General features: G+C 40.0%; 2 protein-coding genes across 2 annotated transcripts; both read right to left on the reverse strand.

Annotated features, from left to right (window-relative positions):
- Positions 1–1,279: 1,279 nt before the first annotated feature.
- Dynapl1 (dynactin associated protein-like 1) lies at positions 1,280–5,316 on the reverse strand. Its single transcript, XM_087593732.1, has 3 exons — positions 5,008–5,316; positions 2,865–2,945; positions 1,280–2,196 (listed from the first exon to the last, which is right to left on the reverse strand). Exons 1-3 carry the CDS (start codon positions 5,062–5,064, stop codon positions 1,864–1,866), a joined length of 471 nt encoding a protein of 156 aa, XP_087449858.1. The 5' UTR covers positions 5,065–5,316; the 3' UTR covers positions 1,280–1,863.
- Positions 5,317–21,914: 16,598 nt separating this feature from the next.
- On the reverse strand, positions 21,915–53,983 carry Dynap (dynactin associated protein). The gene is given in 4 exon segments (NM_001400775.1): positions 21,915–23,925; positions 28,294–28,458; positions 33,069–33,190; positions 52,860–53,983. Coding segments are annotated over 3 exon segments (822 nt in total). The 5' UTR covers positions 33,126–33,190; positions 52,860–53,983; the 3' UTR covers positions 21,915–23,325.
- Positions 53,984–72,089: the final 18,106 nt, after the last annotated feature.

The raw sequence follows: 72,089 nt of genomic DNA on the forward strand, positions 1-72,089 counted from the left end.
AAGTGATTTAGGAAGCCATCTAACTGGCTATGTGGTAGAGAGTGGCTAAAGAATTAACAAGCAGAAACCTACATTGTGCCAGGTCCACACAGTATCCCTCTTTCCTGTGGGAATGTTCATTGCAGTATACCCCTACTCGCTAGTGTTCATGGTGCTGTGCATGCTGTTGGAGAAGAAAAATAATATGCCTCAATCTCACTTAGAAACCCCGCAAACAAGAACAACTGGCCTGCCAACATCTACCCACCCTTGAAAGAATAGCACAAATGTTGTGGGTGGGACCAACTATTTTCTGATTAGATCTAAACCGTGCTCCATAAGATAAAAATCATGCCTGGTACTATTAACTGGACCCAAACCCATGACCTCCTAGAACATGAGCTTTGGTGAGGGCTAAATAATAGTAATAAACTGCCTCTAAATTCTTATTTTTATATGCATATGTATATCTCTTAACATTCATCAGAAAAGCTTCTCCTTGACATACATGTCAATTAACACAGAGATAGCCTGCAACTGGTCAAAGACTGTGGGGTGCTCTCAGTGCTAAACGGGACAATCATATCACACCCCTCTGTCCATGGCTTGGGAATCTTTGTAGACACGCCGTTCCAACAGGCAAAAGTGGTTGATAACTGCAAAGAATGTTTCCAACACTCAATAGAGGAGCTGCACAGAAGACTTTACAAGTAGTTGTAGTGAGAGCATGCATAAGACCTGCATAAAGTCCAGCCAAACCAAAAAATAGAAATAAAAATTCCAGCATAGGCAAGGAGAAGGTGGATAGGCAATGCCATCACACATTGTGGAGCTAATGGCATTTGATAGATTCTGGAAGATGGAGAGTCAACTTTACTTAATGAAGTGACCCTCATAGACTACTATATTCCAGGGCAAGCTCCATTCCCAAGACTTAAAGATGCAAACTGGTAGAGTACAGTATTCTAGGGCAAATCCCACACACAAGCCAGACTCAAAGAGCAAAAAGGAAAAACAAGTAAAAGAGAAATAACCCTCCATATTGCTTGGGAAGGATGGGAGCATGGAAAAAGTAGTTCTCAGAGGAGTAGGGGAAATGTGGACATCTTCCAAACACATTATGTAAAACTCTCAAAAAATAATAGAAGTAATTCCCAGAAGGTTGATATTACAAAATAGGTAACAAACCACTCTTTAAATTATTCTACACGAATCATTCAGATTCTATTGGAATTTTGCTTCTCTAATCATTTAACAGAGTGGGCCATGTTGCTGAGAAATCAAATATAAGAACTGGAGGTAGTATGCAAGATTAAGTTTATTGAAACTTGCAAATAGAAAAACTAGAACAACAAAAATGCAGGCAGAAGACACCTCAGCAAATTAAGACTCAGTGTCACAGGCTAGACAAATAGTGCCTCTGTCCTTCACAGTGCTCAACAATACATGTACTCTACACCACGCTACCCTCCCTGAATATCTAGTGGCCACCAGATAGACCTACACCTCTTGTCCCCTCTGTGATGTTCCTTTACCACACCTAACTCTCTTAAGGAGAGAAGTTGGAGAGCTAGAATTCATAAGCAGTAACATGATTAACCTAGCTGGCTTTGTCCTAGCCTTAGTCCTTTTTCACTGTCCCCTGACATGGAGAATGTCTGCAAATGAGAGCATTTCCAGAAGGTGGCAGTAACTGCTGTAGCCCTATCTTTCTCAGGTATTCAATAATGGGTGCAAGACTAGCACCATATGGAAATCAGCATAGATTAGTAGAGAACTAGATCAAATGAAGCCATGTGATATGGGATGCTATAGCGGTGTCTTGGATATGTCCTTTTCCCATGAGAATATTGATCTGGCTTGAGGACTGAGAGTTCACATTTGCTAGTCATAGTCAATTTCAACGACATGTTCTGGGGTGGTAATAGGCATCACTGTAGTAGATGTGGGTGGGGTGGAAGACAAGCTCGGGGTGGTTGTGTCAGGAGATGGAGAGGTCCCAGGTCCAGGTGAAGGGGTTGTGGTTGGAGATGGTGTAGAGGGAGAGACGCAGGGATCTTGGCAGGACCTTCCGTCTGTGTGAACGACGATGGTGGTATTGGTGGAGTTGCCAAAGTGGCCGAAGTAAAAGGCCAGAGCTGTAATGGCTGTGGCAACTAGACAAGCCAACAGGCATATTAGAAATATTTTCCAGAGGGAGCATGAGTTTTTCGTAACCTGAAAAGCATTACAATAAAGATTAGTTCTGCAAGCACAAAATGGTAACAGTAGCAGATTTCAATTAGGAGATGAATGTATTTTATTATTCTTAAAGACTCTTAGGGATATACAAATGTCTCCCCTTACACAGACACAACATAACATATAATTCTGTAAGGACAACAAAAATCCCTCAGTGATCCCTTCCATTTTAAAGCAATGTTTTCATATTAAATAGATTGCCTAAGAAATCATCATAATATTATCAAGCAAAAATGTCTCAAAGTAGATCTTTTTTTTTCTAATTAGTAGTGGCAAGTATAAAAGTGAAGGTGCATTTAGATCGTTGTCATTGGAAGGTGGAACATTACACGATCCTTTTGTTTATTTTTGCTCATTAACTCTTTCTAAACTCTCACATTAAATACTAACATTTGTAATTAAAATTATTAAGTATATTTTGCATGCCAAGCACAAGTACAAGGATCTCACCGAACTATACAGAGAGAGTAAATCAGCTTCAATCTATGGGATCTTAAAGAAACACGATCTAGTGCTATCACTTTGTGGGAGACTTTACGATGTCCCAGAAACCTCGTAGAAGTGCCAGAGAGGGACTTGACTGAATTATTTCAGGTCATTCTAAGAAACAGTAGCTGCGTCTAACCGACTCCCATCGACCTTACCTGATGCAGTTCACATGTCACGTGGTGTGACCTACAGCCGCACTGTGTCCCTTCGGTGGAACAGTATGGATTCCTTAATACCTGTACAGAAAGAAACAGAAAGTCAATAAAAAAAAAAAGCAAATAGCAAGCCCTAAACTTTAAGCATGAGGAAAGTTTACGTGATCTGGGAACATAGTATGTAAAACAAACACAAAATAATTCGAATGTAACACGGTGTAAAGGAAGCCTTAGATAAATTCTGTGAGCACAATGGCTTAGTGATGACGGATATGTTTATGGTTCACATCAAATGATCGAAGAAGGAAAATCAGTTGATCATATCGATAACTGCCTCAGCTCCATTGAACAAGCGTAAGGAGCCCGTCCTGACAAAAAGGGGTCAAGCGAAATGAGTTGGCAGGAGCTGAAATCGATGGGATAATTCCAAATGTAAAGGGGACGGTTTACCTCAAAATGATGTTTTAACAGGGAGGCATGAGGGCTGTCCCATGAAAGGAAGGAGATGTAGAGAAGGTTTTCCTGAAAGTTCTCCTCAGTACATATAGATAGTGAAAAGAGTAAAGACAAAATTGCCAGCATTTACAGGATAGTCTAATAGCAGAATCTTGAATAATCGACCATATGATCTATCAAAATAACAATACAGTTTATTAGTTGGAAATATATAAATGTGCATAAACATAAGGAAATGTATAAATGTATAAGGAACTATACATGAGAAAGCCATTGCTCTTGCGTGATGGGCTTGTGTGTCACCGTTCACACAATGAAGTGCACAAGTTGTCTAAATACAGTAGAATTTACATATAGAAGACGATAAACTTTGTTGGGGAACAAGAGGCAACTTCAGTCAGCATCCTCTACAAAATGGTTCAGTAATAGTATAACCTTAGTTCCCTGAATTATAAGTAATATGAGATGTGACTTAATTGGTATAAAATTAATATAATTATATATTGATAAATATCACGTAACTGTTCAAAATAAGGTTCCCCTGTCTCAGGTTTAAGCATCACAAGAGGGTTCAAATCACCTCTCACAGTGGTGAAAGAACGGTACCTGGTGGATTTGAACCCTTCCTTTGTTTGTTTTTTTTTCTTTTTCGTATTCTTTTCCTGTGTCTTTTCTTTTTCTACTTCTTTTCTTTGTTTCTTTCTTTTTATTGTCATTATGGAATTTTGTCTCATTGCTTTCTTGGCATAATTAAACATATTACATGAAGGACTGAATTGACTCAATACCTTCATTACTGTGAGTAAGCATCATAATTCACATTCATATGGGGTCCTAACTCAACTTCTGAATGTTTAAGGTTAGAGCAATGATGTGCGGCATTCTTGAAACCCCAGGGAAAATATCAACTACATATACAATAGTCTAGTCTTAGAAAACTAAACTGCTCTCATGTTCCACTTAAACTAACAAGGCAATATTCTACAAAGTTCTAACTTTCCCGTTGGTTTGTATGCAAATTCTAGTTGAAATAAATCATTTATTTTTGTGATATTGACAGAGATGTTGAACTGAAAAGTAGTTTTTTTTTATAAAAGAGTATATTAGAGAAAAATTCAGTTTCCGACTCTGAATAGCTTCACACATTCATAAACATTTCAGTTTCCTCCTTTGTGAAATCAAGGCATTAGTTTGAGTATGACATGAGATCATACTGGTTTTCGTGGATCTAATGTATTATCATCAAAGTTCTTCACTCCATGAGACACTTTCTATAATTGTTATCATGGTTATAAGTAGACACAGTTCTATGTAAAGAGTAAATAATAAGTGCTTCCAATGGATTAATCTATGTAAAAATAAAAGTAATATCACAATATTTGCTATTAATGATGACTCTTTACACCATCTATCCAAGTTAGTTTGGTTTTGGTTTTGGTTTCCTTGCAGGTATCTTCCTTATCATATATTTTGAAATAAACATATGATACATACAAGCATCAAAGCTAATTCCCGATATTCAAGAATATAAAAACATAGTTTGGCATACTATCCAGCTAATACATTTGTGATAATAACAACCAAATTCCCTCCACAATAGAAAGTTAAAAAGTCCCTGCAAGGTTACATGTTGAAATCAAGAGTATTAGACATGAGAGCTATTAAAAAAAAAGTGTGTAGTACTCACCTGCTGTGGCACATTTTGCTCAACATTCATGTTATACTGCTGCTGCTTTCTACCCATCCTTGGAGAGATGATCTCAGCTGCAATTCCAAGAAGCTATGTGCCAACTCTGTGAATTAGAATGAAGAAATGCTAACCCTCTGTTAGCTTAATAATTGTGCCTTTCATCGATGTGAATTCTATAAACTTATAGCTGTTTATCTTCTTGGAAAAGGTCTAAAGGACACTACACAATTAAAGAAAAGTAGAGGCACTGGCTGCCTTTTAAAGCTCCAAGGAGGAAAGACTTTACGATGCTGGGAATAGAGAAACACTTGCACCGCTGTTGATTTCACGCAGTTTCTCACAGTTAAGGAATCCTGTGAGGTTTCTGAACAAGCTACAAAGCCACTCCCCGATTATTCATATGGAGGAATCCTATACCTAAGCAAACACAAGGATTATGGCGTTGACTAAATGAAAAGGATTCAGTGATAAGACATGCTCAGAGTAGGGGATTAAGAGAAATTGAAGCTTCGCAGTAAATACAACTGTCTATTTTAAACGTAGGAGCAATCTTACATTAGTAACATGGGTGCCGTCCTTGTCATAAAACAGTTTGGCCACAGTGGTCAAACACTTGAAATGAACCAAGTTCCCTCTAGGTTCAAGATTGTGGCCCCACAAAATTGGATAGAACTAAATACTTTCAAAATCTTGTAATAGCTAAAGAAAACATAAGTGAATTACTAATGTTAGGCACACTTGCAAAGTTTTGAGCAAACGTAACTAGAAAACCTTTTGTTAATGAATAATAAACATATTTTGTCCTTAAAAAAGATAAATTTAGATGGTAGAGGACATCAGTTGTATTACTCTCATCAGTGACTATGTTCAATTGGTCAAAGAAAATAACATGGGAATGATTTTAGCTAACGGTATATATTAGGGATAATGTATTTAAGAAGCAGCTTTCAATATAGGATGATGTGAAGCTAAGGCCACCTGCTTTTTGGGATACGGTGTCTTGCTCTAGGTTATACAGGGGTTTTCCAGGTTTTTCTGTCATTGTTTCGGGAACAGAAAAGACTCAGAGAAAGAAGTTGTGCCCTGGGTCATTGGGGGGAGGGGCAGTGGACACGAAGCAGTAAGCAAAACCAAGAGGATGTTTGGAATGAACTTCAGAGTTCATGTTCTGTGTCCCTCTGGCAGATCCAAATTGTATCAGAGAACAAAAATACTGACATAAAAGACTCCGTGAGCCCCAAGTTTCTGAAGGATTATGCCCAGGAGGAGCTAGGGAAGGGAGTGAATACCACCCCAATAATAATATTTTGGGGGATACAGATTATATTCATCATGTTTATTGAGCTCCTGTGACATGATCTGGAAGTGAAATATCTTGATTAAATGGAATTGCTATTTTAGATCCTCAAGGATCCTTGGTACCATTCCCCCAAAGTGACTACGTTAATTCACATTCCCACACTGCCTGGTTCTCACTTCTCTCTACTCTCGCCAACCTTTGTCGACTCTTCCCTTTTAGAGAAAAGTTAGTTTAAAGGTGATGTCTCACCACTGTTTCCATCTGAGCTCCAGATGACGGTGACGTCGACCATCGAACTCTTCATTTACCTGCTAATCGTTTGGGTTTGTGTTGAGACACGCCTACTTACAGCGTTTGCCCATTCTTATCTCTTTTCTTATTATGAATTATTATTTCTCATATATTTGGGCTATTAGTTTGTCAAGTGCATATGCTACAAACGCTCTCCCTGGGTGGGTTATCACTGTTGATTGTTGTCTCTGCTGTATAGAAGGATGAAGCCTCCACATTCATCTGATTTGGTTTTGGACAACCCAATGCCATGTAACTCTCCCCCGTTCCTTACAATACGTTTTGCAGTTTCAGATGCTACATTTTTATGACTTTGATCTGATGATTTTAGGTGGATCATGTATACCTGCTATGAGAAGGATATCCTTTAGCGACTCTGCTTGGAGTAGCAGTTTTCTTAATGCCATGAACTGAAAGGACTCTCTTTTCCTCATTGTGTGCTCTTGCCCATGGTCAAAATCAATTGACAAAAAAATGTATATCTCATTACAACTTTTTATATTTATGTGAGCATGCTCCATTCGTCGGTGTATTTTTTTTAGTTTTGACCCTATTAACCACATGTAGGATGAGAATGCGTTCATTAATACTCCATGAAGATGCAAAGTTTTGTACTTTGAGCTTTAGGAAATTCTGGAACTCACACACTTATTAGGTAATTAGAGAGTTGATTAATACGTGTATAAATCCTGATATTTATTCTTCACAGTAATGACCCATATCGCTGTCAAATGGTATGGGCCCTCGGCTTTTGACAGATGTCGGTCCTTCTGCATTGCCTTTTCTGCAACCGTTCCCTCATTTTAATTACCATCTGCATTTCTACATTTTTATCCATTGACTCAGTTTTCTCCCTACAGATACTTTATTACTAGTTTAGGCACACTGTAGGACCAAGCATAAGCAACTATAATTTAAAACATTAATTCTTTAAGGGTGGGGACTAGGTTGATAATATAAAATGAATTTCCTGAGCAGTTCATATATAACCTTATAGTTTATTAGAACCTGCTTACTATGCGATTGCTAACTGATAAGTTACTGGATCAGGCTTAGCAAGTTCCATAAATATTTAGTTTATGATAATTACAGAGAGCGTTTCACTCACTTGAGACTTTGCAGTAGCTCAGACAGAGTCAATGAGAGAATCACTGCACATAAATACTAGGAGTCATTTTTATGTCTGAGAAATCTACCCATTCTACAGAAAATTTCACTAACAGTGAAGGCTTCAAATTTCTCATTTCTGTTATCTTAATGGTTTTTAATCCTTCACTCCGTCTGTAGCAGTGGCTACAGTGGACTAGTTACAGCACCCAGAGACTAAAGCCCCTAGGCTTCTGGAGCTGTTGCTTCCAGAGTGTGGCTCCGCTTTAACCACCCTACCCAGAGTAACACAAACAGCCACTCTCTACCCAGGAATATGAGGTAAAGAAGCAAAAAGGATAATTTCATTCTTAAGACGTATTCTAGGAATTCCTAAAGATTAGCAACAAAAATGTAAAGAATGACAAAACACATTTATGTCTAGCCCTTATAATGAATAGAAACCACTAGTATTAAACTCCAATACATATACTAGATATTGTCTTCTGATCATCTAATCCCTCTTTTATCATTCTGTAGACTCTTCATAGACTCTGTATCATCGTGGCTTTGCAAACAATAATAAAGGTCTCACAAGTATGCATATGGGCTTGCTTTTGCTTTGTCAATGTTATTGTTATGATAGTGGTTTTAAAATTCAGACCTATGCATGTTCTATGCTTGCCAGTACAGTCTCTGTGAGCTCATGTGAGCCCTGCTTAGTTCATTCAGTGAGACACGTTCTCCTGCTGTCCTCCATCCTCTCTGACTCCTACAGTCTTTCCTGCCTCACTCCAGTGGGATCCCTCATCTCTGAAGGGAGGGACATCTGTACCTGGTTCTCTGTGTGCATTTTATGGCTATGAGCTGGGTGGTTTTGTGGGCCCCTAAGAGTGAGAGCAAATGGTATCTCTGACTTTTCTCCTCCTATTGGGTTGCCTTGTCCAGCATCAATAGGAAAGCATTCACTTTGTTTTGTGTCTTGTTTTGCTCTATCTTATTATCTCTTAGAGGCCTGTTCTTTCCTGCAGAGGAAACAGAAGGAAAGTGGATCTGCATGAGAGGGCAGGTTGGTTGGGGAGGAATGGAGAGAGATGTATTGTGCTTTAGATGTATTGTATGAGAGAAGAATTTGTTTTCTATTTAAACAAACAAACATGTATGAATATCTGAAACTTCCTGATGCTTGTAACTGGCATATTCCATGGGATTAAGTTTATTTTACATGGTAAGAACATTGCAATACTATTGTAAAATCTCAAATAGTTTCCTATCTGCACTATTCTTCGTGCATAAGAATACCCACCACTCTAGATCACTACACATATTTCGTACTTTCAGAGTTAAAAATACTTTCCCATCTAGAAGGTATAAAAAATTTCTACACGGTGAATAAGTTCTATTTCCTTCATAATAAATAAAGCTACTGTGTTAGAATGAGATGTTCAAAGGCTATCTATGTTTTCTCAAGACATATACAGAAGTTCCCAGCAATGAAGAATCTCAGGAAATGCCCCCATGAAGATAGTACCAATTCTGAGAAATGAAACTGTACATGTCATTCAATGACTTATCTCGTTCTGGAAAAATTGGGGATTTAATTGTTTGTAGCCATTTCCCAAACTCTAGCAAAATTTTCCTAGTTTGAGAGTCCTGTGTCTGTTTCATGGTGCTGTGCCAGAAACCCTCTGACAGAGTAACCAATAGAGCAGAAGCTAAAAGAAATTGTGTGCAGACTTGGTTACGTGGTCATGAAGAAAGAGCACAAGAAGAGATAGGAGCATGGAAAACTTCTGTGACGGAAGTTACAACCCCAAAAAGAGAAAATAAATTAACCACACAAGAGTGAAATTTCCATGCCTTCGGTATAAACATGAAAGTTTATGATATTTGGAAATACCAGTGAGGATAAGGTCCCAGGTGAAAGTCACGGTGTAAGATCATTAGCCCAGCAATATGTCAGTCATAGAAACATCATGGATTAAGGAAGGAGTAAAGGGAGTTAGGTCTACTCCAATCATCCTGACATTCATCATTGCTTTTCCAGTACTTGTTCTACAGGTATAACCTTTAGCGTGCCTCAGTGTAGCATCCTTCTTCCTTTATCACCTTCTAACTAGATTGTGAAACATTTGGGGGATATTTAAATTTCCTTTTGCTATAACTCTTTATCTCTTGATTACAGACATGGTTCTTTGCCCTTTTATAATGTTCATTTTATGTACCAGTCCCTTCATGCACAGTTGTGAAACTCAACCAGCATCGAGCAAAGGATGCAGCATTTCTCTCAAGGGTGTTTCCCAGGATCCTTCCCTTCACTCAGAATCTGGGTCTTCTCTCTGCCATTTTTAACACTCCCAAATCCATGAATGGCTCTTTCTGATTATCTTCTCTCCCTCCCCCACCCCAATATAGATCCTACATTGCCTCTAGAATAATGACTTTAAGTTACGTTTTTCAAGACCTTGCACGACATGGAAGATAATGTACAAAAAAAGATGGCTGGATACATTTTCATCTTAAGAACAACAGCAGGCGAGAGTCTCTGTGGCTTGTAGAAGTATCAAGAGTCCTTTTGCTAAAGGTTTCTAAAACAAGGATGTTCCCATTAATATAGTTGCCTTTTTCCTACTTGGATGATTCCCTTAAGAGCAGGAAAACTTTACTTCCTGCCCCTTGTCCTGCTTTCACCAGTGTCAGCTACCGCGAAAAGTGCCCAGTCTCCACTGCTATAAGTGGATTCCATTTTGCTTTGCTGCCCACTGTAAAATATGACAACAAACTTAGTGGTTTAAAACTAATGGATTTGCCTGAGGATATAGAACAACTGTGAAGGGCTTGTCTAGCATGTGTGAGGTCCTTAGATTCAATATCTAGTACCATTAAAATTCTTTGGTATCATTAAAAAAATATGCCAGCAAGAAGGCCCAGTGGAAAAAAAGGCTCTTTTTGTGCAAATCAGGATACCTACATTTGATCCCTGGAACCTATATGGGGGAAAGGAGAGACTGGTCTCCAGAAAGTTGCTATCCTATGACCTTCTCACATACTCCTGGCCATATTGGTGTGTTTACACACACACACACACACACACACACACACACACACACACACAAATAAATAAATGAGTAAATGTTAAAAATATAGCACTGTCTTTCATTACTGGAAATCAGACATCTAAAAGCACTCTCACTGAGCTAGTCAGCGTGTTGACATGTGTGCTCCTGTTGGCGGTTTTGCTGAATAATCCTTTTGTCTTCTTTAGCTTCTAGAGATTATCTGCATTCTGTGGCTTGTGACTCTTTCTCACATTTCTCTAACCTTACTTCTACCATTGCATAGGCCATTTCTTCCTCTACCTGCCTTTCATGATAACATTCAGCCAATGGAATCATTTAAACTACTTTCCACATCCTAAATGGGAATATATCAATTGCATAAAATGAGGGATTCCACTGTCACAGCCCATACATGCACACATACTCTGGTCATGCTCACATTCTATGACTTGTGCTACCTTCCTCTGTCCACATTGCTGCCTTGATGTTCGAGTCATGTCTTTTGTCCCACAACGTCCCACATAGGAAGGGGAACAGGTGATCCTGTGTGAGACTTAGCAGAATCATCTCAATTCCCATCCATTTTCCTGTGAGTGACATATCTCATTCTTTTGGATAGCTAAATACCACTGCCCCTTGCACATAAACAAGTATCTTAATCTATTCTCTCCTTTCACAATTTTTATAACTCAGTTTTGAAATAGTCGTCTCATCCTACCACATTACATTATCCTGTGCATTCATGGTACAGAGCTGGGCTTATAGCAATTATCCAAACCACATCATTAGAATAAAAGAAATGATAGAAACAATTCACTTTAAAAGACAATACTAAGTGCACTATTCTGGCAATGTTAGTATCCCATTAGTATTTGGTGACTAATCTTATTCATCAGAAGGATTGAGACTCTTTTTTAGGATGGAAAGTTCTTTGTATATAATACCTGGACAATCATTAAATAGATAGCTCTTTGCTTTCTTGTCTCTAATACTTAGAACATGTTATCTAATTGTTGCATTCATTATGCAGTGATTTGTCATCCACCAAATAAGATGTCCATTGTCTTCTGCAAAATATAGTTAGAAGACTTAGAAAATGTTTTTCAAGAGCAAGAAAATGTTTATGGGGAATTAGTAACCCGCCATAATTAAAGAGGCACACCGGTGAAAATTATACTACGTAAGCGTTCTTCCAAAGTGTCCACCTTTACCCCATTAGCTACATACAATGAAAGCAAACCAAACAAGCTACTGTGGGATGGAAAGAGACGTTGAGGGTGTGACCCCCTATCAATTAATCTGCCTTAAATTATCACATGACTCACCCTGAGCCTGCCTTAGTAGTGGTTGGAGACAGTGCCAATGGTTTAAGTGCAAACAGACTCTTCCTATCCTTCTACCATTTTCCATTTCTCTGAACATGAAGTCTGCATGGACCCAACACAGTGGGGTTGCTGCTTTGCTCCATCTCTTTTCATCTGGCAGCTCTGTCTGGCCACAGAAGCTTCGCAAGAGAGAGCAATTCCATCAACCGTTCTCCTGCGTGCTTTCTATCTGTAAAACACTTAAGGCTCTAATGTTTGAATGCATATTTGCTCAACTGAGATGCAAGGATCATCACCGTTTCACTCCGAGGTTCTAAAGCTAGTAATTTCAGGACTCAGATTTGCATACCCAGGAAATTGATTCCAACCCCTGTTCCCTCCCCACAAGCAACAGATACCTTCCAACAGAACTGTCACATTTGTGTTCCTGACTTTTGACCATGACAGGCTAGCCATGTGTTGATGACTTTGCCTTTTCTGGTGACTGCTGTCATCACTTTACGTTTCTCTTGCCAGGTACTGTGTTTGTAAAAGGAGCTCTTCTTTGGGAACTTTGCTGAGTAGAAGAAAGGAATATGGAGGGATGCCAAGAGGAAGACTCTCCCACAGTCTCTTTCCCATTCTGCACTCTACCCTGGAGCTTTGGCCTCTGCCTTGCAGGATGACATCATAGAGGCCTCACTCACCTAAGCCTACCTTCCAGCAGGAAGATGTGAAACTGCTGGAACTGCAGGAGACTGTAACCATAAGAGGGGTCTTGCATTCCAGAACCTAGAAAAACTGAGCATGGGGTTGACTTTTTAGTCCTGGAAATTAAACCCAGATATCATACCACAAATTAGTCTGGGCTGGGTTTCTGAGGTCTCTTGGCTGCCAGCAGAGTCATGGAGATAAGCTTGCAACAGCCCCATGGTTGAAGCAAAATGACCCTCATCTTCCACCAACACCACACTTAGAGAAACCACAGTCACAGATGTGCCTTCAAATCCTGTCCTGCAGGACAGTTCTGGAGCCTGAATCTAGGAAATAACTGGATGATCAGTACAGCATGTTCACAGCCAATGAGAAGATACTTGTAGCAGAGGATGAGTAGCCATGCTGGTGATGCTGACAGAATCCTGTAGTTTAGAAAACAAAGCCTAGTTATTTAGAGCCAGGCCACATAGGGGAAAATAAATAAATGGGTGTCGTTAGAGAAAAGTTAGAGAAAGGCATTAAATCATACTTGCAAAACATGTGGCTGGATGTTCTAAATTCATTTACTGTCAGGGTGTTTTCCCTTTTCTTCTTGCTCAAAGTCTTTATTTCATTATTCCATAAATCTGAACAGAGGACACACTGTCCTGGCACAATCTTCATGGACTGATTCTCCAAGTAGCCTTTCCTACATCACATACGTGTTTTCTCATGCAACTCCTTCATTGGGTTATGTAGACCATTATTTTTCTTGGTCCTCCTAAGTTACAAGAAAACTAGCTTTTCTAGTTCATCTCTCACCCTTTAATGACTATGGTGCCAGTTAGCCTGCCCTGCCCCTGGCTGAATCTCTGCCTTCGTAAGCTCATCCATCCTGTGGAGACCCACACTATAAGTAGGCTAATGACCCTTGAATTTCTCTCTGAAGCAATCATTGTATTCCAAACTTCAGACACTTGTGTTGGTGGACTCATAGATGCCACTCAGATATCCACAATGCATCTCAAACCTCTATCAGTCAGCAGATAAATTCCTGATTTTGTTTGTCAAACTCTTCCAAATTCCACAACATTGATTCATTTCTGCTGTGGACGACTGGCACCCAAAATCCAACACGGATGCTGTGCGTGACTAACAATGCCACACTGACACCATAAGGCTACAACAGGATGATGACTCAATTAATCAGACTTTTGACAGAGAGTAGAGAAGTGTAGAAGGAAGCTCTTAAGACAGAGCAGGGTAAGAGGTGCTGCCTTTATGGTGATTAGAGAATAAGTTGAGAGGCATAGTTCCAGTGAGCAGGCTGTTATTTCCATTAGTTAATGACCCTGTTGTGATGAAGGGGAAGCAGTTGAGAGTACTTATTAGGTAGGCAGATGTCAGCCATAAGAGAGAAGCTGTCTCCAGTCCAGTGCCCTCAAAGGAGTTAGTTTCTTGGGTGTGGCCCTAACATCATTATCTATTTCCATAAATGGCAACACTCCTTCCAACAGAATAAAACCAAACATATGAGATGATCTTATTAGTCACATCCCTCACTATCCATCCAAGTGAGTTCCTATGACCCCAAAAACAAATTAGCCAACCCTACCTAGCATTTTTCCTAAAATCTACTGCTTGCATCCTAGTCTAAGCCCCACCCACCCTTTATTGCACTATCTCAGTTCTCTCCTACCTAGAGTGTTTCCAGCTGTCCTTGGCCTTTTAAATCTATTCTCCATAGAAGAGAATAATTATGCTTGTAATTCTTCCCAAACTCGCCCATGGATTCCCACTTCACTAGGAACCTCCTATTCTTTATGATGTGAAAGGCCCAGTACACACTTCCCCATCACCGCCCTCTCCTTTGATTTCTATCGACTGACTTTTCGTTACTTTTCTGAATCTCTATGGTCCCTTCTTGAGAGGAGGAGAAGGAAGAGATAAAAGGTGTGAGAGAGGAAGGAGGAGGAAAGAAAGTGAGGAATGTTTGGGATGGAGAAGATCAGAGATATTCAAGTACAAGCAGGAACCCAGGGATGATTGAGCCAACCACGTGAGTAGCAAAGGTGCTAAGACCTAGTTATCACTCTGCTTTCACAGACCTGCACAAGGACCAGGATGGCCAGATCCATGGGAAACAGTGATTGCTGTAGAGATATTTATGAAACAGTAAGATGAGCTTCAGTGTCTAAAATCCCAGCACTCCTGCGAGAATTTATTGGGGAAATGGCAGTCAAGACTGGGTTTATCTCTGTAACCCTAGCTTTTCTGGAACTCACTCTGCAGACCAGGCTGGTCTAGAATTCAGAATTCTGCCTGCCTCTGCCTCCTGAGTGCTGGGATTTAAGGTATACACATACCGCCACTGTCTGGCTCCTACAAGAATTTCACAGGATACCTTGTCTGGTTAAGAAGCTGAAAAACAATAGAGACCCTGTCTCAAAAAAGGAGGTGAGCTCCACTTATGAACCACAACACATGTATGTGCCAAAATCACACACACACACACACACACACACACACACACACACACACACACACATACAACTCACCATGCACACATCATACATACACATACATACACTCCTCATGCACACTTATATACAAACACACATCATACACATACTCATCATGCACACGCATGCACATTACTTCTCTAGAATTAGTCACAGATGGGCATGGTCTTATTTCTACCCTTTTCTGGTAAATATTGGCTACTGATACATTCTGGTGTGGGGGTGCAGTCTTTGGTTATATATCCCCTAGTGAGCTCGCCGGGCTGTAATAAACAATTCCACACCTGTGGTCATGCTGAGGGCCCCGGTTAAACTCAGTGGGCCTCAAAAAGGACATGAATGCAGATGTAAGAAGGGACTTGTAGGAAGGAGAGGAGGTTGGTACGGGTGGAGAAGGTAAAAAGAGAGAGAGAACAGTAAAAGTATCATGCACAAAATTAACAGAGAACAATCTTAATCAAAAGTAGAAAAATTAAAATAACCTTCCGAAGAGGCACACAAGAAAGAAACAGGGAAGGTAAGAGATGTCCCCCATACTCTGTTGAGTTTTGTTATTGTCGTTGTTCATTTTACCGTGATAATAAAAGCCACATCTTTAAATGAAATTCCAACCTACCAGGGACGACCAGGATTTTCTTTTCTGTAAACACAGTTGATTCAGAATTTCCCTCTCTCTGAGCAGAGGAGTGACAGGAGAGCAGGCCATGTGCTGTAGCAACAGTAGAGGGGGCTCATGGTTGTGGCTCCGCCAGGGCTAACGTGGACGTAAGCAGAATTTCATCATATATACATTGTGCATGATGTGTGCACATGACACGCAGATGCGAATGATGAGGTAGGTTGGTTGCTATGGGCACATCCATGATGGTGCTTATTGGGAGTAGGTTTGGGGAACTATGGAGAACTGGTATCGTTACAAAGAGTACACATGGAGGGACCCATGGCTTCAGCTGCTGATGTAGCTGAGGATGGCCTTACCTGCCATCAGCGTGAGGGGAGGCCTTTGATCCTGTGGAGACTTGATGCCCCAATGCAGGGGAATGCTAGAGTAGTGAAGTTGGAATGGGTGGGTGGCAGGTGGGGGAGCCCCTTCATAAAAGCAGAAGGGAGGAGGAATGGGATAGGGTCTTTGCAGAGGGGAAACCACCAGGAAGGGGGGTAACATTTGAAATATAAATAAACAAAATAGTGAGTTTTTAAAAATTGAAACAGTTCCTCACAAGGACACCAGAGGTCAGACTTATGCTATTGGACCAGATATCAGTGCCACAAGACCTCTGGTGTGAATCCCCCCTGGACATGAAATTGTTTCATAGTCAGGTTATTCCAAAACAATTCATAGATGTTTATTTCTCACTGTTCTGGACATTGACAGTCCGGGATCCAAGCAGATTTGGTAAGTGGAGAAGGTCTGCGTTCAGGTTCATGGACAGCTGTGTAGCATGGATGATGGAAAGTGAGTGCTTGTTGTTTCTATTTTCATTTAACAAGCTCAACTAATCTCACTGAAGGGCTCTCTGCCTTCCTAACTGCTCACTGCCCTAACCACCCGAAAGTGTGTATTACCACTTTTCTATCAGTTTGCCAATCTGATAACCAATAACCACTACTGGACGTTACATTCCAGAAGTTCAGATCTGAACTCTGGCACTGCTGGTTATTACTCTATATTATGTGTGATGGTAAATCTGAGAGAAAAAAATGAGAGCAGTTTTTAATGATAATCAGACTATAACCAGCATATTAGCTCAGACGAGCAAGCCAGAAGACCATGCCAAGGTATGTACGAAAAAGAGACAGGCATTGCCATCCAGGAAAACAGGAGCTAAATATAAGGAGCAAAGCCTAGGTGTGGCCCCACAGCAGAGCCTAGTTGAGAGGACTTGGCAACTGTTCTTGGCCTTTGATGTCTCTGTGTCCCATTTATCTGGGAAGCTCTGTACTTTGTGTTAAAGCCGACATGCTGAGAAGTGCTGGCTGACAACCAGCAAAAGACAAACTGAGTTCTCTTCTATGGTGCTTCCGCAAACAAGTTCTATTCTGTAATATGACCAAGAGGGGAACATATCATTGCGGGTGATGTACCTACAGTTTCAAAGATATATAGGCCAAACTCTGAAGGAAACTGTCAAGCCACCAAGAGCTGTAAAGAGTCATCAAGGTGTGTAAAATATAGGACTCAGAAAGTATGAGAGAAGAATGTTCCAGAAGAGTGAGTACCAGAAGAGACTCACGATCTTAGCAGCATTACCAGGGAACAGAAAAAATAGACTCAAGCAGATTCTTCCTCTGCAGTTTCAAAAGATTATGATTGGAAAAAATATTATTAAGCCTGAGATAAACTATGGAGAAGAGTGAGCCTGGCCGATCCTAAGTTTGTAAATGTATGTTTGTTTCTTTCATTCCAAATGGACTCTTCCTCACAGCTTCGGACCTGAGTTTTGTGTTGATTCATGACCCTTCCCTGAGTTAATTATTTCAGTCGGATTGAGAGAAATATTTTCTAGTTTTCTTCCACATTCATTCTGCAAATACTTTCCAAAAAAAAAAAATCTCTGTCAAACGGATGTGAACTTCTGGTTCTACTGGAAAGGCAGGTTAAATCCATAATTACAAAATTTTTGAGTTAAGAATTCCTTTAGTGGAATACACCACTAAAATGGCTTCTAATGGCATCCTGCTGACACTTAGATTAGCACCTCGCTCAGCCATTATCAGAGGAGCTTCTTCATGTAGAAGATAAGAACTAATACAGAGACTCACAACTGGACAACAAGGCAGAGGTTGAGAAACTTCGAAACAATCAGTAGTAATTCCAATGTCTTCTCCATCTATCTCCTCCCCTCAGGGCTCAGGGAACTATGTGAAAGTGGAGAAGGATTGTAAGACCCAGAGAGGATGGATGACCCCAAAAACCATTGTATCCCAGACACAGGAGGACTTATGCACAAAGACTAAGGCAGTATGCCAGCACAAGTTCAAGCTATAAGAGGTCCAGTGCTGAGAAGGGGAAGAGGACACTTGTTCCCATCCTTAATCAAGAAGCCATTTTCTAACTGACAAGCACTTACAACGGAAAAGTCAGTTCTCTTCAGTGGTGCCTCACTGGGTCCATGAACAGTGCTTAAGTGTAGGTCTCCTGCCTGGCAGTCCACGTCCAACACAAATCAAACCCAACGTTGTTTTGCTAGAGTTATTCATCTCATACTGCTTTGTTTGGGCATGGCTTATTTTCCTGGTCTTTTGCTGCTTTTGTGTGTTATGTTTTCTGATTTTGTGTTTTCATAATTTCATTGTCTATAAGAATGTGTGTATGTGTGTGTGAGTGTGTGTGTGAGAGTGTGTGTGTGTGTTTCTTGTGCTTTTTCTGCTGTGTTTTCTCATTTTATAATTCTGATTTGTTTGCTTTTTTACTTGCCTGTTTATTTTCTACAAAGGTAGAGAAAAAGACGTGAAGTTGCATGGTGGGGGAAGTGCGGAGGATTTGGGAGGAGATATGGAAAGGGAAACTGCCATCACGATGTATTGTCTGAATTTCCAATAAAAAGAATTCCTTTAGATTAACAGAATTGTTTTGTTCCTCCCCATAGAAGGAAAAATAATATCTCATTTAAATTATTGTCAAAATTTAGGATGCCATTTAATGTGCTTACCAAACTATTTAATCTGGCTGGCAGCATCGCCATATTTGGAGAGGTTTCCACCATCATAACAGGGACTAGTCACTGCTGATGCCTAATGAGAAGAGGGCGAAGATGCTACTAAATTGGATGACTATAAAACCGAGCTGTCCTCAATGACTGGATTCCAAGTGATACAGGAAAGAGAAAACCATGAGCACTTTACCATTTGGAATCTGGCAAATATGACCTTAACCAAATGATTGAGTGAGTCACCAGTGACTTTGGGTAGAGCTGAATGTACGCTCCAGTGTGACGTAGTAAGATGACTCTTTGTCCTTCTGGCTCTCTTCTGGAAGCTCATAATAACCCAATTTAGGAAAAGAAAATAAGAGAAAATGAGGGCCATTTCACTCAGTAACTGGCCAATACTCTCCCAATTTGTCAATGTCCTGACCACTAAAGACAGAAAGTGAGAGTAACGATGAGGTGGTCAACCACGCACAACTCATTTTGTGAAGTCAGCGTGTACTTCATGTCAAAAGTGATGAGAACATCGTCCTCAGCAGTGACGTCACCAAGTTCCATGCACCTAGCACAACCATGCTGGTAGTCCTGTCCTAAAGAGAGCCTGTAGCACTAGTGTTAGCTTATGTCACACTTCACCCAGTTTGGTGGGTCCCTAAAGTGAGGCTCCAAGATGCTTCAGAGCTCATCCCCTCCAATCCCTTCATTTTTTAGTGAAGCTAAGGTCCTAAGGTTTCGAAGAACACAGTGCTTTGAATGGTGGGAAGGAAACTCATTCTTATAATAATCTATTAATAAGAGTCAATGGAAAGCCATTTTTTTTCTTAAAGAAAAAGAAGCAAACCCAGTACACAGAGTATTGGAACAGACCTCGCTGACCCCAACCAGGTCAGTTTGTTCAATTCAGAACCCTGTGAATTCTTCTGTTTTTGGGTCTGCAAGATGGCTCAGTGGGTAGGCTATGCTTACTGCACAAGCTTGAAAACCCAAGATTGATTCCTTGAATCCATTCAAACATGGTCTAGAGGCCACTCCACAAAGCTGTTCTCTGCCCTCCATATGTGTGCTCTACCCCCCCACACACACACACAAACACATCACACATGCATAACACATACACACACGAACACATCACACACAAACACATCACACACAAACATATCACACATCACATACAAACACATCACACATGCATATCTCAGAGAGAGAGAGAGAGAGAGAGAGAGAGAGAGAGAGAGAGAGAGAGAGAATAGTTTCTTTTTTTTTATTTTATTAACTTGAGTATTTCTTATATACATTTCGAGTGTTATTCCCTTTCCCGGTTTCCGGGCAAACATCCCCCTAATCCCTCCCCCTCCCCTTCTTTATGGGTGTTCCCCTCCCCATCCTCCCCCCATTGCCGCCCTCCCCCCAACAATCACGTTCACTGGGGGTTCAGTTTTAGCAGGACCCAGGGCTTCCCCTTCCACTGGTGCTCTTACTAGGATATTCATTGCTACCTATGAGGTTGGAGCCCAGGGTCAGCCCATGTATAGTCTTTGGGTAGTGGCTTAATCCCTGGAAACTCTGGTTGGTTGGCATTGTTGTACATACGGGGTCTCGAGCCCCTTCAAGCTGAGAGAATAGTTTCTAATATTCTGTTTAGATCCACAAAGGCAGATGAACCAGATGTCTGTGTTTTATTTTGCTTCCACTTTGGTTGGCGACTGTCGTTATTATTAAAACTCGTATTACATGTTTAGGGAAAGGTTTGTATCTCTGTAGCACCAACCACCTTAATCCAGCTAGGAACATTCTGGCCATGATATAAAGTATTTGGGACCATCATAGCAAGAGGCAGGTGCTGCCAATTCCTACGGAGTAGGAGGCCCAAAAGCCACTGGACGTGCCGCACTGCCTCTGGCAGCTGCCCACAGGACTTATTCAGCAAGGAAAGGCAACCCATAGGATTACCGTAGAGAGAGTGTGAGGGATGGCACTCCTGTTCACATCCTCCACGTGCTCACTTTCAACTCTCTGACATGCCCTCCGTCCCCCAATATAATGCAAATCTCAAATGCTGGAAATGTATTCCTGCACCACAATGATGTAGATACAATAGAGTATCTACTATTAAAATTATATGCATGCATATATATATATATATATATTATAGAGAAAATGAAGAAAAGGGGACATTTTCACATGAAATTATTGGGAATGCAAATTAATATAGACATTGTAGGAAATTGTATACTTTAAAAACTAGGATGACAAAGTGATCCAACAGTCCCATCACTGAGCACTTACCAAACAGAAATAACGCTGATTGAGGAGTCATCTGCATGTCCTTGATGCACTGCACCATTCACAATAGACAGGAAATGAAAACAAAGTGCCGGTGCATGGGTGGATGCCTGGATGGGTGTGTGGGTGAATGCATGGATGAGTGGGTAGGTGGGTGCATGGATGGGTGGGTGGGTGGATGGATGAATATGATGTGAAATTTGTACTTAGTGAATATGCTTAACCATATATATATATATACATATACATATACATATATATATCTTGAAATTCTGTCGTATGAGCACCATTTTTGGAACTGGAAACTGTTAAATTAAGTAAAATGAATCAAGCATAGAGAAAAATCATACGTTCTCACATTTGATTCTAAATATTGGTTTCCTAAGTGTAGAGAGTAAAGTGGTTTTTTCCAGTGGCTGGGAGGTAAGAGAGAATGGATAAATGACATCGATGTAGACTGCACAATGAATAATATTGAATTAATCAAAATAAATAATTATGTATTTCAAAATAGCAAATAGAGATTTGAATATTTCTGAACACAAGGAACAGTTGAATGTTTGGGATGCCAGTTATGCATACTTTAATTATTACTCATATATATAATATATACGTATTTATATATATCTTGAAGGGTCACTCTACCAAAGTGTACAGAAGAGCTCAGTAATGAATTTCTTGAACAAATGTAAAAATACATACTTTCGATCAACAGTTACTTTGAAGATAAAAATTATCAAATGTTATTAATTAAATATATTAAATCTGAGGAACTCCTATCTAGTTCAGCTGCTACTGAAGCAGGAAGGGTAATAGAGAAAATGTTGAGTCACAGATCTACCCTATGGTTAAAGAACAATGTGAAAGCTAGAAATTGAGCCAAATACCTGAGAAACTTTTATGATAGTGCCTGGTATACTATAGTTGTTTAATGATTACTTTTGTCTTCTCTAATTGAAATTTTTTTCAAAGATCAACAGCCTATGGTGTGAGTCTTTAGGCTATACAATGAGAGATTATGATGTCCAAATTTATGAAAAAATTATTATAAGATATTTATAATATAGAGGAGGCTAGAGAAACAATAAATTTCAACATAGAGGAAACAATTATTTAAATTTAGCATTTTTATAAATAAATGTGTGCAAATTTTCTGTGCATAAAATTTCTATTTTAATGTATGAATTTATGCACAGAGAAGTGCAGTGTTGTGAAACTTAGGAAAAATCTACTGGGCTGGGGATTTAGCTCAGTGGTAGAGCGCTTACCTAGGAAGCGCAAGACCCTGGGTTCGGTCCCCAGCTCCAAAAAAAAAAAAAAAAGGAAAAATCTACTAAAATCTAAATGCCTAATTTTGCTATATTTCAGATGAAACTTTTTAGTGACTTCCTACCTATGAACCAGCTGGCTCGCTTGCCTGTACAGAATTACGCTATTGGAGCTGTAGAACCAAGTTAAGGGTCTTATAACTTAAAAGCTCAGTCATATTAAAAATTTTAATACATTTAGTAAGTATGGGTTGGTTTTTGTGAAAATTGGGATAACTATTGTACTAATAATGATCCGGATTACTATTCTCCAATTTGCATTCTTCTTGTGGGCATGCCTGAGACATGTCAGTGATATATGTTCAACTCAGCTAGTAAGGAAGAGGTAGTTTGGAGAAAAGTCAGTGTGGAAGTAAGGACAAGGTGATTGACAGGAACGATAACTAAAAGTGTACTTGACATACACTAAATTACTTTTATGATTGACAGTGATTCTGTCAAAAGTGGCATTTATGCCTGGTTCCCATGGCCAAATGGAGATTATAACTTACATAAGGAGGATAAAGAGCACTTTTATTGTAGGCAGAAATTACAGTTGTAGGTTAAATGCAAGTGGCATTAGTTGTCAATTTAAGTGAACCAAGGTCCCATTAAAACAATAAGGAAAGTCATGACTGTTTTGTCTCCCAACTAATTTTCAGTTGTTGTAGCATCTGGTGCTATTGAGGCTTCCACAGTTAGAGGGTTTATTATTAACGTGGTGGCATCTTGATTCGAGCAGCTGTTGCAATAGTGACTTACGAGATCCAGATGGAGACCCAATGGCAGCCATGGTCATAACCACTTCCTTGATGGGTTATGCAGGAGTTGAAGTTTCCGTAGCACTGGCGGTGGTTGTGCTACTGGCAGTGGTTGTGGTACTGGCAGTGGTTGTGGTACTGGCGGTGGTTGTGGTTTCACTTGCCGCGGAAGTTGCCGTAGTTTCAGGTTGAGTCGAGTCGGCGTTTGTGGCTGGTGTTTCAGTGGACGCAGCAGAGGTTGTAGCTGTGCTTGTGGATACAGATGGGGTGGTGGTGGTGGTGGCTGTTGTGGTCACAGGTTGAGTTGAAGTCACAGCCATGGATGTTGTGGTACTAGCTTCAGTGGGCGCTGCAGTGGATGTCCCTGAAGATTCAGTAGAAGTCGTGGTGGCTGTGGTGGCTGTAGTTTCAGGGGATGTTGTGGTGGTCGTCAACCCTGTGGAAGTGATGGCTGTTGTTTGAGAAGGACTAGAGGTTGTTTGAGGTGTAACTGTAGAGGCTTCAGTGTTTGGGGATACCTGGATAACAATGGGGTTTGTGCTTCTATTCACCAAGCTTAGTATGAGTACTCCGATCGCTGTTGTTAGCACAGAGGCTAAAAGGGAAGCCAGGAAGACTTTCCACAAACCCCAGTCACCACGGCCATTTCCAGTCACCTATGTAAAGTATAATTAGAATATTAGTAATAAAGGAAACCGCTTATAATTTACCATCTCGTTTCTATTTCTTATAACTTATACCATTATTTGAATCACTAGGTTTCTGAACTTTCGTCATAAAAGTCCTGGTTATATCAAGGTGGGAAGTAATTCATCCTTTCTCAAATGTTAGAAAAGTCAAACCTCTTAAGACCTCTTTTCTAATTATATTTTCTTTTGATTTTTAAGAAACAGACTTTGTATTTTATGGCAGCTTTAGATTAACACAGAAGTGATGAGAAGATACATTGAAACTCTAAACACATTTTGCACCCAAATGAGTCCAGATTCTCCAATTATCAACACCCCCTAACCTGTTCTTTGTAAGCCTTGATCTCTAGCCTTCCCACCAACTTTCCGGTTTAAGTCCCCTCTCTTCCTCGCAGACTGAATACTGCTTTCCTCACTTCCAATCTGTCCCCTTTTACACACCCACAAACGAAGGCCCTCTTACGTATTTTCCTTTTCTGTGAAAAACAACATCTCCTTGTAGTTGTCTACACTCAGTGTCTGCATTTGCACATTCTTCCACACAGTGCAATGTGGTATCGGGTCTCATCGTGCCACTGAAAATGTCACCCATTGTGCTCACACACTGAGATCTTAGTGACATGGACAAGCACTCTTCTGACTTAAACCTTTGGCAACAACTGCCGCTGGGGACCATTCCTTCCCTTTTGGAACTGTCTATTTCTTTTGCTTCTGTGGTATTTCAGTCTCTTTGATTTCTTCCCAATTCCCCAGAATCTTCACCGTTTCTTTTGAAGGCTCAACACTCGTGCTCGACCTTTATTGCTAATGGTCCCATGATTCATCTCTTCCGGTCTTGCTTTGGAGTTAGCAACTTTCTCTTTTTTTCCCATAGTTGCTCTCAGTTTCTATCACAATTATTACAATCAGCCACTGTGTGAAAGTCGTCGCTGTGTGGATGAAGGAGGCAATATTTCACAAAAATTTTATTCCCAAGTCAAATCACGGAAAATAAGATCTACATTTGCGTCTTCCAATTGGTTTCAATATTTTCATAAACTGAGTGTCTTTCAAGGTTATCTATGGTCCAGGCCTATCCTCCAGTCTTCAAGTGAACACAGATATCACTCCTTTGATGTCTCATAGATGCCTCCAATTCATATATAATAACATACTTCCAGTGAATCCTGATTAGCTTCGCTGTTCTCATCAAATTGACCTAGATCATCTATTCAGTTCCACTAGCTAGAGTGAGGGGGTCATTCCTGAAGCATACCAACATATTGCTAAGCCCTATTACTTCATTCTGCTCTATTCCAATACTGTCCGCTTTCTCTCTATCTCTGCTGATACCCCTTAGTCCTAGTCTCCTTCCCTTCTGCTTGAGCTTGAGCGATGACCTTGGGTTACTTGGGCCTCTGCTCTGTTTCTTCAATGAACTTGTACCATGCTTACCTGTAAGTTAGAACGCTGGCATAGGCCAGTTTATCAGATGGAAATGTCATGTTTGCCCTTCACCTATCATTGAGAATACTTTTTCTGTCCCCTGCACTCTATACATAATGCCAGATAGTAACTCTTCTACACCATGTAGTGTCTGCTGGAACTTACTTTTCCATTTAATACCTACATAGTGGTCAATGCCTATTTCATTAGCAAAGGAATGATACTGTATATGGGCTTAAAATTGTTTTTAGGAATCCAGGTTCTTTAAGGAATGCTGATTGTCAGGTGATGTATTAACTTAGAATAGCAATCTTTTTAATACACTTTACAACTTTGTGTTCCTCGATATACAGATGAATAGCTAGGTCCTAGTAAGACCAGAAGGCTATGGTCATTATTTTCTCCCCAGGTTTAACATCTAGAGATACACAGTGAAAAAGAACTTCCTTAAAGAGTTGGTAGTATGTTCTCTTCCATGAAATATATATATATATATATGCATATATATATTAGAGAGTAATATAAGATATATATTAGAGAGTAATATAAGATATATATTAGAGAGTAATATAGAAATAGAGATATAATGAAGATAAAGATAGATTATAGAGATAGTTTATTTATTGATACATATATATGTATGAGAGATATGTATATAAATATATATCTATATATATGAGAGGGAGTGATGTGTGTGTATGTGTGTGCACATGCATGTGAGGAGTTGGAGTGGAAGAAAGGGATATGGAAATGATACGAATTCAGTATTCACATATGAAATTCTCAAAAAATATTAGAAAGAGCTTTGTGTAGCGATGGGCATTATAATAAGATAAGCCAGACATCTGCTCATTTATTCTCTGTCTTTGTCATAAACTGAATAATAGGCCTACATTGTTAATCATATTAAACGTGATCTATGAAGTTTGAAGTCCTATTCTGGAATCTGCATTGGATTAGCCAAATGGCTGGACCTGTTCTTTCACCTGTGAACTAGTGGTATAAATAACTTGTAGCTGATAGGCTTAACAAAAGCAAGCTATGTTATTGATTCTAAGGTGAGTTAGCAAATATTTGTTATTACTACTTTTTATAAGCCATATTACATAGTGTAATCTATTTCATTCTACTTATTTACATTTCAGAGTTATGAAATCTTTAAACTCTTCCAGCTTTCTTTGATCTTCAAGTGTCCTTGTCTTGAAATATCAGACTGAAAATATCTTGTTATGGATATTAGAAATAACACGTATAGAAATCACTAATTCTTAAGACAGTATAATTTGGAATTAGGAACATGAGTCTGGTTCTCAAAAGTTATTTCTTATCACCTGGATGAGAACAAGCCCCTTAAGGAGTAGAATCCAAAGCTTAGAGTTAGCATAGAGACAGGAGAGATCCAAGATGTAAACTATGATGTTTTAATAGAAATGGGAGTGGCACCAAAGCAGCTGAGTGAGAGGAGAGCTAGAGATGGGCAACCCAAACCAAGGGAAGCCTGACCAAAGCAGTGTGAGCAAAGGTTTAAAGTCTTGGGAACAGCAAATGATCTTGAAGCTGTGCGGCTCACACAGCTCTGTAGCACTGCCTTGGGGAAATTTAAGAAGGTTCCTTACTGAAATATGCTACAAGTAACAAACAATGAAAAAGTTCCTGTGTTTTGGCTACTCTAGCAAAAATGATGAGTTCCTTAAAATCTCATTTTCCTTGGCCTTAGATGCCCCTGATCTCTTAGGTCAATGGTTGTCATTACTCCCTGAACATCACATCTACATTTTTTGCATGAGCTCCAATGTAGAGTTTTGATTTCATTGATGTAAGTTTAACATCATCTATTCAAATGTCTTATGTAGACCTCAGGAGATTGTACTGTGAAGTCAGGATTAAAATCCAGATTAGAGCTCTTCTGATTCTATAATTGGTGTGGAGTGCTAAACTGGTACACAGAAAATATATCTATTGAATTGTATTCATTATTTCATATTGCTGCTGACATAATACAAATGGTTGACATTTTATCCACAACCAAGAAATTCAGCTCAAAGTAATATTCTGGTCCAAATAACAAGATTATGTAGAGGACAGGAGAGATTTCAGGAGCTGAGGAACCAGTCCAACTGTTACATAATGTCAGCCAATTCTAGACCTTTTTCTCAGGGCTGAATACTTAGAGACAGGATGATGAAGTAAAAACAATTCAATCAATTGAACATGGACTCAGGTATCAAAGCTGAGTCTGGGGTTGGGGATTTAGCTCAGCGGTAGAGCGCTTGCCTAGCAAGCACAAGGCCTCGGGTTCGGTCCCCAGCTCCGGACAAAAGAAAAAAGCTGAGTCTGACTTCCAAAGGTAGTGGAGATGCTCCAAAGTACAGTTCAGATTTTAGGTAAAACTCACATGGTCCAGTGTCAGAATTTGGAGATCTATATAGAGTACCACACACAGCCTTAGGAGCTGTATATGAATACAGTGTAAGAAAGTCAAGTAGCCGTCATCCATTAAGTAGGACCCATGAAGGTTAACACAGCACAACTTTCCTATCAAAGTCGAAACAGCCAGTGAAACACTATTCCAACATGTTTGCTTCTTTGTTCGCTCAACTGTCTATTGGAAGCAGATATTCATATTTCATATTTTTCTTTGATTAATGCAGTTTTCTTTGATTTTCATTTAGTTTATTTTCCTTTAGTGACCACTTGAGTTCAGGACTCGAAATTAGTTCTATAAAAACTGATTATCAAATAATACTCTTTCAAAGAATCGCTTCATGGTGACTTGTAACAGTACTGAGTACACATAGAATGTGAATGCAGACAGTTTCCTAACTACATGGCCCGGAAAAGAGTAGACTCAGTGCATGTCATGGTAAAACACAACGTAAGCCAGCAGAAAGGGACCACAGCAGATATTACCTGTGGGCTGCAGGGCTCTGGGTGTTGGCATTCTGAATGTGCAAGGATTCCTGGGCTCACCCAGACCCCAGGCAAGTTGGAGGAGACATTTCCAGTTACTTCATTTGAAGGTGGACACCAGCATGTGGGATGCTGAACTTCTTGGCCATGGGGACACACGCTTGGCTACAGAGATGAAACACAAGTAAGCAAAATCCCAGTGACCGCAATTCTAAAAGTAAACATTCCTGTCAAAAGCTAATGAAGTGTGACCTTCGAAAGGAATAAATGTTTTCTTACTTTCTGAGAATGAAAATCCCGGAGAGAAGATTTCTTGCTATATTTAAACTGGTTTTGAGGAATGTGTGTCATCTGCCTTCTGCATTATATCAAACAAGTGTTAAAGATGCTCATGTTGCAAACCACTGAGGCACGTAGGACATTTATGCTTTTTCATAGCTGACCAGGTATCAGCCTTCTCAAGTCCTTTTGGAATAAGAATGCTGAAGCAAAGGAATTGCGTGGTTTGTCCTGACTACACAACAGCCACCACTTAAACCTAGACCATGTAGTGTTAAGGGCACTGTTTTTCCCATTGTACCAGACTGTGAGTAGTATATCGTTATCATATACGAATACACTAGATATTGTGTGTATCATTCATCACTCATGAACAAATTTCTGAATGACTCCTTCCCACAATTGATACCAAACCGTATCTACTGGAATAGTTTACTTAGTTTATGATATGGATATGAGAAGAAAAATCTTTACAAGAACAAAATGACATTCTCAAAATTGTATTTGTTAACAGGGAGACTAAGATGATTCGAAGATAATTTATTTCCATCTTTACTACATTGGGTATTTCTTATTTACATTTCAAATATTATTCCCTTTCCTGGTTTCCAGGCCAACATACCCCTAACCGCTCCCCCTCCCATTCTATATGGGCTTCCTCTCCCCATCTTCCCCCCATTACCACCCTCCCCGCAACAATCACGTTCACTGGGGGGTCCAGTCTTGGCAGGACCAAGGGCTTCCCCTTCCACTGGTGCTCTTACTAGGCTATTCATTGCTACATATGCAGTTGGAGCCCAGGGACAGTCCATGTATATTCTTTGGGTAGTGGCTTAGTCCCTGGAAGCTCTGGTTGCTTGGCATTGTTGCTCATATGGGGTCTCAAGCCCCTTCAGCTCTTTCAGTTCTTTCTCTGATTCCTTCAACGGGGGTCCTGTTCTCAGTTCAGTGGTTTGCTGCTGGCATTCACCTATGTATTTGCCATATTCCGGCTGTGTCTCTCAGGAGAGATCTATATCCGGTTCCAATTCAAAGATAATTAATAGTTACTCTAATTGTAAATGTTGAAAAGGAGGGATAGATGAGAATTAAAAAATGAATGAATTTATGGGGAAAGCCTTGGGGTAGTGTATTTTCTTAAAATGTGGAGTGGAGAGATGAGAAGAAGGCAGGGAACCTGAGACCCCAGTAGGTCCATGATACTGATCAAAAGTTTTTGTTACGTTTCAAAAACACTGCAGTGCTATACTTTGGAGTAGCATTTGGAATGCTGAGGCAAGAGAATTAGAATGACTCTGAAAGCAGGCTGAGCTAAAGAATGAGACTCTGTCCATTTGTCCATCTGTCTGTCTATCTGTCTGTTTTTTTAAAAATGTTACATGTGCCTGGGAAAGGGAATTAATGTGTAAGTGCACTTTCCCTGGAATCAAGAGGACACATGTCTAAATCCCACGAACCCACAGAAGAATTGGGTGTGGTCATTTGTCAGTAGCCCTAGCATTAAGACACTGAGACAGATTGATCCAAAAGGCACCTCTGGCTAACCAGTCTAGCCAAACTAGTAAGCTTCCCATTCAGTGAAGAACCTGTCTCAGGATAAAATAGAAAGGAATAGAGGAAGATGCCTCGTGTCCTGCTCTGGTCTCTACATGCACACATATGGACATGTGGACCTGTATACTCTTGTAGGCACACACACGCATGCGCGCGCACACACACACACACACACACACACACATACACCACACACATCACATACACACACACATCACACAAACACACACACACGCACACATGCACACACCACACAAACACACACATCACACATCACACACATCACACATCACACACGCACACACAGACATCACACTGACACACACACACATCACACACATGACACATCACATATCACACAAACACAAATATAGAAATTCACGTATGTGAATCACATGAGACTCTTCATCTCATAGGATATGATATTTTCTTGTCTCACCCGGACTCAACAGCATTGTTGCCCGAATTCACTCTACTTTGAGTCACCTGCCATAGATTTACTGAGGTGACTGAATAAAAAGATGTAAAGTAATGAAAGAAATGAATATCTAGCACAGCTGTGTTCATTCGCCAGCAGGTGCCACCATTACTGTGGCATTAATGATTTTATTACTATGGATACTACTAGGAATTGTTTAATATCACATTCATTTTATTACCCACCATTAAGTAGATAAGAATTAATGCTCAACCAACTTGAACACTCCATTAGAACTTTTAAACTACAAATAACAAATATTAAATATGTTCAAATTAGACTTTTATGGAGCAGTTGACCCGTTATAAAAACTATTATTAAAAGAATGATAAGTACAAGTTTTACTAAATATTGATAAATCAAAAATTGTTTATATGAAAACAAATCAGTTAAGTATTTCTGTAAATATAAAAATCAAATAATTGAAGACAACTGCTCTGTGTTTAATGAGAAAAATTAAATGTGCTGTTCTCTAAGCACATGTGAGGGGGTGTGGACTTGGTCATGCTGAGCTCATCCTACTGTGTTGGTTTCATTCAGTCTGGCCATGGCTGACAAACTTGAATAATTTAGGAGAAGTAAAATCAATTCACCAGGCCATTTTCTTTCTCTGAGTTGTCTGGCCCTTTTTGAATGCTAGCCCTTTGCAAGCAGCTGATGAGTGAATTCACATCACAGCAATATGACTCCACAGGTCTCAGATTTGAAGAGACATTGCAGCCTGGCTAACCATTTTACTGAGTTAAGTTACTATGGTTCTTAATATAGGTGGTATCTATGAAGTTGGAATAGCTTGAGAATATGGCGATTGTAGAATCATGTAATTGGCATGAACTAATAATAACCAGAAGCATCCGGCATGTGCATGCCTGTAACTGGCAGACAAAATTCTGTAGGCAACTCCTAACTCACTAAGGACTGACCTATATTCCTAACTGAAAATTACCCAGCAAGGTTCGCCTCCTTTATTGTTTATTATCTGAAGCAACTTTTCAGTAATAGCATTTGAGGTTAGTCTCAAAAGTAAAGTTTTTGAAGGAATTACATCAATATGTATAGTAAGCTGAAATAGCTATTGTCAAGAAACATACTATAAGAAGAATATGAAGGGATATTTATAAACATGTGAAAATGCGTTCTCAACTAAAAGCATCAAGATGACAGATAAACAGTTAGGAGACACTGTTTTCAACACAGAACACTGGGATATCTTGAAAAAGAGGAAAGCCTTTCTAGTGTGTGCATGAATGAAAAGTCTCCCAGCATGCTTCTTGTTGATGCCGTGTACTTGTTTGTGTATTCCTTTGTTAACACTATCACTAATCAAAAATATCACTAGTCAAAGAGCACGCATTCTCTCTCTGATAGATCTCATAAATGTTTCATGCAGAGTGATTGCCACAGTGCCTGTGGCCATGGCAATATTTCTCTCAAGCTCCTTTCAGTTAGTCTTTACATGGAGAATTTTAGCTTGTCATTTTAATTTTCAAAATATACCCTTCTTTGTCCCCATACCAAATATTGTTTAGTCAGATACAAACATACATACAAGCATTTGTGGAAACCATACCCAAGTAGTTCTTGGTATAAAAAGATTTAAAGAGATTAATGTTATCTTGCATGAAACACTGATATTAGATTTCTTTCCCAATAGTATGTATTATTAATTTCCAATTCTCCAGCATTCAGGAAGAAAAGCATCTGTTAGTAAGTTAAAACTTTCTTAAACATGCCTAGTGATTTACCTTTCATTTTCTTCATTAAACATTGAGTTGTTATCTTTTTAAAAAATTTCACACTTATGAAATGCCTAACTGAAGTTATCATGGAGGTCTTGCCAAGTTTTTTTTTTCTGTTTTATCAATATTGAATGAAAAGTATACATTTTTTTTTACACTTTTAGTAATAAACCCTTATGGACCAATGGCTACATACAATTTCGGTCTGATAGGTTTGTCTGCTTGATTGTTTGCAGTTTGAGAGACAAACTTATCAAACATAAAACCCAAAGCATCACATTGCAAAAATATAATTACAATGCTGTCATGGAGGATTTATGTTCAGATGATCCTTAATTTCAGATGATTTATTAATTTATGATATAAATTAATTTATATCATAATATGGTACTGTATATTATATATATGTATATATATACTGTATATTATAACAGTTTATAAACAATGATTTATTATTTACACGTCATATAGTCACTTGTTATTATTTATGTATCATATAGTCATCAAGACATTCTTACTACTTTATAATTATAATTATTTAAAATAATGTCTAATGTGACATTTTTTTTAAAATACATCACTAAAGAAGGAATGGGGCAGAATCTTCCTTTGGAGAAAGCTACAGAGATAAGATCTTGACTACGTAAGAGCAAAGAGATGTCATTGACACTAAACGTGAGATTTTTAATGATGGCGAAATATAAAAATGGAGAGACAGTACTCACCTGCTGTTTTGCAGAGTGCTCCACATTCACTACGTATTTTCCGTGCTTTCTATCCATTCTTGTGCTGGAAATACCTCAAGCTTACTCCAGGAATATTTTTCACAACCCACTGTCCTTTATACCTGCAGTCACCAGAAACAATTAAAGCACGCTGTGGAAATCACTGTGATGCATCCGTGCAGGTGTGATTAAAGCAAATAATACATAATTATTCTTTAGAATGCGATCCACCTCGGAGGAGGAAGTGAAGTGTTAATTACAGACAGAGAAAAGGTCCATACTGCCTCAGTGCTGTTGTGACTGTGCTTACAACACTCAAGGACACAAAATCTTTGACCATTTTCTGTAATGGTTCTCGTTGACCTTCCCTTTTAAGCACTTGCCTCCTATTTTGGGACAAATGCCAGCCCTAAACAGATTTCTGATGTAGAAGCTACCAACATTTTGTATATTCTGAGGCACTGATGGCCTCAGATCTTATTAGCGTTGTCTCCTTTGTACATGGGGGTTAAGTAGCTTTGCAGTTCTTCCATTTATGTCTGGACACCAACCGATGAGTTCATTACTTACACATTAAGTTGGTATCGTTTTCCTGAACTGTAACGACAAGTAAATGTTAAAATGCTTCTGAGAGATTTGCTGCTATTTTTGTTTAAAAAAATTCTATCTTGGGACACACAAGACAGTTCAATAGATAAACCTACTTGCTACAAAAGCCTGAGGACCTGAGATCAGTCCTGGAAATAAAGGCAAGGAGGAAGGAAAGAACCAAGTCTGCAATTGGAGACTAGACCCCATACATGCATCTCCCTTCCCTCACACCCCTACACCACACACACACACACACACACACACACACACACACACACACACACACACACACACAAGTCTAGTTTGTCTTTAATTTGAAGAATCATCAAACCTCTTCTTGTTTATCCTCTCAACAAGTCAGAATAGTGTCTGGAAGGCATAGTAGGTGTTTCTCCTGTGCAAACGTGTCAGTAGCAAACAACACAGACGTCATTCTGCTGTTTCTGCCCAACGTTTACCTTCTGGTATGTTTCCAAATCACTTGATTCACTGAAGGTTTCTTGTAAGAATATTCGACAACTTCAGGAGTGTTAGTGAGGCACCTAAAGCAACATAACCTTGAATCTCAGAACAGAAAGGACCTGTGAAACCTTAGAGAAGGGGAAAGGGCTAGTTCTGAGAGAGAACAGCACCAGTGACTTGCTACAATGCAGATGAACAGCATGGACATCATACAAGTAAAATGGTTCACTATCTGAAAGAAAAGCTATCGGATTCTAAAGTCATATGAGGACATAGATCATCAGAGACATAACTTGAGGTGGGGTTTCAATGGGGCAAGATGAAAGAAGGATGATTACTTCATGGTTATAAAGGATCAAAAGGTACTGGCAGTGGTGATGGCTACACATTGGCAATGTGTTGAATACTATGAAAGCATTCACTGAGAAATGGCCGCGATAGTGAATTTTATGTGTATGTTCTAATACAGCAAAAGTCGAAAAGCCAAATCAACTACTTAACTAATTCTTGAAGGTTTATTTTTTTATTATTGTTATTATGACTCTATGGTTGACTCTGTGGGCATGGGTGCATGCCCACAGAGGCCGGAAGAAGGCATCAGACTCCCTGGAGTTGGAGTTATGAGCTGCCTGATGTGAGCCATCTCTCCAGCCCAACTTATTCATCCTGAAGCATTGCAAATGGATGAAGATTCTGTAATCTGAAATACAATGTTTAGACAATAAAAAATTCCTCAGTATTAAAAATTGCACACAATTAACATATTTTTCGATTATGGTATAATAATTTTATTCTGCACAGACATTCATTATTGAACTGGAAGGCATGGGGAAAGGGACTCCAGCCCTTTTCATATAACCTTCAAATTAAATCGCAGCATAAAGAATAAAATTTTCACAATCTCTAATTGACCAAGATTTTAAGACTCAGTTACGACATTTAGGAGATGTAAACAGTGTGTGTGTGTGTGAGTGTGTGTGTGTGTGTGTGTGTGTATGCACATGCACGCACACATGTATGTACTCATATGTATGTATGTATAGATGTGTGTATCCATGCACACATGTAGATATGGAAGCCAGAGGTTGACATCAGGTGTCATGTTTAATCCTTACTAACTTTAATTTTTCTTTCTTTAAAAATGAGATTTCTTGCCGAACTTGGGGCCCAACAATTAGCGAAAGCAGGTAGCTGGCTAGTAAGCCCTAAAAATCCTCCTGGCTTCTCCTTGCCAGCAGTTGTGGCCACAGGCAAATGCCAATCTGCCAGCTCTTTTACATGAGTGCTGTGCATCTAAACTCAGGTCTCATACCTGCAGTGTAAGCGTTTTACTTTCTGAGCCACCTTTCCAGCCCCTAAACAATTTTGTAGTTTTGTTATTGTTGCTGTTTTGTATGTTTGTTTCTTTGTTTTTAAGAGTAGTTGAAACATAAAACAACAGATTATAGTTAAATTTTCTGGGTAAAAAAAATGGCTTTTTTTATACCACAAAGGCTACTTGTTTAGTAGGAATGTTGGTAATTCCTTACTTCCCCTGAAAGGTCAACAGCGAACAGTACACTTGGGCTGCCGTGTGAGCAGAGAGCCCGGACGCCTCTCGTTGCCTTGTCAGAAGTTTCTTAGAAAGATCATTTTTCCAAGAAGAATTTCCTTCCCAAAGGAAATTGGAATGTCCTGCCATTATGATAAGGTAAATCTTTGCTAGTAGGCCATTCTTTGCTGTTGGGATGAAAATGCCGGGGGCCTACTTCTCAGTCATTAGCCGAAGGATGAAGTATACTGTTGTCTCAAGGGAAAAGCTAAAACCTTGATTCTAATTATGTTACTCAGAAATTTTCTAAGTGCTCTGATTATTTCTTTGGTTTATGACAGCTTCGACTTCCCAGCTCAAGTAACATCGTAAAGAAAGGGATGCTGGTCCTTCGTCTTCAGTAGCTTTGATAACAAGACAACCAAGTTTTCAGACACAGGATTTCAAAGTATGAAAACAATATTGGTAGCTGTTAGAAATTAAAGTAAGCACTAAAAACCGAAATGTTCTGCAGATATATGTGATATTATAATACCATGGTCTTACTATAGTTTGTAGCAAATCTATGCTGTATATACAGGAAAGATTGAATAATTCAAGAGTAATCAGAAGAAACTCAAAAATATGATGACAGTGTAATAATAATCAGCCACACTCAAAACAGAAACTTGGGGCAAAACCACACTTTTCTGCATATAGCTGGTTTTCCTAATCCAGAAGGTAAAACATCTTACAGAATGTAAAGAGGATTACATTAGCAGACTGTCCCTTCTTCTTCAGTTAGTCCCTATTCCCTGAAGCACTCAGCACAGCCTATAACTAACTGGATCCAGGAGAGCAAGGAATGACTGACTGAAGAAGATGGTCCTGAGGACACTCTAGTCTTTGCTGGCTTTTTGGCTTTTGAGTTAATTATCAAGATGGTTAAACGGAAGATTTTTTTTTTTTTGGTTCTTTTTTTCGGAGCTGGGGACCGAACCCAGGGCCTTCTTGCGCTTCCTAGGCAAGTGCTCTACCACTGAGCTAAATCCCCAACCCTGGAAGATTTTTTTTAATCAAAGAAAATGTCTTTTCTGCTTGTTTAAAGGGAAGGTTTGAGAGAGGGAAGGACCTGGGGGGAGAAGTGGGGAGGGGAACAAGAGTATGATCGAGTATGGAGGTGATAGAGGGAGGAAGAACTCGGATGGATTTGTTGGAGGGGGGGAGCATCTCTGGGACAAACTAGAAACCTAAGACAAAGGAAACTCCCAGGAACCCACGAAGATGAACCCAGAGGAGACTCCTAGCAGCTGTGGGAATGTAGACTGAAGCGGTCACCTCCTGTAACTAGGCAAGGATTGCAAGGAAGGGATGAGGACACCAAACCACCCACAAAACCTTTGACCCACAGTTTGTCCTGCCTACAACGTGTGCAGGGGGAAAGAAGGGACGGAAATTGAGGGGAGGACCAAACAATGGCTAGCCTAACTTGAGACCCATGCCATGAGAGAGAACTTAGCCCTGTCACTATTAATGATATTCCTCTAGGATTGCAGACAGGAACCTAGTAGAACTGTCCTCTGAGAGGTTTCACCCAGCAGCTAGGAAAACTGATACAAAAGACCCACAGCCAAACATTGGGCAGAGTTTGGGTAATCTGGTGGAAAGGGGACAGGAAGGATTGAAGCAGCCAGAGGAGTCAGGACACTCCCCCGTCCGGTTCAAACCCTACAAAATCAACTAACCTGGGCCCCTAGGGGCTCACAGAGCCTGAATCACCAACCAGAGAGCATGCTTGGGACAGACCTAAACCACCTACACATATGTAACAGATCTGTATTTTGGCCTTCATTCGAGACCCCTAACAACTAGAACAAGGGTTTTCTCTGACCATGTTGCCTGTCTTTGGACTTCTTTCCTCTAACTGGGGCTCCCTTATCTGGGTTTAACAGGAGGAGATACACCTGGCCCTGCTGCAACTTGATATCTATGGGAAGCCTCTGAGTAGAAAGACAGGTGGGTATGGGGAGGGTGGGGAGAGGGAGGGATTGGGAGGAGGGGGGGAGCTGCAATCAGGATATAAATTAAATTACTAAATTAATAAGAAAGGGGGGAGAGATGTGTATATGTGCCTGGTGAATTTCAGAAAAAAATCCTAATGGCACATATGTGTCACAATAAAACAAAAAACAAGGGGTATTTGTGTAATTTATCTGTGTTTTAGCCATAGTGACCAAGTCAGCAAGTCTGTGACTTTTCTCAGGGCTGATACTAAGCCTTAAGGTAGTCTACTGTGTAAGGAAGTTCTTTCCTTATAAATCCAAAATGTTCCTATCCCTCCTGCTTCCAAAACTAAAACTATTATATTCTATAATATCATAATGTGACTTAAGGACCCTGGTTAGAAGCTGAAAATTATTTTGATGCAAAATTTGACATATATATTCATATGTATATATAATTATATCCCTTTTGCTTTGAAGAGCTCTTTCATCAGAGACTTTATATATATATGCACATTTTTTTTAAAAATAACGAGTCTTTATTGGCCTCTGCTACTTGAGGGGTATGAATCGGAGGGGGGGGGGAGGTGCCAATACCAGGCCGGCATGTAAACTTGTGGAAGGTTCACTTCTTCTTCTGCTCCACTTCAACCATCTTGGCGGCTTTTTGGACAAACGAGACCTCAAATATTAAATGAACATTTATAAGGATGTTTTTAGGGCATGACTGAAGTACATGCCTGCAATCCCAGCCCTTGGAATCTGAGACAGAATAATTGCCATTATTTCAAGTCAAATTGGGCACATACTATGTAGATCATCGTATGGTACATAAGTAGGTCCTGCCTTAAGTAAAGAAGTGAAAAGAACAGAGTTCAGGTTCAATCAATTTTAAGAAATATACACTCGAACAAAAAAAACTTTTATATGCATCAAAACATATTTTCTTCTGTGTCCTTTCCACTCAGCTTGTGGATCTAGAACATGATCTAAGAATAAAGCCTGTCAAAAAAAGCAAAACAAGAACAGCTTGCTTTCAACGATTATAATTGTGTATCTGACATAATATTTGATTAAAATATTATTCACATTATAGACACTTTATGCCTTCTCCAGTGGGTGTGTAAGACACTACTTATATCTAATCCTTAAAATATCTATAATAATTAACTATTATTATCCCTGCTTTTCTGGTGAGACATGAATCTTTATCGTGACCTTTTAAAAGACCTAAGTAATGTCAGCTTCTTCATACATTTCTACTTGATAACCAATTATTAATTTCCTATTTTGCCCCATATGGCTAAGAATTGGGGAAAAATTAAAAATGAGTTTGGCCTCATTTGTTAAGAACATGAATTTGGAGAGAGAGACCCAACCGCCTGGTCAGGTGGGCACTCCTGAGGCTGCAGAGCGGAAGAGACCACCAACACTGCTCACCCCTGCCCACATCCCTGGCCCAAGAGGAAACTGTATAAGGCCTCTGGGCTCCCGTGGGGGAGGGCCCAGGAGCGGCAGGACCCCTGCCGGAGACACCGCCGGACCCTGAAGGAAACAGACCGGATAAACAGTTCTCTGCACCCAAATCCCGTGGGAGGGAGAGCTAAACCTTCAGAGAGGCAGACAGGCCTGGGAAACCAGAAGAGACTGCTCCCTGCACACACATCTCGGACGCCAGAGGAAAAAGCCAAAGACCATCTGGAACCCTGGTGCACTGAAGCTCCCGGAAGGGGCGGCACAGGTCTTCCTGGTTGCTGCCGCTGCAGAGAGCCCCTGGACAGCACCCCACGAGCAAACCTGAGCCTCGGGACCACAGGTAAGACCAAATTTTCTGCTGCAAGAAAGCTGCCTGGTGAGCTTGGGACACACGGAAGCAGAATTTCTCTAGAACCGGGCACGTTCTGTGTTTACCGGAAGTCCCACACCCGCGGATCCCGGCCCGCAGCAGCTCTCTGCTCCCAGACCCGGTGAGAGAGAGACCCAACCGCCTGGTCAGGTGGGCACTCCTGAGGCTGCAGAGCGGAAGAGACCACCAACACTGCTCACCCCTGCCCACATCCCTGGCCCAAGAGGAAACTGTATAAGGCCTCTGGGCTCCCGTGGGGGAGGGCCCAGGAGCGGCAGGACCCCTGCCACAGACACCGCCGGACCCTGAAGGAAACAGACCGGATAAACAGTCCTCTGCACCCAAATCCCGTGGGAGGGAGAGCTAAACCTTCAGAGAGGCAGACAGGCCTGGGAAACCAGAAGAGACTGCTCCCTGCACACACATCTCGGACGCCAGAGGAAAAAGCCAAAGACCATCTGGAATCCTGGTGGACTGAAGCTCCCGGAAGGGGCGGCACAGGTCTTCCTGGTTGCTGCCGCTGCAGAGAGCCCCTGGGCAGCACCCCACGAGCGAACTTGAGCCTCGGGACCACAGGTAAGACCAAATTTTCTGCTGCAAGAAAGCTGCCTGGTGAGCTTGGGACACACGGAAGCAGAATTTCTCTAGAACCCGGCACGTTCTGTGTTTACCGGAAGTCCCACACCCGCGGATCCCGGCCCGCAGCAGCTCTCTGCTCCCAGACCCGGTGAGAGAGAGACCCAACCGCCTGGTCAGGTGGGCACTCCTGAGGCTGCAGAGCGGAAGAGACCACCAACACTGCTCACCCCTGCCCACATCCCTGGCCCAAGAGGAAACTGTATAAGGCCTCTGGGCTCCCGTGGGGGAGGGCCCAGGAGCGGCAGGACCCCTGCCGGAGACACCGCCGGACCCTGAAGGAAACAGACCGGATAAACAGTTCTCTGCACCCAAATCCCGTGGGAGGGAGAGCTAAACCTTCAGAGAGGCAGACAGGCCTGGGAAACCAGAAGAGACTGCTCCCTGCACACACATCTCGGACGCCAGAGGAAAAAGCCAAAGACCATCTGGAACCCTGGTGCACTGAAGCTCCCGGAAGGGGCGGCACAGGTCTTCCTGGTTGCTGCCGCTGCAGAGAGCCCCTGGACAGCACCCCACGAGCAAACCTGAGCCTCGGGACCACAGGTAAGACCAAATTTTCTGCTGCAAGAAAGCTGCCTGGTGAACTCAAGACACAGGCCCTCAGGAACAGCTGAAGACCTGTAGAGAGGAAAAACTACACGCCCGAAAGCAGAACACTCTGTCCCCATAACTGACTGAAAGAGAGGAAAACAGGTATACAGCACTCCTGACACACAGGCTTATAGGACAGTCTAGCCACTGTCAGAAATAGCAGAACAAAGTAACACTAGAGATAATCTGATGGCGAGAGGCAAGCGCAGGAACCCAAGCAACAGAAACCAAGACTACATGCCATCATCGGAGCCCAATTCTCCCACCAAAACAAACATGGAATATCCAAACACACCAGAAAAGCAAGATCTAGTTTCAAAATCATATTTGATCATGATGCTGGAGGACTTCAGGAAAGACCTGAACACACTTAGGGAAGCACAGGAAAACATTAATAAACAGGTAAAAGCCTACAGAGAGGAATCGCAAAAATCCCTGAAAGAATTCCAGGAAAACACAATCAAACAGTTGAAGGAATTAAAAATGGAAATAGAAGCAATCAAGAAAGAACACATGGAAACAACCCTGGATATAGAAAACCAAAAGAAGAGACAAGGAGCTGTAGATACAAGCTTCACCAACAGAATACAAGAGATGGAAGAGAGAATCTCAGGAGCAGAAGATTCCATAGAAATCATTGACTCAACTGTCAAAGATAATGTAAAGCGGAAAAAGCTACTGGTCCAAAACATACAGGAAATCCAGGACTCAATGAGAAGATCAAACCTAAGGATAATAGGTATAGAAGAGAGTGAAGACTCCCAGCTCAAAGGACCAGTAAATATCTTCAACAAAATCATAGAAGAAAACTTCCCTAACCTAAAAAAAGAGATACCCATAGACATACAGGAAGCCTACAGAACTCCAAATAGATTGGACCAGAAAAGAAACACCTCCCGTCACATAATTGTCAAAACACCAAACGCACAAAATAAAGAAAGAATATTAAAAGCAGTAAGGGAAAAAGGTCAAGTAACATATAAAGGCAGACCTATCAGAATCACACCAGACTTCTCGCCAGAAACTATGAAGGCCAGAAGATCCTGGACTGATGTTATACAGACCCTAAGAGAACACAAATGCCAGCCCAGATTACTGTATCCAGCAAAACTCTCAATTAACATTGATGGAGAAACCAAGATATTCCATGACAAAACCAAATTTACACAATATCTTTCTACAAATCCAGCACTACAAAGGATAATAAATGGTAAAGCCCAACATAAGGAGGCAAGCTATACCCTAGAAGAAGCAAGAAACTAATCGTCTTGGCAACAAAACAAAGAGAATGAAAGCACACAAACATAACCTCACATCAAATATGAATATAACGGGAAGCAATAATCACTATTCCTTAATATCTCTCAATATCAATGGCCTCAACTCCCCAATAAAAAGACATAGATTAACAAACTGGATACGCAACGAGGACCCTGCATTCTGCTGCCTACAGGAAACACACCTCAGAGACAAAGACAGACACTACCTCAGAGTGAAAGGCTGGAAAACAACTTTCCAAGCAAATGGTCAGAAGAAGCAAGCTGGAGTAGCCATTCTAATATCAAATAAAATCAATTTCCAACTAAAAGTCATCAAAAAAGATAAGGAAGGACACTTCATATTCATCAAAGGAAAAATCAACCAAGATGAACTCTCAATCCTAAATATCTATGCCCCAAATACAAGGGCACCTACATATGTAAAAGAAACCTTACTAAAGCTCAAAACACACATTGCACCTCACACAATAATAGTGGGAGATTTCAACACCCCACTCTCATCAATGGACAGATCATGGAAACAGAAATTAAACAGTGATGTAGACAGACTAAGAGAAGTCATGAGCCAAATGGACTTAACGGATATTTATAGAACATTCTATCCTAAAGCAAAAGGATATACCTTCTTCTCAGCTCCTCATGGTACTTTCTCCAAAATTGACCATATAATTGGTCAAAAAACGGGCCTCAACAGGTACAGAAAGATAGAAATAATCCCATGCGTGCTATCGGACCACCACGGCCTAAAACTGGTCTTCAATAACAGTAAGGGGAGAATGCCCACATATACGTGGAAATTGAACAATGCTCTACTCAATGATAACCTGGTCAAGGAAGAAATAAAGAAAGAAATTAAAAACTTTTTAGAATTTAATGAAAATGAAGATACAACATACTCAAACTTATGGGACACAATGAAAGCTGTGCTAAGAGGAAAACTCATAGCGCTGAGTGCCTGCAGAAAGAAACAGGAAAGAGCATATGTCAGCAGCTTGACAGCACACCTAAAAGCTCTAGAACAAAAAGAAGCAAATACACCCAGGAGGAGTAGAAGGCAGGAAATAATCAAACTCAGAGCTGAAATCAACCAAGTAGAAACAAAAAGGACCATAGAAAGAATCAACAGAACCAAAAGTTGGTTCTTTGAGAAAATCAACAAGATAGATAAACCCTTAGCCAGACTAACGAGAGGACACAGAGAGTGTGTCCAAATTAACAAAATCAGAAATAAAAAGGGAGACATAACTACAGATTCGGAGGAAATTCAAAAAATCATCAGATCTTACTATAAAAACCTATATTCAACAAAATTTGAAAATCTTCAGGAAATGGACAATTTCCTAGACAGATACCAGGTATCGAAGTTAAATCAGGAACAGATAAACCAGTTAAACAACCCCATAACTCCTAAGGAAATAGAAGCAGTCATTAAAGGTCTCCCAACCAAAAAGAGCCCAGGTCCAGACGGGTTTAGTGCAGAATTCTATCAAACCTTCATAGAAGACCTCATACCAATATTATCCAAACTATTCCACAAAATTGAAACAGATGGAGCCCTACCGAATTCCTTCTACGAAGCCACAATTACTCTTATACCTAAACCACACAAAGACACAACAAAGAAAGAGAACTTCAGACCAATTTCCCTTATGAATATCGACGCAAAAATACTCAATAAAATTCTGGCAAACCGAATTCAAGAGCACATCAAAACAATCATCCACCATGATCAAGTAGGCTTCATCCCAGGCATGCAGGGATGGTTTAATATACGGAAAACCATCAACGTGATCCATTATATAAACAAACTGAAAGAACAGAACCACATGATCATTTCATTAGATGCTGAGAAAGCATTTGACAAAATTCAACACCCCTTCATGATAAAAGTCCTGGAAAGAATAGGAATTCAAGGCCCATACCTAAACATAGTAAAAGCCATATACAGCAAACCAGTTGCTAACATTAAACTAAATGGAGAGAAACTTGAAGCAATCCCACTAAAATCAGGGACTAGACAAGGCTGCCCACTCTCTCCCTACTTATTCAATATAGTTCTTGAAGTTCTAGCCAGAGCAATCAGACAACAAAAGGAGATCAAAGGGATACAGATCGGAAAAGAAGAGGTCAAAATATCACTATTTGCAGATGACATGATAGTATATTTAAGTGATCCCAAAAGTTCCACCAGAGAACTACTAAAGCTGATAAACAACTTCAGCAAAGTGGCTGGGTATAAAATTAACTCAAATAAATCAGTTGCCTTCCTCTATACAAAAGAGAAACAAGCCGAGAAAGAAATTAGGGAAACGACACCCTTCATAATAGACCCAAATAATATAAAGTACCTCGGTGTGACTTTAACCAAGCAAGTAAAAGATCTGTACAATAAGAACTTCAAGACACTGAGGAAAGAAATTGAAGAAGACCTCAGAAGATGGAAAGATCTCCCATGCTCATGGATTGGCAGGATTAATATGGTAAAAATGGCCATTTTACCAAAAGCAATCTACAGATTCAATGCAATCCCCATCAAAATACCAATCCAATTCTTCAAAGAGTTAGACAGAACAATTTGCAAATTCATCTGGAATAACAAACAACCCAGGATAGCTAAAGCTATCCTCAACAATAAAAGGACTTCAGGGGGAATCACTATCCCTGAACTCAAGCAGTATTACAGAGCAATAGTGATAAAAACTGCATGGTATTGGTACAGAGACAGACAGATAGACCAATGGAATAGAATTGAAGACCCAGAAATGAACCCACACACCTATGGTCACTTGATTTTTGACAAAGGAGCCAAAACCATCCAATGGAAAAAAGATAGTATTTTCAGCAAATGGTGCTGGTTCAACTGGAGGGCAACATGTAGAAGAATGCAGATCGATCCATCCTTATCACCCTGTACAAAGCTTAAGTCCAAGTGGATCAAGGACCTCCACATCAAACCAGACACACTCAAACTAATAGAAGAAAAACTAGGGAAGCATCTGGAACACATGGGCACTGGAAAAAATTTCCTGAACAAAACACCAATGGCTTATGCTCTAAGATCAAGAATCGACAAATGGGATCTCATAAAACTGCAAAGCTTCTGTAAGGCAAAGGACACTGTGGTTAGGACAAAACGGCAACCAACAGATTGGGAAAAGATCTTTACCAATCCTACAACAGATAGAGGCCTTATTTCCAAAATATACAAAGAACTCAAGAAGTTAGACCGCAGGGAAACAAATAACCCTATTAAAAAATGGGGTTCAGAGCTAAACAAAGAATTCACAGCTGAGGAATGCCGAATGGCTGAGAAACACCTAAAGAAATGTTCAACATCTTTAGTCATAAGGGAAATGCAAATCAAAACAACCCTGAGATTTCACCTCACACCAGTGCGATTGGCTAAGATCAAAAACTCAGGTGACAGCAGATGCTGGCGAGGATGTGGAGAAAGAGGAACACTCCTCCATTGTTGGTGGGATTGCAGACTGGTAAAACCATTCTGGAAATCAGTCTGGAGGTTCCTCAGAAAATTGGACATTGAACTGCCTGATGATCCAGCTATACCTCTCTTGGGCATATACCCAAAAGATGCCTCAACATATAAAAGAGACACGTGCTCCACTATGTTCATCGCAGCCTTATTTATAATAGCCAGAAGCTGGAAAGAACCCAGATGCCCTTCAACAGAGGAATGGATACAGAAAATGTGGTACATCTACACAATGGAATATTACTCAGCTATCAAAAACAACGAGTTTATGAAATTCGTAGGCAAATGGTTGGAACTGGAAAATATGATCCTGAGTGAGCTAACCCAATCACAGAAAGACATACATGGTATGCACTCATTGATAAGTGGCTATTAGCCCAAATGCTTGAATTACCCTAGATCCCTAGAACAAACGAAACTCAAGACGGATGATCAAAATGTGAATGCTTCACTCCTTCTTTAAATGAGGAAAAAGAATACCCTTGGCAGGGAAGGGAGAGGCAAAGATTAAAACAGAGACTGAAGGAACACCCATTCAGAGCCTGCCCCACATGTGGCCCATACATATACAGCCACCCAATTAGACAAGATGGATGAAGCAAAGAAGTGCAGACCGACAGGAGCCGGATGTAGATCGCTCCTGAGAGACACAGCCAGAATACAGCAAATATAGAGGCGAATGCCAGCAGCAAACCACTGAACTGAGAATAGGTCCCCTATTGAAGGAATCAGAGAAAGAACTGGAAGAGCTTGAAGGGGCTCGAGACCCCAAAAGTACAACAATGCCAAGCAACCAGAGCTTCCAGGGACTAAGCCACTACCTAAAGACTATACATGGACTGACCCTGGACTCTGAGCCCATAGGTAGCAATGAATATCCTAGTAAGAGCACCAGTGGAAGGGGAAGCCCTGGGTCCTGCTAAGACTGAACCCACAGTGAACTAGTCTATGGGGGGAGGGCGGCCATGGGGGGAGGGTTGGGAGGGGAACACCCATAAGGAAGGGGAGGGGGGAGGGGGATGTTTGCCCGGAAACCGGGAAAGGGAATAACACTCGAAATGTATATAAGAAATACTCAAGTTAATAAAAAAAAAAAAAAAAAAGATTAATAAAAGTTTGGTTGTAGCAAGAAAAAAAAAAAAAAAAAAAAAAAAAAAAAAAAAAAAGAACATGAATTTGACTGTTAAAGATTTGGAGATGTTTGTGCTCTTTGTTCCAAGTAGGATTTCCCACTGAAAGGAATATTGTTTTAAAGTCCATGGAGGAAGTCTACATATTTACTGAAGGCCAAGCCAGGGTGGTGTTGTCATCATAATTTAGAGCCATTCCAATGACCCAAGTGTACGAGTAGTCAAATACAAGGGCTCTGCAACTCCCAGGGTGGAGAAAGGGTTCAACATTTATGTTGACCCTGAAAGGTCAATATGAGGTAATTGTTCCTATTCACAGAATCTTGGGGGATGACAGCCATGTGCACAGACAGAACATTCTAAGGCCTTCAGATCCCTCAATCCAATCCAGAAACTAAGGTTCACCCAAGAAAAAAGTAAGAGTTGACAGTAATAGACATAAAAGGAGACAGAGTTTCGGGACTCACTAAAATTAATTGCAGTATATATGTTCTGGTTGTATAGCTTGTGAGATTCCTAATAGTGGGAGTGGGATGTCTCTGATTCTTTGGCCTGCCTTCGGGACCCTTTTCTTCCTATTGGGTAGCCTTCCCCAGCCTTGATGTGAGAATATGCTCTTGGTTTATTATAGTTTGTTATACTGTGCTTGGTTGATGTTCCTGGAAAGCCTGCTTTTTTCTTTTTTATTAATTAATTAATTAATTAATTAATTTTTACACTCCAGATTTTATTTCCCTCCAGGTCCACCCCTCAACTGTTCCACATCCCATACCTCCTCCCCACCCTCCAGTCTCCACAAGGATATCCTGACCCCATCCACCCTACCAGACCTCTAAACTCCCTGGGGCCTCCAGTCTCTTGAGGGTTAGGTGCATCTTCTCTGACTGAACCCAGACCCAGGAGTCCACTGCTGTATATGTGTTGGAGGCCTCATCTCAGCTGGTGTAGGCTGCCTGGTTGGTGATCCAGGGTCTGAGAGATCCAGGGGGATCCAGGTTAATTGAGACTGCTGGTCCTCCTACAGGGCTGCCCTCCTCCTCAGCTTCCTCTAGCTTTCCCCTAATTCAACCAGAGGGGTCAGCAGCTTCTATTCATTGGTTGGGTGCACATATCTGCATCTGACGCTTTCAGCTACTTGTTGGGTCTTTTGGAGAGCAGTCATGACAGGTCCCATTTTGTGAACCCCCCATAGCCTCAGTAATGGTGTCAGGTCTTGGGGCCTTCCCTTGAGCTGGATCCCACTTTGTCACTGGACCTTTTTTTCCTCAGGCTCTTCTCCATTTCCATCCCTGCATTTCTTATAGACAGGAAGAATAATGGGTCAGAGCTTTGGCTGTGGGATAGCAACCCCATCCCTCACTTGATGACCTGTCTTTCTGCTGGAGGTGGACTCAATAAGTTCCCTCTCTCCACTGTAGGGCCTTTAACGTACAGTCACCTCCCTTTGGATCCAGAGGGTCTCTTACTTCCCAGGTCTCTGGTACATTCTAGAGGGTCCTCCAACCTCTTTCTTCCTAAGGTTGCCTGTTTCCATTCTTTCTGTTGTCCCTCAGGGCTTCAGTCCTTTTCCCCCACCCAATACCAGATCATGTTCTCCTCTCCCCCATCCCTATCCCTTCCCCTCCCCTGTCCCTTCCCTCCCTCTCCCCTGTGGTTGCTTTCTTCTCCCTCCCAAGTGGGACTGAGGTATTCTCACTTGGGCCCTTCAGTTTGTTGGCCTTTTTGAGTTCTGTGGACTGTATGTTGGGTATTCTGTAGCTTTTTTGCTTTTTTCTAAGTGGAGCAGAAGGTGTGGCGGGTGTATCCTGGGAAAAGTTAGATGGAGGGAAGAGACTGGGGAAAGGGAAGTAAAGTAAATGGATGTTGGAATGTAATATATGCGAGAATAAATAAAAACGAAAATTAATTGCAGCAAATAGATTGGATATTAGAATGTGAAGTCAGACTACAAATTGAAGAAAATCTGTTCTTAGAGAGAAATGGGTGCTTATCAGATCCAAAACCATAAGTGGCTTACCATCAGCTTTTGGATAATTCTAAACCAAGATTAGAGCAGGATACAAAGTCTCAGTAATGAGTGGTTATGGTCCTTTTCAGAGCTCAATGTACAGTCAAACCCAGCAGTCTCAGAGCTCAAGGTTGTCCACACCAGGAAAGGAAGATAGGGTAAAAACAGTTTCAGGAGACTGGAGCATCTCCTAGAACTTACACTGGGGAAAGGTTTTATATGTGGGAAACTGGAACAGAACTGGAGAATTCATTGAATTCAGCTTAGAGGAAATAGTGGACAGGTGACAGTGAGGCAGTGTATTAAGATAAAATGTGAGTCAAGGCAGTGAGTAAAGTATTAGGAAAGCAAAGAAAAGGCTGTTTATGGAGGGATGACTTGGCCCTAGTTTGTAAAGGAAGGTTAGATCCAGAACTAAAAGGGCCTCAGTGCACATAGATAGGAAAAGAGGACTAAGGGAAGCTGTAGATGAGGGCCACTGAGACTATCATGGCTTTGTATAAAGTTAGGGCTAGCTATAGGGGGGAATACAGAAGAGTGGTTTGGAAGTACAGTTGGAATATAATAAAATGAGAGATTTATGTAATTAGGTTACTTAGACAAAGGAAGCCACAATAAAAATATGAAAAAAAATTAATTGGCAGACTAATTGATTGACTGATTGACTGATTGTTGATTGACTAATTGATTGATTGTAAGGTTAAGCATTTACCACAGGGTCTGATACATTCTAGGCTAGTCATCTACACTGATTAATATACCCACAACCCTTTTACTTACTTCTCATTTTGAGACAGGGCCTCAAGGTTGCCCAGATTGGTCTTCACTCACACAGACTACCCTTAAATTGAGATCCTTCTGCCTCAGCCTCCCAAGTAGCTGAAAATATAGGCTTTTACTACCAGGCCTGATTTCTATGAGCTGAAAAATGAAAAACGGTATTCTTTAGAGAAAGTGAAAATTTCCTGTAGAATATTTAATCAGGTGGCAACTTAATTCCAGTCATAATATGGTTGAATGCATAGTTGACTGTTCTTTATAGTCCTGATTCTGTTATATGCTGAAATGGGAGCATTGATTGTACAAGTTTCCACCATATGCTGTCTTCTGCCTCCCATATTTATCACAGATTCATTTTTATAATGTAACCAAAAGGTTTATTTATAATATAAATCTACTTAAATTCATGTCCTGACCAAAGTCCTAAATGTTGCCCTATTACTCATAGGGTAAAAATCACAGATGATTTCCATGACTTATGAATATTTAGAATTTTCTTCTGAATCCATTTTAATCAATTCTCCATATCACATAGCATGCCCAAGCCCCAAAATTAAAATGTTTGATAAGAAGCATTTCATGTATTAAAATACTGACCTATTCCTTATGAAGAAATCTGGGAAGTAGTCAAATTCCCACCACCCAGTTCAGAGAGAACATTTCCTTATGTATAATTAGAACCACCTCTTCCTGAAAATGTTTTCCACCAACCCTTCTTGCCCTTCCTGTTAGAGGTAATTACTCTTCTTAATTCATGGTTATATTCTCCATTAAATGCTTCTGTAGGCACCTCAACACCTAGAAAGGCCAACTTCTCATATAACTAAAATCTATGACTTTATCTAACATTGAAATATAATATAATTTTACTTTTAGCAAGTATGAAAAACATTTCCAGTGAAGTACACAATCTTAAGCCTATAGTTTAATGTAATTCTTTTCAAGGTTACACATTACAACCTCAATATTTTTATATATTAGTAAAATTATGTCATAATTAGTAAGATAACAATTGAAGAACCACTAACATTTACTAGTATTACTACTACTACTACTACTACTACTACTACTACTACTACTACTACTGTTGTAACTACTAAATATATCGCTTAAATTTTTCACCAGATTTTTTGTATTTTCTAAGTCAAATCACATGTGACACATCTAAAAGAAATTATTTTTTCTTGTTTCTTTTTAGTTCTTTTTTCATTGACTGAATTAAACTGGATAATATTTTATTTCATGTTTTTAATTCTCACTTAAAATTAGACTTTCTTTTTAATGATTAAAAATATTTCATACTTTGTATTAGTTTCACTGAGCTCACTAGTAAAATGGCACCACCTCAGAATGTCCTTGGTTTATTGATTGGTTTGATGTCTTAAAACTGACTCTACACCGGAATCAATTCTGAAGGTGTTTATGAATATGTATTATTCCTGGCTTACTCTCTTTGTTTCTGATGAAGTAAAACTGGAAAGAGCCCAGGAAGGAAAGAAAGGGCAAAATCCATTTACACCTCTATAATAGTCAACAATTCTAAGTGAACAGGAAATTGGTTATTTTTGGTCTACTGTGTTTGTGGTCCTTCTGTGTATCCTTCAATATCATGGGAATCTGTCCCTGGGTACAAGCTTAATGCTCAACTGAGTGACTATAAATTTACATAATAACCATCAAACAATTCTAATAACTATGGTACTAAACAGCAAATGTGTAAGGAGAAAAAAAGAAAAGAAATTGTGTAATTAAGGTACCAAAGTATGGTGCTTAAAATTATTCTGTTTATATAAAATTCTTTGCATGAGTTCAGTGCTATTACAAAAAATCAACATGCTCTTGGCAACAAAACTCTTCCTTCCTACTGGTCTCCATTCAATTTCCTCAAAACAAAAATTACTTTGATAGGGAATACTAACAAATATTAATAATTTGGCCTGGGAGTTTTTCAGCCAATTGTTTGGAGAGTCGTTGTTAAAGTCGAATAGTTCATTGAGGAAAACTCAATGAACTAAAGTCTTATCAACATTAGATACCATCAAACCCTTGACAGAAAGCAGATAAAATGTAAATAAGATCTCATAGGCACAGAAGTGACAGGTTTGGGTGCCAGTGTGACATTGGAACACTGGCAATGGGCTAATATTCCATACCCCTCTGCTCCACTAATCTTAGACCCTAGCCAAGCTTTGAGTGGCCTTGATGTACCAGGAGAAAGTCCGAGTGAGGCACAGAGGTAGGGAAGAGAGCAGAAGCCCAGAAGGGGCAAAGAGCACCAGGGCGGTGAGCAAGGCTGTCTACTGTGGCTTCAGCCAGAGCATCCAGAGTAGCAGAAGACATGAGAGCTGTTCCATCCACGAACTGTTATGACAGCAATTCAGAAAAATGGTGTGGATGTTTTGTTCATAGGCTTAGTTACAGAAGGTACTACTGTGCTTGATACTGTAATCCTATACTAAGTACATAACAACTTTTAGTCCACCTGAAGCTCTTTATTCAAGTCTATTCATCAAGGTTCAGGTAAAGGAGTAGTCGTCAGCCCTGCGGCTGTCAATTCTGTGGAACTTGATATTTGTGGGATCTCTTTACTTTCTTGCGGGTGGTGTCATTTTCTAAGTAGAAGGTAGTTGACATGAATGTACCAGCTACTTTGGCAGCACATTCATGATATCCAATAAGCCTGTTGATTTAGCTGTTAGCGATAGCTGTTTGTGGTGACAGTCCTGGTTGCTCCAGTTGAAGCAGCAGGAGTGGCTATAATACAAATGGCTGCAGGGTTGATTCAATGCTACTTGTAGTCTAACTATCATGACTTCCATCGAGACTTAAAGTTCAGCTGATGGTAGTTGCACAAGTTGGCTGCAGGAGCGAGTGACGTCTGGATGCTGTTCTGAGCCAGTGAGCTGAAACAGTGGGGGAGGCAGCGGCACCTGCTGATTGCATTCTCAGGGATCAGAGATTTCTTTTGTTATAGTTTTGCTTTTAGTTTGTAGCAAGAGACAAACCCACTGCCATGAGAGGATGGGCAGAAGACAGCTGTGGGAGCCACTACATTGAGCAAGTATGTGGTGGAGACGCAGGAAAGAAAGAGAAGCAGACCACCAAAGGCCATGACGACATTCCTGATCTGGGTGCCATTTGGGGCCATGTTGATGTTATAGGGCTGGCTGCACAGAGACCTGCCCATCGTCAACCCCTTCAGTGTCATGGATACATGGGAGATGCTCTCCCAGCCCCTTGCTGTCCACAGCAGGCAGACTAGTTGGAAGAGCTAGCCCCACCCCTCTCCTGGGCAGCTGGGAAGCATAGAAGAGCTGACCCAAAGTACATGACAGCAGAAGAGCTGGTCCTGGTCCTAGCCCTGGCCCTGGCCCTGGCCCTGGCCCTGGCCCTGGCCCTGGCACTGCCCCTGCCCTTGCCCCTTGCCAGCAACAGCACTCAGGAGCGAGATTTCTCACCTTTACTGAACAGCCAGTAGAGCTGGCTCTGGAGTTATGGATGAGGGAGAGCCAGTCTGAGGGCCTGAGAGCTGGAAATCTGGTCTTGCCCCTCACTGGGGCAGTGGTGGAAAGCTGGCCCTGGTGCTGTAGTGAGGAGAGCTGGTCCTGGTGGCATTGGAACAGGAGAGCTGGTGGACTGAACAGGTCAGCTACCACCCAGGCCCAGATTCAGGCCTTTGAGCTGGTCCACATCAACTTGTACCCCATCTATGAGTGTGTAAAGGGGCTGGTCCTGTGGAACCAAAGCAGGAGGAGCTCCATGACACAACAGGATACCCAAGAGAAGTCCCAGTTGGGATCCCCTATTGAGAATATAGCAGAAGCCAGAGGCCTTGAAACAGACTAATGATTCACTGCAATGAACATTTGCAGATGAAGCTGTTTGAGCAAAAGGGTGTGTTGTGTGACTTACTGTGACACAACACAGCTGACAGGGCAAGATGAGTTGGTCTGCTGTTTTGTTGTTTGTTTTGGTTTTTTGTTTTCAAGGGGAGGGCTGCATTTTGAGGGTAGAGGGCAGATACAGAGGGCCAAGGAAATGAGTGGTAATGGAGTACCTGATGTAAAATTCACAAAGAATCAGTAAAATGGCTTTGGGTTGTTTGTTTGTTTGTTTGTTTGTTTGTTTGTTTTTAAAGCTCTTCTTGCATTACCACAGAAGTAAAACAATTTTTTGATTCCATTGTATCTGAGTGGCAGTGAGTTCTGCTAAAATAGAAGTGATTAGTGTTATAGTAGTAGACCCAGTCAGTGGGGAAGTGGTAGTTTCCATAAATCTACGAAGTAGTAGATAAAGGTAAAGTCATCTTTGTTCCCACTCCTGGTAATGGATTAGCTGTAAAAGAAATAGGCTGAGGCTCAGCTATTAGAGTGACAATTGTTGGAGCCATTGGCTTAATTGCTGTGAGACACCTCAGGACTATATGATTCTTGCTGTTGATAGCGGTGACAAAGACCTAGCTTTCGACTGTGGACTCAACTGGTAGACTAAACAGCAGGGTACTCTAGAGTCATAGAAATTATGATATGACTCTATAGATGATATAGTAGGAGATAGAATAGAGAAATGTAGACAGATACATACATATATATAATATGTATTTTTATATTCTGAGCTATATCTACAAATATATGTGATATAGGATATATATAAGTATATATTATATTTTATATATTTTGAGCTATATATCAGAATATACGATATATAGATATATGATATAGTTCATATAATCTGAACTATAACTAGATCATATCTGTAGATGGATAGATAGATAGATAGATAGATAGATAGATAGATAGATAGATAGTATTTATTAGAATGACTTACAGGCTGCAGTCCAGCTAATCCAATGGTCAGCTATGAATGGAAAGTCCAAGAATCTAATAGTTGTTCAGTCCCACTAGACTGGATGTCTCAGCTGGTCTTCTACGTATGCGGGAATCTGGAAGAAGTAGGCTCAAATGGCAGTGGAAGGGATGTGTTAGCAAGATGAGAACAAGTAGGCAAAGAGCTAAAGCTTCCTTCTTCTATATTGTTATAGACTTTCAAAAGAAGGTATGTCCCATATTAGAGGAATGTCTTCCTGATTTAAGAGCTGAATTAAAGGTTTGTGTCTACCCAAAAACTATACATGGACTGACCCATGGCTCCAACTGCATAGGTAGCAGAGGATGGCCTTGTTGGGCACCAATGGAAGGAGAAACCCTTGGTCCTGCCAAGGTTGGACCCCACAGTGTAGGATAATGCCAGGGGTGGGCAGAAAGGGGGAGTGGGTGGGAAGGGGAACATACTTATAGAAGAAGGGGAAGGGGAGGAGATAGGGGACTTATGGACAGAAAACCAGGAAAGGGAATAACATTTGAAATGTAAATAAAGAAATATCCAACAAAAAAAGTGATTTAAGGTTAAAAAAAAAGTTCTGTGTCTTCCTGCCTCAAGATCAGGATCAAGGTGAGTTTTTCTTCCTCAAAGATCCAGACTAGAAGTGGTTTCATCTACTTCAAGCCAAGCAGAAAATCTCTTACAGGTGTGTCCTCTATTTCTGGATTGTAGTACATTTCAGATATAGTCTAGTTGACGACCATGGAGAGCCATCACAGAAATGACACAGGTTTGAGGACATGATATTTTTAACCTGATTTGGAGACTACTCCACATATGCAATCATGGGAACATCACATGGTACTCATAAATATTTACAGCTTTCATGCAGAAGCTAAAACATTTATTAAGAATGACAGGATAATACCACATAATCTAAGTAGATATTTTTATCTCTAAAGGAACTTAGAATAACTTATTTTTCTCCAAATGAATGGTGTGGTATCTCTATACAATCTGTAGAGAGTGCTGCTATAGAATTAGTGAATTCATTGGTCAGCAATGATATTGAGGTAAATTTCATGGGTCTACCCTCTGTGCCCATCACTGAAGAGAAAAGCACAGTTACAGAATATGTGTTGTACTTCTGATGCAAAGTAGTCCAGCTACATCGACAATACGCACAACTGAAGCGGGAGAAGCAAACTTCTAGCAAATATTGCCAGTTACCATGAAATATGGGGAAAATTTGGATTTGTTTACATAAGTAGCTAAACTGTTTTAACCTGGGTTTTGTTTTATTCACAAATGTTTTGATGCCATGTACTAGTAATTATTCATTGCCTAGTGTGCCCTAAGGAATTGAACGTTTCATGCAATCTGTAATCAATGAAAACCCGACAGTTCAGCTCTCTGGAGACTCCGTCTTATGACATTACCTCAGCTAATGTTGACAATGCCGTGGTACAGCATCAGACCTCGCCAATGCACATTCTGCTCTTCGTTGTAAATGCTGTAACTCAGGTCCTGCCTCGTGTTGTTGTTTTATTCTGTCTCTCATCTAACCCTAAAATTTTAACTTGGAATATATGGAGACTTGAGAATAATATCAATATAGTCACAATTAGTCATTCAGTTCAATCAAAGGTCAATTGAGCCTTTCAATAGTTAATGATGTCACTGTTCAAGTAGTAGTATTTCCCCAACTTAAAAATAATACTTAAAATCAAGTACGAGATAGAACCTCAAAGTGATATTTCATTCCAAGCATACTCAGAAGAGATTTGAGTTCTCAAAATATACAAGTAGAAGACAGAACTACAGATATTTAGAAATGGATCAAAAAATGGATTACATACCTATATCAATACATAGCATGATAAAATATAGAGAGAGATGATATATAGATTATGATATAAATATATATGATCATTACATTTATGAGACATATATCATATCATTATTATACATATATATAGAATGTTTATCTGTTAGCATAATGAAATCTCATAGATAATTGAACACACAGAAAGTTCTGGTAACCAACTTGATTTTCTCCTTTGAGCTATTGCTTGGGTGAAGAAAAATGTTCTTTCAGGTACTTAATATTGATCATTTAAAACTACATTTTCACATTTGCTTAAGCATTATGCTTATGCTTATCAAATCAACTATACAAACTGAACAGGGAGAACATTGTCAGATATGAAAACCTACTAATATCTCCATATGATCCAGAGTTGCTTGATTCATTGTGTCTGTGCCATATTAATAGTAACTTCTGTTTTTCAAATATAATAGAATTCTTGACTATTGAAAATACTAGAGACATTTAAAATGTATTAATTGTATAAAGAAAGCTAAACATAGTTTTAAGAAGACCCTTTCAAGCACGTGACTCTACCAAACAATGCATAATTACAACTGGATCGCATTTTAACCATAACTAAGTTATACGCCAGGAAAACATTAATACTTTGTTTCATAGGTGCATTGGGAAATCCCAGTGCTATTTCCACTATCAATCCCCAAAACAAACAATTCCTAATTTTTTTAAGTTAAGACACTGTCTGAGCTAGTGGGCCTCCTGTGGATATACCCCTACCCTGGAACATCAAGTCTGTGAGACTAGGTACATCCTCTGCTCCTGAGGCCAGACAAGGCAACCCAGCTAGAAGAACATATCCCACATACAAGCAACAGCTTTAGGGATAGCTTGTGCTCCAGTTGTTCAGGAACAAATTAAGACCAAGCCGTACATTTGCTACATATGTTCAGGGAGGCCTAGGTCCAGCCCGTGTTTGTTCTTTGGTTGGTTGTTCAGCCTCTGAGAACCTCAAGGGTCTAGGGTACATGACTCTGTTGGTCTTCCTCTGGAGTTCCTATCCCCTTCGGGGCCCACAATCTTTTCTCCTGTTCTTCTATAAGAGTCCCCAAACTCCATCCTCTATTTGGTTGTGGGTGTCTGCCATCTGTCTGAATCAACTGCTAGATGGAGCCTCTCAGAGAACAGCCATGCTAGACTCCCGTCTGCAAGCATAAATGAGTATTATTAATAGTGTCATGGGGTTGGGGATTTAGCTCAGTGGTAGAGTGCTTGCCTAGCCCTGGGTTCGGTCCCCAGCTCTGAAAAAAAGAAAAAAAAATAGTGTCATGGATTAGTGCTTGTGGGATGCGCCTCAACTTGGACCACTTATTGGTTTACCACTCTTCAGTCTCTGCTCCACATCCTCATGCCTGCATTTCTTATAGACAGGATAAATTTTGAATCAAAAGATTTATGGGAGAGTTGGCATCCCTATTGCTCTACTGGGGTTCCTGCCTGGCTACAGGAGATGGCCTGTTCAGGTTCCATAACCTCAATGCCATGTGTCACTGCTAAGGTCACCCCAATTGATCTTGGGTGCCTCCAATATCCCAGGTCTCATCCTAGAGATGTCCCCTACTTGCCCACCCCTGTCAGTTGAAGATTTCCATTGCCATCTGGCCTTCTCTCCTGTCCTTCATCATATCTGATCCTGATCCCTCCCATTCCCCTCCTCACCCACTCTCTCACCCAGTTCCCTCCCTCCATCTGCCTCTTCTGTTTTATTACCCCTTTTAAGTGAAATTAAAGCATTCTCAATTGTGCCTTCCTTCTTGTTTAGCTTCTTTGTGTCTGTGGAGGGTAGAATGGGTATTTTATGGCTAATATCCACTTAAAAGTGAGTAGATACCATTCATGAATGTCCTTTTTGGACTGGGTAATCTCCCTCAGGATAATAGTCTCAAGTTCCATCCATTTGCAGTTGAGAAATGCCTCCGTCACATTGCCTGTAGTCAAGTCTATCTAGCATATTCTTGCTTAATGATTTAAGGAGGAGTTAGAGAAAGGACTGAAGGAGCTGAAGGGGTTTGCAACCCCATAAGAACAACAATACCAACCAACCAGAGCTCCCAGGGACTAAACCACTACCCAAAGAGTACACATGGACTGACCAATGACTCCAGCTGCATATGTAGCAGAAGATGGCCTTGTTGGGCACCAAAGGAAAGAGAAGTCCTTGGTCCTGCCAAGGTTAGACCCACAATGTAAGGGAATGTTGGGGGCGTAGATGGGGAGAGGAATACCCATATAGAACAAGGGGAGGGAATAGGACAGGAATTGTGAAAGGGAATAACATTTGAAATGTAAATAAAAATATCCAACAAAAATAAATATATATAATGTAAAATAAAGAAGTGAGAAAGAAAAAGCTACCCACTAAAAATCAAATATATATGTCTTAAGTAACCTACCTAAAGCTAGGACACATTTGGAAGATTTTTTAGCAAGAATGCCCATAAAATGTTTTAAAGTTTTCAAACTAATTTGTGTAAATAACCCAAACTAATGCCATGCAAATGAAGCAGCCGGGGTAAGTGATGTTTCTTCTCTTCACAGAATGATTACATCATTGTTTTTAATCATCTTGATGTACATCAAATTTGCCAGGTCAGAATTACCTCCTGAAAGACTGAAATTAGAAGACAGAAATGCTGGTGATAGCAAATGGGACCCTCAGATGTTGCTGCTAGGAGTGAGAAAAGACATCTGCCTCGGAAGGCTATTTGACAGCTCTGCTCATGCCATATACATTTGACTATCCTGCTACTTACCAACTTCACTCCTATTACCAAGACACTGAGTTTACCTGTTAAAAAAGATGTTCATAAGACTATCTATAGGGAATTGTCCTCTACACCCATAAACTAGATAAGATCCAAAAGCCAGCCACATATGAGGAAGTTTTGTGTACAACATATACTTAAATAAATAACATACAGAAACATCTGTTTTCAAAATGAGTTATGGTTACAGACAATAGCATTCTTCATGTTCAGTCACTGTCCAGTAAAATCAATCAAATTTGATTGCAATATGAAGCTGGGGTGAAGGAAAAGCATTCAGACAATAATGGAAGTCAAAAGGTGTGGGTGGAGGCGCTGATATGAAAGAGAGCGTAGAGGATCTTCAAAGCACTGGAATTGCCCTCTATCATTATGTGTGATGGGTGTATGGATGGGACTGTTTCAGATGGGTGGATTTTATGAACACTATCCATCATAAGCAGAAAAAAGAAAGTCAATCAAACCAGAACCATTGGAAATGAATTTGAAGTAAGGAAGCTGAAAGGCAGGAAACACCACCCAAGTACTGAAAACCTATAGGGCGTGTCTCACCTCTTTCAGTTGAGTCCTTCCTCGCCTGGTCAAGCACATGAAAGACATACTGTAGAGGACAAATGTACGCCCTGTGAAAAACTAAAGCAATACTGAATTCTCTGGATTAAAAAATGTATATTGGTAGGGGTTGCTACCTCTAGTCTGACAGTGAATCTGAGGTGGATCTGAGATTGGAAGTCATTGAACAGAAATTTAGATGATACTTCATGGTTTGAGATAATCTCAGGAACTGCAGAAATGGCTTACTGGTCAAGATCACTTGCTTCTCTTCCAAAGGACCTGAAATCAGTTCCCAGGACCCACAAGGTAGTGACTCACCACCATCCTGAACTCCAGTTCCAAGGAATCTGATCATCTCTTCTGAACTCCGCAGGCACCAGGCATGCATGTGGTGAACCTACATACATGCAGGAAAAAAATACTCAAACACAACAAATAAAATAAATAAATCTAGAATCCATTTTGGGCCTATCCTGAATTAAAACATTTATCTCAGACTTGCTAAAATAAAGAGGGATGTTACTAAACTTTGGAAAGTTTCATTATAAAAGCTATTTTCTAAAATACATTCTAGACATTATGCTAATTCCAAAGTGTTCAATTATACATAAACTAATGACAACTCTGCCCTGCTTTATGATAAATACATTAGCTGCCTTTTTTCCAAAGCACATGCAATGCCCAGTTTCCTCCTCCTCCTCCTCCTCCTCCTCCTCCTCCTCCTCCTCCTCCTTCCTCTCTCTTTCTCTCTCTCTCTCTCTCTCTCTCTCTCTCTCTCTCTCTCTCTCTCTCTCTCTCTCTCTCTCTTTCTCTCTCTCTTTTTGTGGATTAGAATGTAGCTCTCAGCCACCACTACAACACCGTGCCTCCCTGTGTGTCAGTATGTACCTACCCCACTGTGGTGATAATGGACTAAGCCTCTAAAACTATAAGCTAGCTCCCAGTTAAATATTTTCCTTTATAAAGGTTGCCTTGGTCACACCACAGCAATAGGACAGCAATTAAGACACCTCTCCACATGCCTTGGTCATATGGAAAAATATCCTGACCATAGGAGTATGTGTAGAAAGAGAGATGACCACTTAATGGCCAACCAGTAATTATTTAAATAAAAATTCGAGCATTTGAAGATGTGTCATATTTCTATGTCCCTAGTACATTATTTCTAAAGGCCAAATTTGGTATGTATAATTTTGACTTGTGTCCAATGATAAAACTTAAAAGGAAGTATTTGTTGGTAGTAAGATAAAGAATCTCTACTTTTAGACACCATTGGATAACACTTAGTGGGTGCTACCAGCAGTAAGTACCAGATGAATTTGTGAGGCATTTAAGACACTTAGAATGAAAAAGTGTGTGTGTGTGTGTGTGTGTGTGTGTGTGTGTGTGTGTGTGTGTTCTTACCAATGTACATACAATGGGATCAAAATCTGGCTCGCCTTAGACATCCAGGTATATTTCTCATGTGTGCTCACCTGACAAGAAGTCAAAGTACTCTCTGATGTCCAAGACAGCATGAGAATTTTAACTCCACTTGCTTTTTCATCTCTATGCTTAAAAGATCAAAATAATGGATGGTAGAAAAAGCAAAGACAGACATTTGATAAACCAAATAATCTGTGCTGGATATGAAGCAACCAAGAGTCTACTGAGCTTCCTTAAAGTTTTATAAGGTGGAGTTATAAATAACTGCCTTCTCAATTACAAATAGTTCTACAACAGAGTCAGGACCTTGGTCATAGGTTCTGTAGAGGAAACTCTGTAGTTTGAGTGAGGAAAGCAAGGTAGACTTAACCAGAGATAGTGGGATGAGGTTATATAAATGGATCTGAGTTTATGTCATTTTTTAAAAAAATTAACTATTATTATTTGCTTTATGTGTACTGGCATTTTGTATGCATGCACATCTGTGTGCCACGTGCGTGCAAGGCCCAAGAAAGCAGAAAGTAGCATTGGATACCCTGGGCTTTATTAAACTAAAATATGAACAATAAATTATGTTACCAAGGCTTCACTTCTCTGAAGAGAAGGAAAAGGGCCAATGTGGGGGGATTTGTAAAGGTGGGACTGGAAAAAAAGGGGGCCATGACCAGATATAAACTGAATAAAAAAATTACAATACCAAAATTTGTATATTTGTGTTAATAAATATTAGAAATTATGTTATACATGCATAGTATACTACATAAGGAAATTGTAAGGCTTGTGATGGACTGGGTTGAAAGCTTAAAAAGCTGACTTTCTTCAATTCCTTCTTAATTATTTTCTCTGAAGATTAAAAGAACAAGTTTTTCTGCAAATGTTGCATCCATATTAAACAAAATTATAACAATAAAACACAAAGGTTCTATTTCAGGGGTTCAATGCTCACTGGATATTTTCTTTTATTCTCCTCTGTGAAAATAGACTACGACATACCTAATATCAATATCTACATCCAGTTTGGCCATTGTCCTTTATACTTAACCTCTTTAGAAATAAGTCAGTTGGTTGAGATTACAATCTTATCACATCTGCTGCATCTGCTTAGAGAAGACACCAAGGAGCAATCAGTACTTGAACCTGAGGGAGGTAGCAATTACGAATTCCCTGTCCGTCCCCCAGGAGAAAAAAATTCTGAAATTATGTCATATTACATTTTTTATGTATTTTAAAAACATCTCTTCAATATCCCTCACTTTGCTTTTGGTGCTATCTTCATAATACTTTTTAAAGATGATTCTTGTCACTGCTTCCTTCCCAATGTAGCCATGGCCATCTTCCTTCCTGTTCTTAGGCATTTATAACCTAATCATCACAACTTGACATTTTCAAGATTCTTTCCAGGCACTAAAACTTTCTAGTTCAACTCCCTCAGGTTCCAGTGGGGGTGAAGGCCAGGAGCACCTATCCTGAGTATTCTCCTCAGGGTCATAACTCTGAGATCCAGTGAATATGATATAAAAATAACTATTAATGCATTTACCAAAGTTGTCTACATTACTGTTGGACTCCCAAGACTAAAAGGCATGGAACAACTACGAATGAGCTATAAGAAGTGAATTCTAATGTCTTCAGATATAATTACTGAGAAAGCCTCTGATTTGCATAAGCACAATGAAAATAAATGATACCAGTGAGCTGCTCTCAGGGAAAGTAAGCAATTTGTACCCAGCACACATATCTAGAAAGACCTTTATGAAACTGACAAAGTGATGGTAAAGATATTTGGATTGCTTTAAAGCTTTCTGTGAAATGACTCTTAGATGATCATTAAAAACTCCCTCAAAAGTAATGCTGTTTTATGATAACTATTCCATTAGCGGTAATCAATTAGAGATCCAACAACAACTTTTATCAGTGATATAATGGACATGTTAGACCTCTGATCTACTCTAACTTGGTCATTCTTATACCCCCAGAGGAGAAATGAACCAGTTGCTTATTATGATCAGGAATTTCTTTCTAAATTTTATGCTCATAGCAGTTAGGTTTTAGATGAGCAGATGGTTCAAGAGACATTGAGATGAACTACTATGGAGTAGGGCATTTATCAGAACAGTTATAAACTCATAGAAAGACAGACAGAGGGACAATAGCATGGCAGGGGCTCCAAGGGTAATTCGGGTCTCTTCAGGGACTCCAAGAGAGAGTCTCTTTTTAGACCCTTTTTGAGAATGAAATAGGGGTCACAGTAAGAGTTGGTAGCCAGGCTCTCTGCTTCCCAGGCAGAAGGTAGGGAAGATGGGAAGACACCCAATAGACCACTTCCTGGTCAGATTTTATAGTGTAGGGAAGTCTGTTAGCAGGTTGCTTGTAGACAGTGTCCAGTGTGTGCCTGACAGTACAGGTGAGGTAGAGGGAGAACAGTGCCTATATTCTAGCATTATACTCTAACAGAGCCTACCTTCAGCAAAGAAACAGATACTCCCATGAGAAATGCATTGGATTTCATCAGGAAAACAAAAAGAAATAAGAACATCAAGCTCCAGCATTAGAGAGAGATAAGAAGACATCTTGGAAATGCTGATCCCTGGGCCTTAGCCCAAAGCCCCCAGATGTCTGTGGAAGGATCTGCTTACCTTGTGCACAGCTAAGAATTATAGGCATAGAATATTTTAAAGAGAAGCATTGAGATCCCCTGAAGTACTAAGAAAACTAGGGGTTTTTTGGGGGGTGGAGGGTTTTTATTTTGTTTTATTTTGGGGTTTGTTTTGGCTTTTAGCTTTGAAGAAAACTGTAGATTTTTCAAGTTACAAGGCTTGACCAAAAACCCCATTCCACTGTTGAAAAGAAATATGTGCATGAATAGCTTTGCCTTTCTAAAAGTCTTACGAAGCTATCTCCACTTTTTTAAAATCTGTTTATTCGTCTTTAAGTGTTTCACATCAGGGCAGGCCTCATGCTCAGGAGTTGGTTGTCAACACAAATTGAACCCTATATTTGGAGCAGGATGTTTTGTTTATTTTTGTTTTGTTTTTATAATCCAGAGAAATAACAAGTTGTATGGGTATGAGGAAGCATCTGGGAAAAGCTGAGGAATGTGGATGGAAATTACAAAAACAGACCATATTCACTATTTTCAACTTAGTGGTTCTAACCAGAATCAACAACAGCAGGGTGACATTGACCCAACCTCTGGATCAATAGGCAAGGAAGTCATGTGGATGGAAAGGAAACAAACCATCTAAGTGATTTGTTCTTTCAAAAAAAGCAGTGTAAAACAGAATCTTCCAAGAAATACATCTGAAGCCTGTGGGCCATTAGCACTCTGAGTATATTAAACATGACACGAAACATTAAATACATGAAATCCTGTTGAAGCGTATCTAATATGACATTGCCTTAGAAATGACAGCATAATGGGTTTTCCCTTCAGGCTGGCTACATACATGACACATTGATAGCATTCCTCAAGCATCCTCTTCAGTCTTATAAAACACTCTGAGATGTTTTTAGATAGACAAGTTGTCCATCAAGGATAGAGTCCTCATCAGTATATGCAACCAGCTATGGTCATGAAGTTAAATGCTGCCCCATGCCACCAGAGAACATGATGTGTGACTTAGAGAGTCCTTCCTTTCCTTTGTCTTTCTCCTCTGTTTGAATGTGTATGAGCAGCTAAGAAATCTGATGAGAGAGAAAAGAGCATGTCCTTTGGTATCAGGGCATCCAGCTGGAGAAATCTATACCTCAAAAAACAGAGAAATACTGCAGTGCCATAGACTTCTGCAATGGCTGAATTATTCCATGACAGACATACCATTGTATTATGCCACAGAAATAATATCTTAATTTGGCCTGGAGCATCATGGCCACACTGTAGATAAATTTATGCACAAGCATTTATGTGCATCATGCCTTATTTCACTAGCCTACAAATGAAAAACACTTTCTAGTACTTGTACAATAACTGGAATATCCCATTGTCCAAATGCCTAATTGATTGAATAAGAGCCAGATTCATTTATAAAATACTGGAGTATATATGTTCTCCATAGAACTTCCACTTTCTCCAAGAATATTTCTTACAAAGGAACTATTATACTATTCAATAACAAGCAGAACAAACCTGGATGTACAAAGATTGCAGGACAAAATACCATGGACACCAACTATGTTCTCAGAAAATATTGCTAGAACCTTCTGGTCACCAACTCTGCCTGGGGCAGATAGGGTGCATCCTCCCACACCCAGAGCTTCCTTGACTCCCAGGAGGTCCATCACAAACAGACTTACAGGTGAGACACAGATCCTCAACCCCAATAACTGGCCTAACTGGGACCACTATGGGGCCCACCAGATGCGGAGCCTATCTGACCTGCTAAAGACACATCTTCCTTCAGGTCCACAACTGCACCAGTTGGTATATCAGGTGCTCTAACCACACACACACACACACACACACACACACACACACACACACACACACACACAGCTTGATTCCCAGGAGGTTTCTCATGAAGAAGCTTGCAGATCAGGCACTTCAGACCCTCTCCCACAGCCAGACATAGCTTGACTTGAAGTCTATCATAATGAGGCTCACAGGAGAGACAGGATACAGTCACAGATAGTAAGGCCAGTTAATACCAGAGGTAATCAGATGGAAAGAGAACATAAGCAACAGAAACCAATGCCACTTGTCACCATCAAAACCAAGTTCTCCTGCCACAATAATCCCTAGATACCCTAGCACATTTGAAAAAATGATATTTTTCTGGATTCTGATTGAAAATTATATCTCATGAAGACAATAGAGGACCTTAAGGAGGACATAAATAACTCCCTTAAAATTACAGAGAAGATGGGTAAACAGGTAGAAGCCCTTAAAAAGAAAATGCATAAATATCTTAAAGAAATACAGGAAAAAATAATCAAACAGGTGAAGGAATTGATCAAAAATATGCAGGATCTAAATGGAAATAAAAACATTAAAGAAATCACAAAGGGAGGCAACCCTAGAGATGGAAAACCTAGGGAAAAGATCAGGAGTTACAGATGCAAGCATCACCGACAGAATATAGGAGATATAAGAAAGAATCTCAGGCATAGAAGATACTACAGAAGATATTGACACAATAGTCAAAGAAAATACAAAGAGCAAAAAGCTTCTAACCCAAAACATCCAGGAACTTTAGGACACAATGAAGAAAACCAAACCTAAGAATAATAGGAACAGAAGAAAGTGAAGATTTCCAACTCAAAGGGCAGAAAATGTCCCCAATAAAATAATAGAAGAAAATTTCCCTAACCTCAAGAAAGAAGTGGTCATAAATGTACAGGAAGAAAAAAGAATGCCATAGAAATTAAACCAGAAAAGAAATTCCTCCAATCACATAATAACCAAAACACTAAATATACAGAACAAAGAAAGAATATTAAAAGAGGTAAGGGGAAAGAGCTAAGTAAGATATAAACACAGACCTATCAGAATTACACCAGACTTTTCAACGGGGACTCTAAAAGCCACAAGATCTTGGCAAGATGTCATGTAGGCCTGGAGAAAACACAAATGCCAACCTAGTCTACTATACCCAGCAAAACTCTCAATCATCATAGATGGAGAAACCAAGATATTCCATGACAAAACCAAATTAAACAATATCTTTCCACTAATGCAGCTTTACAGAGGATACTAGAAGGAAAACTCCAACACAAAGAGGGAAACTACACCCAAGAAAAACCAAGAAATTAATCAACTCACAACAAACCCAAAAGTAATGAAACATAATACTGCCTCTAACAACAAAAATAACGGGAACAAACAATTATTGGTCTTTGTTTTTTCTTTTTTCTTTTTTTTTTTTTTCGGAGCTGGGGACCGAACCCAGGGCCTTGCGCTTCCTAGGCAAGCGCTCTACCACTGAGCTAAATTCCCAACCCCCAATTATTGGTCTTTAATATCTCTCAACATTAATGGACTCATTTCCCCATAAAAAGACATAGGCTTACATACTGGACACGTAAACAGGACCCTGCATTTTGCTGGATATAGGAAACACACCTCAGTGACAAAAACAGACACTACATCACAGTAAAAGGCTAGGAAAAAAAATTTTCCAAGCAAATGGTCCCAAGAAACAAGCTTTAGTAGCCATTCTATTATCTAATAAAATAGACTTTCAACCAAAAGTTATCAAAAAGAATGAAGAAGGACACTTTACACTCATCAAATTCACCAAGATAATTTCTCAATTCTGAACATCTATGCCCCAAGTGCAAGGGCACTCACATTCATAAAAGAAACTTTACTAAAGCTCAAAGCATACATTACACCTCACACAATAATAGTGGGAGATTTCAACACCTCACTCTCACCAATGGACAGATCATGGAAACCGAGACACAGCAGAACTAAAAGAAGTTATGAACCAAATGGATTTAACAGATATCTTCAGAATATTTCACCCTAAAACAAAAGGGTAAACTTTCTTAGCACCTCATGGTGTATATTAGCCCCAAAGCTCAGAATACCGACACTATAACTCATAGACCATATGAAGCTTAACAAGAAGGAAGACCAAAGTGTGGATGCTTCAATCCCACTTAGAAGGGGGAACAAAATAATCACAGGAGGCAAAGGGAGGGAGGTACCTGGGTGGGAGAGGGAAGCATGAAGGAAAAAGAAGGGTAGGATCAGCTTTGGGAAGAGACAGAACTCAAGAGGGCCAGGAAAACAAGTAGAAATATGTAGCAATGAGGATAGGAAAATGATTTGGAGTGGGAACCACTAGAAAGTTCCAGATGTCAGGGATGAGAGAGGCTCCCAGGACCCAGTGGGGATAACATTAGCAGAAATACCAAACAGCCAGGAGATAGAAACTGAAGAGACCACCTCCAATAGGTAGACATGGCCCCCAGTTGAGGGATGGGGTCACCCACCGATCTCAAAATCTTTAACCCAGAATTGTTCCTGTCTGAAGGAAATGCAGGGACAAAAAATAGAGCAGAGACTTAAGGAAAGGCCATCCAGAGTCTGCCCCACCTTGGGATCCATCCCATCTGCACACATCAAACCTCGACACTATTTGCTGATGCCAAGAAGTGCTTGCAGACAGGAGCCTAGTATACATGTCCTCTGAAAAGCTCTGCCAGCAACTGACAAAGACAGATGCAGATACTCACAGTCAACCATTGAACTGAGCCCAAGAACCCTAAGGGAAGAGTTAGGGGAAAGGCTGAAGGAGCTGAAGGGGATTGCAAACCCATAGGAAGAACAACAATTATCAACTAACCAAACCCCTCAGATCTCCCAGGGACTAAACTCCAACCAGAGTATACATGAGTGGTTCCATGACTCCCACTATATATTTAACAGAGGATTGCCTTATCTGGCATCAATGGGAGTGAAGGTTCTTGGTCTTGTGGAGGCTTGTTGCCTCATCGAAGGAGAATGCTATAGAGGTGAGGTGGGAGTGGGTGGTGTTTAGGGGAGCACACTCTTAGAATCAAAAGAGAGGGAGTGTGGCATGGGGGGTGTTATGGAGGGAAGACTGGGAAGGGGGGCAACATTTGGAATGTAAATAAATAAATACTACACATGAAAATGAACTGATAGTTTTAATCAGAAATATTGTGGCTGGATATTTGAAGAACGTAACATTAGTCAGAACTCAATGAAGAGAGGATTAGCTATAGCTTTGGTAGTGAGGATATTATTAAATGGTAGTTACTGGAAAGAGTGTATATTTAAAGTTCTTAGCTTTTCTTCCAGCACTGAATACCTAAGGTTGCATTAAGTAATTGGTTATCTTTAAAAACTTTCTGTATCCAGCTGATCATTTATCCTGTAACAAATTCAAGGGCTTTTCTGAAGGAGTCTTAGATTGAGCCTTATGGACTTGGATTCCTTAATTAAGGAATGAACTGTTATCTTAACTGAGTGGAAGCTAAAGCCAGGTTTTTTAAAAAACGTTTTCTCTTCCTCTTAAACAGACTTCAAACTAAAATTCAAGTTTCAATTAGTGAATCCTGCGATTTTTGTATCTTAAAAGATAAGAAAAAATGATTCTGTTGTCAGATGTCTCTAGTGTGTGCCCTAGGTTAAGTTAAATCTGCTGTTTGTATGACTTACAAACCTTTAAAGGACTTGCAATAAACCAATTTTGGTATGATTTTTAAAAAGGAAAATATTGCTAGTGAATACAGTAGTGAATGAATTTGGATTTAATTATTAATCAGACAAACCTTGACTTTTTTATATTCAGCTATCAATACACGTCAAATTGTTTCATTTTTAACCTTCCCTCAAAAAAATTTTTGAATGAAATTTCACAACAGTCTGTGTTTAATTTATTGACTGAACCAGTATGACAGCTTTGGTTCTCTGGTTTTTGACAATTTTAAAGTAGAAAATATGTATTTTAGTTGGCCTTCTGGGTTATTTGATGCTGTAACAAATAAGCCATAAAAATAAAGGTTAACAATGCAGTTTTATTCATGCAATTTATATATCTCAAATACAAAATGTTTCCTGAGCTTTAGGATTACTAGCTGTGCTGTATTTTATCAATTATCTCTCAATTAATTTAATAATCTTAAAGTCACTATGTAACTATGTGGAATATACCATGAGTTTTTGAGAGGTCGAATCATAAACTCTGGGGAGATGGCTTATTGGTAAAAATGCTTGCTTTGCAAGAATTAGGGTCTGGACTGATTCCCCCAACTCATGTATAACATAAAGTGCCAGGCAGAAAAGTATGTGTCTGGAATCCTAAGTCTCAGGAGACAGAGATAGGAACTGTTGGACCATTTGGCCACCAAAATTGAAAGGCTTCATTCAGCAAAACACCATGTCTCAATTGAAGACGGCATCTGATGTTGACCTCTGGCCCCCATGTACAACACATCCATACGCATATGCTCACACACGCACACACAAACACACACACACACACACACACACACACTCATGCACATACACACTATTATTAGAGTTGATTGGGTTTGATGTAATGTAATGCATAAAATTATTAAATATTAAAAAAGAAGTTGAGGGTGCTGGTTTTGATTAGGTTGGTTGGTTGATTGGTTTAGTTTAGGATTTGTTCTGAGTCAGAGTCTTACAGTGTAGCTCTCTCTGGCCTCCAGTTCACAGTATTCTCAGGCTGAGGTAAGTTGCATGCAGTCCCCTGAACTCCATTGTAACTGAGCTTGCTCTTGAGGCCGAGAAGCCTTGCAGAACCACAAGAGCATCTTGCTTCCCCATGAAGGCCAGCAGAGACGTAAAGAAATACCAGCTTGGAACATTGCCCCACCAATACCTTGACAGTGAGATCTACCTGAGGCACAGTCAGTAGAGTCGTGTACCTAAACTTCCATTGTCTGACCAATTCCCACCCCCCCAACCTTCCTGAGAAGTTCCGCTGCCATTAGGATCTTCCAGGCAACCCCAGGAAAAACAAGATGCCTAAAGGATAGCCTAAGAACTCAATCAACAAGACCTGGGCAGTATGACACCAGCAGAGCCCAGCTTTCCTGCTACAGCAAACCCTGGATATCCTAATGAAATTGAAGCAAAGAAGACAATCTTAAATCTAATCTTATAAAGATGATAGAGGCCTTTAAAGAGGATATGAATAAATCCCTTAAGGAAATGCAGGAAAATATATTCAAACAGATATAGGCATTAAAAAATGAAGCAAATAAATATAAATACAGGAAATATAATCAAACTGATGAAGGATATGAATAAAACTATTCAAGATCTGAAGAGGGAAATAGAAGCAATTTAAAAAATGCAAACTGAGCCAAACCTGGAGATGAGAAACCTAGGAAAGTGAACAGAACCTACAGACATAAGCACACAGAGTTCAGGAAATGGAAGACAATCTCAGGCACAGAAGATACAATAGAAAAAATCAATACATCAGCCAAAGTAAATGCAAAATTCTAAAAAATTCATGACATAAAACTTCTAAGAAATTTGAGATGCTACAAAAAGACCAAACCTAAGAATGATGGGACTAGAAGAAGATTCCCAGTTCAAAGGCCTAGAAAACATTTTCAACAAAAGCATAGAAGAAAAATTCCAATACATAAACAAACACATGCTTCTAAATGTACAAGAAGCTTACAGAACACAAAATAGATTGGACCAAAAAAATCCTCCTGACACATAATAATTGGAACACAAAATGGACAGAATAAAGAAAGAAAATTCAAAGCACCAAGAGAAAAAGACCAAGTAACATAACTAAACAGATTGAACCAGAAAAGAAAATCCTCCTGACATATAATAATCAAGACACAAAATATACAGAACAAAGAAAGAAAGATATTTAATAAAATAATTTGTAGACTCTTCAAATACAAAACAACTGTCAGAAACAATGCTTGGATGGTCTGGATAATTTTCCAAAGCATTAGTAATGGTTGTGGTTCTAGCCGGTGGTACTGAAGTGCTAGCAACAGCACTTTGTGGATGAAGCTGGAGTTGAGGTTCATATTGCAAGCATGGAAACTATATGTTTAGAACTCATAGATAACGTTGTTGCAGTAGTAGATGAAGGTGTCTCATGGTTTGCAGGAAGCTAAACAATAATTGGAACATTACTGCTTTCCCATTATATATCAAGGACACTATATTGCTGTTGTTATTACAATTGCTGAAATTACTGTTGTTAGCACAGAGGCTAAGAAACAAGGCATGAAGATTTTCCACAGAGACTAGCTGCTGATTCTGTGCCACCTGGAAAAGATTATAATATAATTACTAAGGATAAAGGCAATATTCAAGAAAACTAATGCCATTGATCATCCTTTGTATATTAAATTTTCTCTATTTATTTTATGCTTCTTTTAAGTTTCCATACACTGTCAGTATTTTGTAAATCCTGCAAGATGAAAGTTTAATTTTAGTTCTTCGTTCACAAGATACCTAGCATTCTTAGCAATATTTGTCAGAGACCATTTTCCAGTTGTGGAAATTTGATATCTTAGTCAAAATCTATTGACCATTACTCTCTCTTTCTCTGTACGTGTGTCTCTACCTCTCTGTCTCTCTCTGTCTCTCTGTCTCTGTGTGTGTGTGTGTGTGTGTGTGTGTGTGTGTGTGTGTCTACTAGGACTAATCCCAGGGCCTGTGCATGCTAGGCAGACACAATGATACTGAGCTGTATCTACAGACCTTTATGTGTCTTTGGAAATTTCCATAATCACCCTGTGTTGATTACTAAAGC

Source organism: Rattus norvegicus, chromosome 18, assembly GCF_021556685.1.
Source record: "Rattus norvegicus strain SHRSP/BbbUtx chromosome 18, alternate assembly SHRSP_T2T, whole genome shotgun sequence".
NCBI lineage: Eukaryota > Metazoa > Chordata > Mammalia > Rodentia > Muridae > Rattus > Rattus norvegicus.

Coding starts and splice junctions, on each gene's coding strand:
- Dynapl1 (XM_087593732.1), bottom strand. CDS start 5,064: ATGGGTAGAAAGCAGCAGCAGTATAACATGAATGTTGAGCAAAATGTG. Junction 2,946..5,007: donor AGCAAAATGTGCCACAGCAG/GTGAGTACTACA, acceptor CTTTCTGTACAG/GTATTAAGGAATCCATACTG. Junction 2,197..2,864: donor TGACATGTGAACTGCATCAG/GTAAGGTCGATG, acceptor AATGCTTTTCAG/GTTACGAAAAACTCATGCTC.